Source organism: Hyaloscypha bicolor (genome assembly GCF_002865645.1).
Source record: "Hyaloscypha bicolor E unplaced genomic scaffold K444scaffold_53, whole genome shotgun sequence".
Lineage (NCBI taxonomy): Eukaryota > Fungi > Ascomycota > Leotiomycetes > Helotiales > Hyaloscyphaceae > Hyaloscypha > Hyaloscypha bicolor.
The window spans coordinates 1,862,686-1,918,102 of record NW_020194555.1 but is presented as its reverse complement, the minus strand read 5'-3'; the positions used below and the strand labels follow the sequence as shown (position 1 = coordinate 1,918,102).

The 55,417-nt window shown below is 30.0% G+C and overlaps 6 protein-coding genes across 6 annotated transcripts; 3 read left to right on the top strand and 3 right to left on the bottom strand.

The window, feature by feature from the left end:
- Window positions 1-13,836: 13,836 nt before the first annotated feature.
- K444DRAFT_627476 (uncharacterized protein) lies at window positions 13,837-14,406 on the bottom strand (the record flags this gene model as incomplete). The annotated part of the gene is made up of 3 exons (XM_024882802.1): window positions 13,837-14,023; window positions 14,066-14,251; window positions 14,318-14,406. The coding sequence occupies 3 exons, from the start codon at window positions 14,404-14,406 to the stop codon at window positions 13,837-13,839; spliced, it is 462 nt and encodes a 153-aa protein (XP_024739461.1).
- Window positions 14,407-17,395: 2,989 nt separating this feature from the next.
- K444DRAFT_610603 (uncharacterized protein) lies at window positions 17,396-18,330 on the bottom strand. The gene has a single exon (XM_024879780.1). The coding sequence runs from the start codon at window positions 17,969-17,971 to the stop codon at window positions 17,639-17,641; it is 333 nt and encodes a 110-aa protein (XP_024739460.1). The 5' UTR covers window positions 17,972-18,330; the 3' UTR covers window positions 17,396-17,638.
- An 899-nt stretch (window positions 18,331-19,229) lies between these two features.
- K444DRAFT_717329 (uncharacterized protein) lies at window positions 19,230-19,816 on the top strand (the record flags this gene model as incomplete). The annotated part of the gene is made up of 1 exon (XM_024888402.1): window positions 19,230-19,816. One exon carries the CDS (start codon window positions 19,233-19,235, stop codon window positions 19,596-19,598), a length of 366 nt encoding a protein of 121 aa, XP_024739458.1. The 3' UTR covers window positions 19,599-19,816.
- K444DRAFT_524226 (uncharacterized protein) lies at window positions 19,599-19,790 on the top strand (the record flags this gene model as incomplete). The annotated part of the gene is made up of 1 exon (XM_024874342.1): window positions 19,599-19,790. A coding segment is annotated over one exon (192 nt), but the record flags the coding sequence as incomplete, so codon positions are not given.
- An 8,263-nt stretch (window positions 19,817-28,079) lies between the features above and the next one.
- Window positions 28,080-28,424, bottom strand: K444DRAFT_525224 (uncharacterized protein; the record flags this gene model as incomplete). The annotated part of the gene is made up of 2 exons (XM_024874427.1): window positions 28,080-28,199; window positions 28,245-28,424. Coding segments are annotated over 2 exons (300 nt in total), but the record flags the coding sequence as incomplete, so codon positions are not given.
- Window positions 28,425-29,182: 758 nt separating this feature from the next.
- Window positions 29,183-31,159, top strand: K444DRAFT_661693 (HET-domain-containing protein; the record flags this gene model as incomplete). Its single annotated transcript, XM_024886614.1, has 1 exon — window positions 29,183-31,159. The coding sequence occupies one exon, from the start codon at window positions 29,183-29,185 to the stop codon at window positions 31,157-31,159; it is 1,977 nt and encodes a 658-aa protein (XP_024739456.1).
- Between the last annotated feature and the right edge of the window lie 24,258 nt (window positions 31,160-55,417).

Sequence of the window (55,417 nt, the reverse complement as noted above, 5' to 3'; positions counted from 1 at the left end):
CGAGGTGCGGGGTAGCTTTAACCAGAATCCGTAATTGCCCCCTCTAGCCTTAATACTACTAAATAGCTATAATACGGATCTCCTTACATGTTTGCCTCGTATTAACTAAGTTACGAGCTTAATAGTATCCAGACCCTCTCGTAATCTACTTTGTTATTATACTATTACTGCCTCTTACTATAGTATACTCCAGAGACTAAGACGCTATAGATAAGGCCTGCCCTCGTTATAGTATAATAGCTAGTTATAGAAATGCCTTAAGATAATACGGCCTGTCTTCTGCCTAGCTATACCCCAGGTATTATAGGTAAATAATATATTAGGAGCGTCCTAGTGAGTTTCTCTCTTGCTATAATACATGTTATATTTGTCTTAATTACGTGGCCCTGGGCTAATCCGAGGCGGCAGGATTATACGAGACTTTACTAGGCGCATTCCTTAGAGGATCCGCTATTTGGACTACGCTAGCTATAGGATTAGTAGCTGAGACATCGGATAACGGGAAAGACCTGGAATATACTAGTATACTAGTCTGCCTAAAGCCTTTGGATAGGTAAAGAGGGCAATATCCGAAGTCATATACCCCTTTCTCATATAATAATTATTACTTCTTCTTGCTTAGCTTTTTACGGCCTCGCTAATAATTGAGAGATAATACTAAGATTAGCTAATTAAGATATATAGTAAAGTAGGGATAATAGCTACGGATAGGCATATTCCGGTATAAGAGCACAGGATTAATAGTAATAGGGCCTTATAGTAGGGCGGATCTCTCTATACGAGAGGAATAGTATTAATACCGAGGCTTTTTTTACGGAAATAGTATTAGGAGAGGGAGAGAATAGTATAATACCGGCTATAGAGCATATTCCGGTTATACGAGGATAGTATAAGAAGTCTATATAAATCCTTTAATTTCCTTGTCTTTACTATTATTCTATAGTCTAGTTATATAGCTAGTAGCTAGCCGAGAACTTCTCGAATACTCCTAATTATTTTCACGTGCTTGAGATAGCTACTTTTACTAAATCATATACTTATGTACTAACTCCTCTATATTTTAAGAGTATAGTAACCCGCTATAAACCTGCCCCGAAGCAAGTTAGTATCTTTAATAAGCTCTAGTATATTAAACCGAATAATATAGTACTTAGTATGCCGCGACCGGTAGTAGTAGTAGTAGCTAATAATAATAGAGGTAATAGGCCTGGAATTCGAGATATGCTCTAAGATCGAGATATATTTGTTTTCTAGTAATAGTAACTAACTTATAGAAATCTGAGCAGAAACGGGTATGGTCTATAATAGTAATAGTAATAATAATAATAATAACCTTCCCACTATTAAAGATATCTTGTATATCGTATTATAAAAGGAGGGCTTTATAATAGAGAATCGGTATCCGGATAATATAGCCTTTAGAGTTACTAATATAACTATAGAGAAGAAGGGCAGCTCTCTTGAGAATAACGGGTTAGTACTAGGCAATAATTTAGGCAGGAGTTTAGGTAAGCATACTTACTATACTATTATGGAAATAGATAACTAGTTTTCTAATATAGTATAAAAAATCTAATTATTTTCCTAGGTAATAATAACTTGAGTACTTCTAAAGCCAAAGCTAATAATATTAGTCTTCGTACCAAAAGTATAATAGTACTAGGCACTAGACTTTTTAATAGCCTAGAGATAGCTATTAACTTAATAACTCCGGCCCCTCCTTATAGTTCTAATAAGTAGCACGATATTAATAACTTCCCTAAGCCGGCTCCGTACTTGCGGCTTGCGGAATAAGGAGCTTTAATACCAGACTCTTTGCCTTCTCATACTCTTTCTTCGTGCCTCTCGAGCAAGCTATTATATAATAGTATTAGTATAGGAGGATCGCGCTATACCAGATCCGAGGCTATAATATCCTATTCTGCTCGCCCCTAAAGCCCGCCTTAATACTATTACAGAGCATTACCAGAGAACTAGCTTAGTTAAGAAAGTTGTTTTTATACCGGTTAAGGCATAGTATATAAATATAAGCTAGTTAACTATATATTCGATATTCTCCTCATTAATAAAGTAGTAAGGGAGTAGCAAGATATAGAGCAGGAATAGGACAAAGGCTATAGTAAGAATAAAGACAAGAAACTATAGTAAGAAGTAAATATAGTAGTACTAGCAGAAATAGCTAAAAGAGTTAATAGAAGTCCAAGACTAGCTAATTAAAGGCAATTGCTTCCCAACCTCAAATAATCTTTAGAGCCAAATTATAACGAGGCAGGAAGCCAAAGCAATTATAATAGTAATAACGAGCTTAATAGTACTAACTCAGTCGAGGATAATAAGAAGGAACCACGTCTTACCAAGCGGAAGCAGCCATTCTTATCTTATAGTAGCCTAATATATAAGAAGCGCAGGTACCTTCTTTAGTAAAGCTCTTCCCGCTAGCATAAACCTCTCTCCGAGCCCTATTACTAGTATCCTAAGTCATATTCCCCTTTTAACTAGAGGTTAAGAGTTACTATAAGCTCGAGTACCGAGGGCTAATTGCCTTTACTAGCGCCTTCTATACCCTAAAGTATAAATATAATAATATTACTAGATAACTCTAGCCTTAGCCAATTATCTAGAGCTACCTTACTAATACTAACCGAGATTATATTCTATTCGTACTTTATATACTACTACTTCTTTATAGTAATAATCCGGGATAGTTATAATAGGCAAGAAGTCTCTTTTATCTAGCTAGCTTGACTTATTACGAGTACCGGCCACATAGGGAAGATTAATGACTTTACTATTATACTAATAAAGTAATATTCGTATTTCTTAAATAGCTTTAGCTAGTATATATTATTATTAATTATTACGGAGGCAGGCCATAATAACATTAATGCAACGTATATCTGACCCCAGAATAATAAAGTTATTAATACTAGGGCCTTTATATTACGGAAAAGTAAGCTATTAAGTAGTAATAATAACGAGAGTAAATTAAGTAATAATAATCCAGAACTCGGTAGTAACGGTAACGGATGTTTGAGCGAGGACAAGCTAGGCCATTCGGGTACGAGGATAAATATCCTATAAGATCCTATAGACGAGTAGTACTTACTAGTATATAAGAAAAAGGGCAAGTCGTGGAAGTGGATTTTTTACTAGTTCCTAGGCAGGACTTAAGCTATAGTATATACATGTTTAAATATTATATAGGCCAGAGGCAAGTAGGCTTCTGGAGTCCCTAGTATGCTTTAATTATACCCTTGGGACTAGACTTTTTAAAATTTTTAGGCTAGACTCGGGCTATAATATATATATACTAGAATATGGTCTATCCTAGAGAAATAAGCTTTCCCCTATAGCTAGACGGGGAAGTAGCTCAAGCTCTATATACCTACTTGTCTTTTAGCTTCTACCTATAGGGCTAAAGGATATAAAGCCGAAACGGATGTTTGGTAATAAGGCCCGTAATAGAGAATAGTACCTGGCCTATATTAAAGGAGGTTAGCTAGGGTATAAGCTTTATTAAATAGGTAGTACTAGAGTGCTTTCTAATTAAGTATTTAATTATTTCTTAATTATATAGTTTTGTTTTTTTGTTTTCCGGGAATTATTAAGAGTTTATAAGGCGAGGGCACCTGGAATGAGAGGTTAGGGTAATAATAAATAAATAAAGTTCTAATATAAATAAAGTTATCTAAAAGTAAAATATAATAATTATATATTAATAATTCTTTTTTATATTATTATATTTTTACTTACTTCCCTTAAGCTAAATCTCCGAGATAAGTATGCTTTCTATATCTCTTTCTTTAGATATTCGTATATAATATTTATTCTCTTATAATTTTTACTTACTTTATATTAATTGAATTCTAAGCGAGAAAATAATAATAAAAAACTTATAAAAAGGCTTCGTTTTATTATACTTTTTTTTCCTATTTTAATATATCTAGTATCTTATATATAACTTAATTTGAGTTTTTATTATAAGTATTAGACTTGGGGTAAGTACTAGACTTAGAGCTTACTTATATAATTAACCTCGAGGTTGTTTTATTTTATTAAAGAGCTTGCGTAATTATTAGGATATTAACTTACTAGTATAGTTTTTAAGGTAACCTTTAATAAATTTCGAATTAAAATTCCCCTTAGACTTCCTCTTATAATTATATTTAATATAATAAGAGCAAGTATAGCTAATAGTAATAAATTAGATTTCTATAAAGAAAGGTTATAGTTAGTTCGCGCTATTAAATCTTTTTAAGTTATTGCTTTTTAAATTATAAAAGAATAGTTTATTTCGTGAAAGTTATTTAGTAAGGGCAAAGGTTTATTACTTTAATTTACTATATTAAGTATTTCCTTTATTATATAAGTAATTGAGTTGAATTTTTTTTAAAATATAAGAAATTCTTGGTTTAATAATAATAGAGGTTATAATAAAGTAAGTATTTTATTATAAGACTTAAATCTTATTATAAGGAGATTATATGAGAGTCTTAATTAAGGCAGGGCAGTTATTAAGTAAGAAGAGGTTAACTTCGAGACTAAAGCATATAATTATTTAATCTTATTCTCTTATTACTCGGGATTTAAGGGAAAGTACTAGTTATAAAATTAATTCGAGTATATCTTATATTTACTTTATTTAACTTAAGATACCTTCTTATTTAAATAAAGTTAACTTATAATTAAGTAAGCCTCGGAGTTATTATGAACTTAATTTGCGGCTAGCTTATTCCCGTTATATAAAGTTATATTAGTTCTGGCTAGTAATTAAGCTTCTAGTCTTTCTAGAACCATATATTATAAGGGTTAAGGATCTCTTGAATTTTTCTATATTATTAAAGTAAAGCATTAGTTCTTATTAGGCCAGAAAGAGTTCTTGGGTATAATCGAGTTATTAATATTATTTTCCGAATAAGTAATAAGAGTCTTAGTATTATTAATTATTATTCTTTTTGTCTTATAAGAATTAAGGTCTTATTTGAGTAAAGCTTCTTATTTTAAGTAATTGGGATAGTTACTATTAATAGTATTTTGAGTAATATACTTAATATAATCCTTAATATTCTCGATTTATATTCTCGAATCTCTTTTAATTATTAGAGAGTTTATAAATCTTTTGGTAAGAGTAAAACTAAGAAATAAATTTAATATAAGAGAAGTTATAATAAATAAATTAGCCTATTATGTGTTTTTATTAATATTAAAAGATATTAATAAAGAGCTTTTCGGGTTGAGTAAAGATAAGACTTATAGTTATTAGTACTTAATATTATAATTCGAACTTCTTTAGAAAGTTATTATTAAAAAGGCTACTTAAGAGCGGATTTCTAGATTTAATAATAGTTTATTACCTAGTCTTATAACATATAAATTCCGTTGTATTTCATAAATACCGGAAGTTCTTTTAAGACTTATTAATAAAGGCCATATATAAAGACGAAATACCTAAAGATTTTTATTTAAGTATATATATTTTTAAGTAGCTCTCTTTAAGCCTATTTAAAGATTTATAAGTATAACTAGTAATAATACTCGAAGATTTAATCTTTTATAAGACAAAGGGCCCGGAGCTTACTAATTTATATTTCCTTTTTAAGAGAAAGCAAGATCCCGGAATATTAAGTCTTAATATTACTAATTTTTATTAATTATAGTTTTTATGAGTTTCTAATATATATAACTTATATTAACTCCCGTTATTATTATTTTTAAGTTATAACTATATATTATTTAATTAAGTATAATGTTTTATTTTAATTAATTAGTTCTATAAAAGTATTTTAAAGAAGGAGTATTCTTAATTAAATATAGTATATATTTACTAATAGCTAATACTAGTTATAAATATGGACCTTAAAGTATTTTTTCTCTTAAATAACTTACCTGATCCCTATTTTACTTGCCTTACTTATATTTCCTGCCTTACTATTCCTTATTTTATTACTTCTTACCTAACTATTTCTTGCCTAATTACTTCTTGCCTTACTTTTCCTTGCCTTACTATTCCCTGCCTTATTTCTTGTTTCCTTAGTCCGAGATACTACTAGAATATATATAGTATATAAAATGCTTTCTCTAGGCCTAACTATTATAGCCTAGGGATATCTAAATATAGAAAGCAGGTTTAATTAAGATTTATGTATTCTTAAGTACTAGTAAAGCCGTTCTATAAACTAATAATTATTTAGGTTTAGGATAGTATATTAAGTTAATTACCTAGTTTTATAAGGCCAGATCTTATTACTATTATAAAAGTAATATTCCCTAAGTAAATTAAATCCTATCTCTAATTAGTTAATATAATATATCTTAAGAATATTAATATACTAATATAAGTTCTATTATATAAGGATATAATTATGAATCTGTAATTAAATATACTATAATATTATTAGAGAGCTTTAACTAGTATATAATAATTATTTTAATACTAGAACTATTATAAAGAAGATTTATAGCAAAGTTAATACTATAAAAGAGCTTATATATATTATTTGTAATTTGCTTTACTAAATTCTTTATATTATACTATTTAATACTGTCTTAAAGGGCAAATTAGGCTAAGATTAAGTAGTAATAACTAGTTATAATCGCGTATTAGAAGCATATAGCTAGAATTAAAAACCGTTTAAGTATTTGTATTATATTACGAGATTATTTCGCGACTTATTTAGCTAGATTTATTAAGAAATTAATAGTATTAAGTAGCTTAAATAAGTCGCTAGGGGCCCTATAAGTAAAGATTACCTAGAATAATAAAGGATATTAATATTATAGTTCTTATTATAAGATTAATAACTAACTAGCCTTATACTATTAAGTAAACTTGCCTTTATAAGTAGATTCCATTTTTTTATTTCTTTTCTAAGAATTTCGAGATTTTAAATATATTAAATATAATAAGTATTAAAACTTTCTATTATATTAAGAAAATTCAAAGCCAAATTATCTTTTAAGTTAAATACCTAAGATACCTAGTACTTATATGAAATCTAATAAAGTACTATATAAATATTAAGGTTAAATCTTTTGGTAATTATAATAATATCTATAGAAGACTTTATTAATAAAAAAAGCTAGTTCCTATTCTAAGAAGAACTAGTAGGTAAAAGGTGTCTTTAATAGGCCCTGTCTATAATTTTCGTAGTTGCGTACTTATTAGAATTATAGTATTAAGGCCGGGTTCTACTTCTATAAAGGAAGTTTAATTAAGTATTAAGTATGGGCCTCTATTATTTAGATATTAGCTTAATAATAGTACTATAATTTAAGGGAATAAATCTCAAAATAAGGAGAATTTTATCTTAGCTAGTTAAGGTTTTTAGTAGTTCTACTACTTTTTCTTATAGTAAAGCGATTTTACTTATAATTATAAATAAGTAAGAAGGATATATTGAGAATAACTTAATTAATATCTAATTAATAAAATAATAAGGATTTGAGAAAGCGGCTACTTAAAGTATAGCTATTTAATAATAGCTAAATAATACCTTATATTAGTAAATAGTTATAGGGAACACGCCCTATTAATAAGAAGATTAGTAATTCGCAAATAATTTAAGAGAAGTAAATAAATGAATTATAAGCTATCTTATTTTATAATTACTCTTTATATATATAATTAATATATGCCTTTATTTATTAAATTTCCTGTCTTAATTAAAGAAGTCATAAGGACCTTTAATAATCGGGCTTTAAACTAAGACTAGAAAGGCTATTACTATATTAGTTAAAGTATTTTAAATAGCCAAAATATTAAAAAATGGAACTTATTATTACGGATATTATAATACTTATTTTGAATTTCTGCTTTGAGTTAATTAATGCTATTAACTTGAACTATTTAAGTCTTACTTAAACTATTTAAGTATAATAAAACTATTTAAGTGAGCTAAAACTATTTAGGTATACTAAAATTATTTAAGTATACTAAAACTATTTAAGTAGGCCTGGGATAATTCTTTATATAATGAATTATATCTAATTAATATAAGTATCTTATAATATTAAATTAGAGGAGAGTTAGAATAAAAATTAAGGTATTAAATATTAGGGAAAGGTATTATGGCGGCCCTTAAGAATACATGAAACTATTTATTTAAAAGTAAAGTAATAGGATTTAAAAGAGGGTAATATAAATACTAACTAAGTAAAAAGTAAGAGGAAGTAGCCTTTAAGTTATAAAATATCTTATATAGTATCTATCTTATAATCTATATAATTAAATAGTCTTAGCCTTTTTAAGCCCGGTAATCTTAAGTTAGGGAGCGGTCTTAAAGCTATAAGTTTATAGGCCTGGCCCTTATATACTTTCTTATTTTTTATATATATCCCGTATATTTATATCTCTGTTTTTTTTTAGCCTTCTAATAAATATCTTTCCTTAAAGCTATTTTAGATTAGATATGGCTCAAATCGTACTAATTAAGCTTATTACCTTAGATTTTTTATTAATACGGTAATTGTATTATATAATATTAATACGTGTAAGGCTCTATAGTTCTTTTATATATAAGCTATTAAGAATATGGCTAGTTATTAGGAGCTTTACTTCCTTTACCTTTTTCTTATCTTAATAATTATTCCTAATATAGGGCCAAGATCTTTATAATTAGGCTCGAGCCTATAAGATATAAGTAGGCTACTATTCTTAAGCCAGAATATATTCTCGAGTACCTTGTTTTATTTACGACTTATTAAATTAATTAGAAAAATAAGAGAGTATAATATACTTTATACTTTAGTTAAGTAACCCGGGTCTTATTTACTCTATACCTTAATTAAGTAACTCGGGTCTTAGAAATAGTAAAAGATTCGAGAAGCAAATTAGTATTAATGGCTTCTATTTAAATAAGAACCAAGCTAGTTACTATTAGTTTTAAACTATATATAAATAGGTAACTAGGGCCTTATTATTATTATTTATGCAAATGCTATTATAATCTTTTTAGTTAAGTAAAGCTAGCTTATATTAAGATTACTAGTTGCTTTATTTATTATATATTATTATATTAATTTCTAGAACCCAAAATGGTTTTCTAGCCTTATCTTATTAGTAGAAGGGTTATAGGGCAGTATAGTTATGGAACTATTATCTCAAGGCTAGGGTGGCTTAATAGTAACCTTAAAAAAAGAGGGTTTTTATAGTTTCTATTATAGTTATCTCTTATACCCTCGGTAATCCTAGTTAGCTACTAGTTACCTAATAATAAAGTACTTTAGCCTTATAAAATATTTATATTATTATAATAATATTTCTCTTATATTCTAATTAGGTATTAAAGGGAAAACCTTACTTAATTAAGCTTGTAATACTTACTTATATATAATAGTACCTTATAAATAGTATATAATAGTAATATGTTTTATATGGCTCTACTTATTATTATAAGACTATTATTAAATAAGCGCAAATATCTTTATAGAGTACCTGACTGGGTTTTATACTATAGGGCCAAGTAATTAAATAGTTCATAAAAGTAATAAGGAAAAGCTCGGGGAAAGGCTTAATAAGGTAATAAAGTATAGTAAGAAAAGTTATAATTAGCAGGTTTTATAAGAGGTATATTTCAAGTACCTTATTATTATTACCTTGAATTTTGGGCTAATTTATAGTAGTATGGTTTAGATACTAAAATAATAGGTATAAAGACTAGAATAGAGGATTTATTTATAAGAAAAAAGGATAAGGATTAGACTTGGAAGGAAGTGCCTCAGATCTAAGAAATAGTACTATTACTTATATTTCTATATAGGAAATTATTTATATTTGAGAATAATTTTAAAAGTAAGAATAATCTTAAGGTTTATAATTATTCCCAAGAATATTCGCAAATCTACTTTATAAAGAATTCTAGGGTACTAGTTATATATAAGAATATATAATTAACTATATAAAATTATCTATAAATAAACTCGGATTAGTAACCTAATCCCAAGTTATATCTAGGTCTATATTTATAATACTAAAAATAAGGAATAAGAGATCCTATAAAAATTCTTTCGTGAATTTAATATTTATATTATTATTTATTTAATGTTTTATATAGGCTTGGCCTTCTTTCTTTTACGAATAGTATAATAGCTTAAATAAAACCTTTTTTTTCTTGCTATATTAATAAAGTCGGGGAAGTATTTCTTCCTTAAGTTTATCTAGAAATATTAATTATTAAAAGTTTATTAAGTAAGAAAAAAATACTTTTAGATAACTTATTATAAGTATTTACTTATACTAAAATAAGGTCAGAAGAAATCTTTTCTTTTCTGAACTTCTCTGCAAGATCTTCTTTTAAATTTAATAATAATATATTTATTTTAGTAAAAAGGCTAGTCTAAAACCTAGTACTTAGGTAAAGTATAAGAAGTTTATTAAGACCTTTATATTTATAAAATATGTATTTAATCTTATTGTTTTCGTATAAATAGTTATAATAGGCTTGAATTACTTTTTTAATAAGGCCTTTCAGAGTTTATTTTTTGAAAGTAATTGTTTTTCTATCTTGCTTTAAAGCCTTTTAAAAGAAAATAATAAGTTTATATAATATAATAATATTTTAAAAGTTCTTGAGCTTGGTTTTTAAATATAAATACTATTTTGCTAAAGTATTAAGAAATCCCCGGTAAAGTAAAGTTTTAATTCTAATAAGGCATTTGTCTAAATTATTAAGCTAAGCCTCTAATAATAATAGTAGCTATTTTTCTATTATACCGAGTATTATTACGGGGCTAAGAGCTATAATTGCAATTAAATATAAATAGAATAATTAAAGTATAATTAAATAGTTTTAGTATAGTTAAATAGTTTTAGTATATTTAAATAGTTTTAGTATAGCTAAATAGTTTTAGTATACTTAAATAGTTTAAGTATACTAAAAAAACTCTAAGTATAATAAGATATTTAAGTATAATAATCTGAGGTAAAGAAGTATTTTAATTTATTAAGTAGCCTAAGTATATTAATATTATATGCCTTTATAAATATACTACTATTATATTTAAGTTTAGTTTAATATTAATAGGTTTATTTGACTTCTTTTCTTAATATTTAAAAATGTCTAGTTTAGGAAGGTACTATAAGTATTATTATATATTTTAGTTAACTTATAATTACCTAAACTAGATATGGGTAAATAATATACTATGTATTTATTATCTAGTATATCTTTCTTCCTTTACTTTCCTTTCGTATTACTTACTTTATAGGTAAAAGGTCGGGATAACGAAAGACCTGGGTTATCTATTAGATAATCTATTAGTACTATAAAGCAGGAGTAAATGGCTGCTATATAAAATAATAATAGGTATAAAGTAGATAAAGCAAAGCCTATTAGCAAGGCTGGACTAGAGCTAGTTAAGTAGAATAATGCTATATAGAATAATAGCAGGTATAGAGCAGATGAAGTAAAGCCTATTAGTAAGGCTAAACTAGAGCCAGTTATATAGAAAACTTAGCTATTATTTTTATTCGAGAAAGATACTAATTACTAGAGTTATATAAAGCTAGAGATAAATAATTAACTTAAATATCAAATATATTTCTCTTCTCTAGAATCTTGCTAAAGAACTCCTTTTCTCTTTAGGTACTCCCGATTATATTATAATTTAGAAATAAAGTAGTAAATTAACTATTTTTAATTACTATTTTTTTCCTTAATTTATATATAGAGCTATATAGTGGGCTTTATGCCCGTGATTTGCTTAATAGTTACCGAGCCTAAAGTATTTGGGCTCTAAAGCCTGTAACCCGCCTGGCCTTATCTTAACCTATCTCTAGTAAATAGTTACTTATAAAAAATACTACTACTAATACTATAACTATAATGTCCATTTTCCTGGTCTTTATTACTAAAGGAATTCACTGCTTTTCAGGTATTATACTAGTCGAGGGGTTATATTATATAATACCCGTATATAATAATCTTCTTATATATATACTTGGGTTTAGTATTTGTATTCTTATATATAATGCCATAAATAATATTAAATTCTAGAGCGTTTTTCCTTAGTACCTTAATATTTTAGTGCCTTAATACCTTAGTACCTTAGTACCTTATAAATCCGTTACTATTTATTATACCTTATTATTTAATAATTTACTAAAGCTAATATAATAGATGTTGCCATATTTATAGCTAAGCTAGAGAGCTATAATTATTTATCCCGAGTATAAATCTTTATTTTCTTCTTTTCTAATATTTCTGCTACGAGAAAGTAATATAATAAGCTTACTACCGAGCTACTCGGAGATCTTATTTCCGTAATATTAATCTAAGGCGGGACTAGTTATACTATATAGAGATACCAGGTTTATAAGGTAGTCTAGTTTCGAGCCTTAATACTTAATATAGTATATCTTAGACTTATTAAATAAGTCTATAATAAGTTTATATTATACTATTTATATTATAATCTCTTAAGATCCCTTTATATTTATATTTGGGATTAGATATCCGGGCTAGCTTTCTATCGGGTATAGCAAGAGATATTTACCTTAAACGCGAAATAGTGTCTTAATTAAACCATTTAAGATTTTGCTAGGTTAATTAATATATATTAGATATTTCCTATTATTTTTTTACTATATACCTGCTAGCTTAATTCCTAATAGTATTATAAGGTTCTTTGCTTTAGTATGAATTAATAGACTAATTATAGAGGTATTACCTGGCTTATAAGCCAAATATAAAGCTATTCTTAATATGCTCTTTCTTAAGTTACTAAATAGCCTATACCTAATAATTAATAAAGTCAGGGAAAACCTCTCTCTCCTTTTTCGTCCCGACTTCCTTATAGTACTTTAATATAATAACTTTTTAGAGAATAACTTCCATATTAAAAAAGTAACTAGTTATATTACTAGTATTATAGATTAGGCCAATATTAAAGTCGCTCCTTATAGTATCTCACTTAGTGAATTAAAAATTATTCTAGGTATTTAAATAAATACGGATTAGTATTTTTACTTTTCTTATATTCGTTTATAGTAATAGTTCTGGAATACGTTTTATAGTGAAATTAGGGAAGTTTCTGATTTAGATAAATATTTAATAGAGGTAGCTAGGCTAATAAGCTTACTTCAGACATATAATATTAAGTAAAAGAATACTAAGTTAAGAATATATCTTAAGAGACTTATTTTATTATAGATTACTATTTATATTACTATCTTACTTTGGCCTTTATAACTATAATTAATTATTCTCTATAATAGCCTAACCTTATTAGTTTACTAGAACCCTCTCAATTTTTATATATGTTTTATATTAAAATATCTAAAGGTAAATCAAGCTTCGAAAATAGTAAATATACTAGATAAAATCAGAGCTAATATATTTCTTTAACTAGCTAATAGTTCTCTATTTCTCTCAAATAAAGAGCTATAGAGAGGATATTAATACTACTATCGGAAACCTGGATTTCTAATACCTAAGTAAATAGTAAGAGAAAAAATGAAGACCTTTATATATACTACAAAACACATCCCCATCCGGCATTCTAACCTAATTACTATCCTGAAATGCCTTAATTCCCTATCTATCTTTTATCCGAGTAAAATATACCTATCTTAGCCAGACTCTCTAAGACTCCCTCCTTAGTCTTGGCATTGCCAACGTAGACCTTATAAGTCTTTATACTGTCTGGCTTAGTAGCTTCATTCTAATGCTCACTAGGACCCGGTCTATCGGGATAAGCTGTCGGATTAACAGGGTTAGGCCAGCTGACCGGCACGAGCCTTTTAATCTTCTACATGGATTGTGGAAGCGTGATAGTCCCCAGGCCTCCAACCTCAATCTCGGCGGTAGGAATAGTAGCAAGGTCGTCGCGCACAACGAATTAGAGCGCGAGGACGTCGGCCAAGCCACGCTTAATAATGTAATTGGCTAGCACCATTATATAGTCTAAGACTTTTATGTCGTCTTTAGCGACGGGCGACGGTCCCTTGGCAAATTCGTATGGGATAAGACAGAGAGTTTCATTCTCGCCGCCCTTAAGCTCGATCTTAAAAGCCAGGCCATGGAGGCTAGCGGGGTCGAGCTCAGTAGCGGGGACAGGACGCATTCACTTGCCGGGGGCAGTTTCGAGCTTGTTCTCGAGCTTGACCTCGCCTGGCTTTAGGGGTTCGTGGCTATGGAGCAGATAGATAGCCAGCTTGCCGACCATATTGTGGTCGACGATCATGCGAACTAGGGCCTTGCGGTCCTCATCGGGCACCTTTAGGTCAGCATCAATGCGAGGGAGGCTCGTGGCACTAGTCCCAAGATTTTAGCACAGGCATCTGAGCTAGAGTTATACTCGGCGGAGGGCAGAGACTTACGTGGTGAAAGACAGGTATATATCCACCTGGTTTAGCGGGCAATGGACACTAGGCACGATATCCATGGTCATAACGCTTAAAGTGGCCATTGTATCGAGTGGTTAGGACGTTAATAATACAGGTTACAGTGCGATCAGGAGAGGTTCAAAACCATTGGGGTTGACCCCACCATATTTATAAAAGCCTTCGCTCTTTCATGAGGCTATAGGGTTAAGCCATCCCTTAATTAGTTTTCTGGGGCTTCCTTTTCTTATCAACGCAACTCGCTTTACAGCGTTCTTCAACGAATCGCGGCCCGAGCCGGTTCACTAGCTCGCCCCATGGGATAATCAGTTTCGCCATGATAATAGCGGGGTTAATGCCCCGCTCGAGGTGGTGGTGGGTGGGTGCTTGCACGCGCAGACCCCCCTAAAAAAGACGTGATCCGTGCACTGGCATCGAAAATAATAGCTTGCCTAGGGAACGGCGGTTGATCAACGCCCTTTTCTGCAGATTTTGACGAATCGCAGCATACTGAGCTCTCAGGCGTTAGAGATTCGGTAGGGACCAACTACAAAATCATCGTGATTTGCGTTATTTATAGGATGAACCATGAACCGTGAACCATCAACTGCAATCACATGACCCATTCTGTGCAGAATCTGCCGGCTATTGCCGAGACAAACCATGCCTCTCAGTCGGAGAAAAGGGTGACTTTTGGTGTTCTCGCGTGCTAATTTCGGCCGCCCTTTTCTCCTACTGAGAGCATGCCCTCTCAGTCTAGCTATCAGAATTCAGAAGCAGAGTCATCGAGCCGGCCCGCGGTTCAGAGGACATAATTTTACGAATAACCAGGATCAGAACTCTCCAGGGCTCACACCGAACGTCAAACCAGGATCCGTTTTGGCTCCCATCCAGCCTATTAGAAGCAAACTTTATTTGGGCTTGGGTGGCTAAAATTAGCTGCTCACCATAACTTCATGACTTTACTCATCCGACAGAAGGGGCCCAAATAGGCTCCATATGCTAAATATAGCTCTATCGTCGTCACCATCGCCCTGGCTAAATCTCTTGTCACAGGATCGACTCCTCCACTGAAGTTATTCTAATAGATATTGATTCGAAGAACAGTGAAGTCCTGTAGATTTTGCGATGCGGAATAAAGAAAAAATATTATAATCTCAGCCTTACGCCACAAACGTTGCGAGCCACCTGCTCGGGATGCGGATATGCAACAATTGATTAGATTTCTCACGTGACAATTAATCCATGAAGCGGATTGAAATTTGTAGGAAATAGATACAATATCTTGAGAATATATGCTCTACCTAATGCTACCGGACGACCTCACTCGACGTTAGCCTGCATTCGCGAGTCATGTTCAGACAACAGGAGAGACAGAGGCCTCTAGCTCTCCATTGATGTCCAGTCAACTCCGTTGCCATTCAACTGGCTGGCTGACCTCGAGAACCTTCGAGAGTCGCAAGAGTCTCGGCGTTCAAAGACAATTGGAACCACAGTCAACCAGACCACCATACGGCGTCGGTGTTATGCGGGCCGGACAGGAGCCAGTCTTGGAAGTTCATCAAATGAAGTCTTCTTTTTCACTTTTTCAAGAATACAGACAAAGCGATAATAGACATCATTTCAAAATTGCATTCTTATCTATTACTGTAATTAACTGTCTAAATAATATTTGCGTCGAAGCAGTAATTTCAAAAAGATGTACGAGCTTGATGTCGCCAGGTACGGAAAGTGGCCCAGCTCCAATTTTGGCTGCCTATCAAAAATGGCTTATTAAGGGTCAGAAATAGGCCGGACAAGTTCTTTAAAAGGCCAGATCTCTTTAGTAGCCACGACCTCAATCCGCTAATTCATACCGTGCTAGTCGTTATACCTTTTCCATGTTAAGGCGACGTTGGCCTCGGTTCCTACCGCGGCCGTCCTCATATAGCTAAGCTTACTAGTAATCTCCGAGAAGTCAAGCCATAGCTTAGAATCAGGTCCTTGGATGGCTCTATTAGAGCGGCCGACTTCTGGGGTATACCGCAATTGCCCCGATATGACCCTAAGAAAGTCCCCTGGCTATATGGGGATGACTAGGTACGGGCCCATGACTATCTTTGAGGCAGGAGTCCTATTAAGCTTTCGCTTTCTATTTAGTGAACCTTTGTAAGGTACGAGGCAGATATAAATAGTATTATTGCGCTTGGATAGACCATTAATGCCGTCTCGAAATACGTCTGCAGTATTTTGTAATGACTGCTTTTCCGGCCGTAATATGTTATCGAAGCTCGCTAGGTATGACTGCTCTTCCTCGTTATTTAGTGCTTGCGTTCCATTTATCTAGTTAACCGAGAAACCTTTTAATGCCTTCTTAATAATCTTCTGGTGTAAATTAGTATTACCGGACAAGTCGTTAGCCCGCTTAGCGAGTACTCTCATTTATACTTCCTTTATATAGGGGTAGTATACTTGATTCCATTTCCTGACTATTTGGAGCGAGTCCTTGGTTTTGTTAAAGAAACGTCTATTAAAGCCTCCTGTCCGGAAGAAGAGGATATATACTAAACTATTTCTTAGCATGCGAGCTTTGGCGTCTTCTATCTTAGTACTACCGCCTTCTACCCGTATGTTATGAAGGAACTTCCAAAAACGATGGTATTTCCGGTAATTCTCCGGGCTTCTTCCTTTCGAGATAATATTAATAAGCTCCTTAATAGCCTCGGCCTCTGCCTGACTAGCGTTAGCGGGTGACCCAGGATTATCTCTAGATTACGCTCGAGTATTGGCCTCTGCTAACTTTATAACGTAGTTATATTAAAAAGTCTCCTTCTATAGGTTAACTGCCTGGAGACTTTCGAGACCTGCTTGTTCCTTCTTTAATTCCCGTTTGATCCTGTCCCGCCTAATAGTATTAAAATAGGTTATTACGTCTATAGGAGACTTCATAATTATGCCCATACCCTTGAGTATTTTTGTGACTAAATAATCTCTATTCTGGAAGTCGGCCGTCTTCTCATGATACTTTACGTATGTCTACAGAATACCTGACATGATTAGTATAGTATCCCCTTCTAGGTATAGCTCTTTTACCTCTTTAGAAACCGTTATATGGTTCGTTTGCGAGGATGCGAAGGGTAATCTTATTATAGAATCATGCGAAGAATGGTAATGACCTAAGGTTGCCAGTACTAGCTAATCTGGTATACTAAGTGAATTCTGCTGAGACTCATGGGTATGCCCACTAGCCTTTGGGCTAAACGTGCTATCGGTAGGGTCGGCTGTACTCACTGGGTGTGTGCAGGCGGCAGGGAGGCAGGCTTGATCGAAGCCTTCACGCTATGTATTTGCCTCGGGCAATGAACCTACGATGAAGAAGCTTGATGGTCCTGTTACAGGTTCTGATGGAGCGGCAAGCTCATTAGCAGAGACAGCAGGACAAGCTCTTTCATAAGTTGGGGAGGTCTCCGGAGCTGGTGACGCATGCTGTGGGTTCTCCTCCATCGTACAGACTGGGCTCCTAGCTGGCAGATGGCTGTCAATAATAGCCATGCTATTATTCAGCTGTGGGGCATGCTCTTCGGGTATAGCAGACTCGGGGGTTGAGGGAACTCCTTCTGAGGCCTGCACCGTCGGTTTCTCGATCAGGAACCCCCTTGCCGGTGACAGCATGCAGCGCTCATTGCATCAAACGCCCTCGGATTTGACAATGGACCATGGCTGATGCGTGCGGGCAGCGACTGACAGCATCTAGGAAGAAGTGGCGTAATCCTCAAACTTGGACGAAAGCCCGTTTCCCTGCAGCGCACCCATTAAAGCTCACGTATCGTCGTTCTGCGATCACCAAGTCTTGCGAGCTTTTGAATCTTGTTTCGATTCCATGAGGAAGTGGATGTTGTCGAATAGGTCCACAGGCTTCCTTCTTGACCAGACTTCCTAGCTTCCCATTCCATCTGTACGGAGGTATCACTTATGGATGATGAAGTGGGCTGTATCGTCGTTAATATATTATATATGGTGCGTAATCTGCCTTGAGTTGAGCCCAAGTCCTTGGAAGACGGCCAGGGCACCTTGTGATAGCGGAGTCGAACCCTCGACCGAGGCTTTGGCGTCCTTCCAGTGTAGATTGCACGAAAAGGCACGCCGCTAGGGCATAGTACGTGTGAGCGTATGCTGTCGCAGTATGTATTCTGGAAGGATTCAAGTCGCTTAGCGAGAGCTGACGACGGTTTTAGTTGATAAGATATTGCTTGAACTAGACTCTTAATTTTTCGCCCTGCTTTGGAATCGTGATTAGTAAGATAAATATAACCACCTAAACGTGCTATAAGCTCATATGATTTCTCATCCCTTGCTTATATCTTCGCAAATCCTCAAGCTGGCGCTTCTTCCTATTCCATATCATCTTATCCTAACTTTATAATATTTTAAACTTCATTTGCGAGACGGCCAACTCGTAGAGGATAGTAGGACCTTATAATTAGTGGATGATGAGATGCTCGATTAACAGAGATGCGAAGCTGATATGGCAAGTACTAGTATAGATGAAGTAATATGTGGTAGAGAGTCAATAATAAAGAGCATGGAAAACCTAAGTTGGCAATATTAGAGGAGAGAAGCATGTTTGGTGGGCAGCGTCTCACCTTAGCGCCGGAGCGAGGTGCCGTTGTCACGTGTAGCAATTTTTGATCAGAATCGGACCGACGAGTTTGGCTCTGCTATCCCCCCCCCCATAAATACTTACCCACCGTACTGTAATGCATCACGTGGCTATATAAGTAGGGCAAATCAGGAACGGTGGAAGGCGCCAGCCTTATAACTAACCGCGCAGAATATCAGGCTACTTCGACAAAAAAGCAGGACCTTTTTGGGGAGGACTGTCGCGTATTGTCCACCAAGGCTACTTCTCGAGTCTTTCTCTGTTCCAAAAATCATGACTAGCACTGCCAGTGGTTCGGGCAAGATCAATATCGATATCAGCTTATCATTTACTTATGAGAATAAGCCTCTTCAAGCAAATCAATACCGACTTCTCAAACTTCTTGAAACCAGCACCGAGGACGAAATATATGTTTCACTTTCAATCTGCTCTTTGGATTTTGAGCAACGAGACTCTTCTTACTATGCTCTTTCCTATACCTGGGGGCATCCTTATAACGAAAAGGAGGACCAATCCAAATCAACATCTAACGGAAACCCACCAACTATTATTTATGGCGAAACGCGAGTAGAGATTAGGAGGAACTTATTTAAAGCCTTATTACAACTCACAGCAAAACGATATTTTATATATCTCTAGATCAATGCAATTTATATCGATCAGACAGATAAAGTTAAAAGGACCCAACAAATTAGATTAATGGCTGAGATCTACTCGAAGGCTAAGGAGGTTTTCATCTGGCTAGGTCAAGGAGATGACGAATCTGAACTGGCAATCGCTCTACTCAATAAGTATGGGGTACTCCGCTTGTATTCTCTTGGGCAGGACTAACACATACCCTTCAATGACCGAAAGTTCTTGGCGAGCCACAACTTAGACCCCCTGACTGAAAGCCAATAGAGGTCTATTCTTATATTCTACTGCCGGAGATAGTTCCGGAGAGTATGGACGTTGCAAGAAGCGTCGTTAGCATATAATAAGCGAATATTCTGTGGGTCCGAGGAGTTCGATCTTGATCTAGCAATGCTCTTTGCCGCATTTATCATGAGTATCGGATGGGTGTAAGACCTATATATCCTTGGGCAAGATCTGCCATATAGAAGAGATAATGGGTTTGCGGAAGCAGCTTCACTCTTGGAATAGATAGGAAGCAACTGGCAGGGGAAAGAACTCGGTTTGCTCCTATCAGATTCGATCTCGTCAAGACAATATCGCGAACCAACTCCAGAAGATATATGGCTCGCGACAGTCAATCGCCTCATACGTTATACACGCATGCGAGGAGCTGCGAAGCCAGAAGATAAGATTCTGGCCCCTCTTACACTCGCATCGAAGTTCATGTGGGATGTCATGCCCACCATGAAGGTGGAGCTAACGAGGCTGATAGAGTGCCAGTTGAACTCGCAGTAGTTATATACTAAATTCACCACCTTCATAATTAACTCATCATTTAATTTGGCTATATTATCACAGGCGAATAGAGATCTTCTGAATACTAAGCTTCCTTCTTGGGTTCCCGATTATAACACTAAAGACAAGGGAAGCTTGCTTAACCATAGAAGTTTCAATGCAACCAGGTTCCTTTGCAAGGAGGGTGCACCGTATAATCGAGGTAAGATAACAGCTCCTATATCCTACTCCGAGGTGGAGCTGAAGTGACCCTGTAGCACAAGTTTTCGTTGCCTCGGGATTACTCCGCGTCAAAGGAATCATATTTTGTCAAATTAATAAAATTGCAATTAATTAGACAGAGTTTTGCGTGATCAATTCTTGGTATCGGATTGTTCAAAAGCTACCATGGCCTTATCCAAGCCGTCAAACAGAAGTTCTCTGGCGAGCACTCATCGCAGATTACTACAACCTCCGCGATCCTGCCACTTATGAAGCCCAGGACTCCTTTCGCCAATTCATCGCATACTCTATGGCCATGAAGTTTATTTATGGCGAAAGGAAACTAAACATGGGCTACAATAAAGTGTGGCAATGTCATACGTGGTACGATAAGCTTTTTAAGAATAAGGGTATCCTGCCAGCTCAAAATGCGATAGATACTACAAAGCAGAGAATTGACAAATTATTACAAATTAGCCCAGAATCTGTAGCAGTTCTGAGTGGAGCTCGACCTGCCTTACCTACGCAAATAATAACCGAGAATACAGATATACTTCGATACAATTATCACACTCAGTTCAACCGAGTAGCAAATCATCTCTTTATCTCTAGTAGCGGTTATATTGGGCTGGTACCAGACCAGGCAAAGCCATCTAATTCCATCTGCTTTATCCAAGGCGCAAGGGCGCCATTTGTCGTGCGGCAAGGGTTAAGGTATCGGTACTAGTTAATCGGCGAGTGTTACTTGCATGGGTTGATGAAAGGCGAACTTTCTGAGTTCGGGCTATATCCAGAGGATATCCTCCTAGAGTAACGCAAATCAAATATATTATATGTTAATGGAGGAACCCTATCTCGGTCACCTTTTCCGGAGCACTATATAGAGAGCATGCAATTACAAATTAAAATATAGCCCCAATTAGTCTTAATATCAACTTTCCAAATTTGCTACGGGGGAAGTTATTACACCTTACATTTCCTGAAATGAATTCTGACCTCCTTGAGCCCCTAAATAAGCTATTTCCGGTTTATATCCTCTCTGCTCTGTCTTACCGTTAGTAAGGTTAGTAGTAATTAGCGAGCTTGAAGGAATATGTTAAAAATTGATACAAATAGGGCAAGTGAATAAAATTTGTATTATCTCGGATATAATACTAAGCTGTGCTAGTTATGCGATCAGAGAGGCTTTTCCAAGAAGCCCCTCCTCGCATAGTCAATTAATTAGTAAAGTGCAAACTATTTCTCTAAAGGAGCCGCACGAATAAGCGGCTTAAAAGGCATAATTTTCCGAATAACCAAGACTAGAACCCTCTAGGATTTATAGGAACTAGCCTCTATATTTTTATTAATACCTTCCCATTTTAAGCACACATTTGCCATACCGCCGGAGTAAATAACCTGTATCTGGTTTAGGATTCCCGTGACTTATAAATAGTCTAACCAAAGATTTAGTATAGGTCCCTTAAAGGCTTGCGCAATATTATAGTACTCCGAGAATCAAATCTTACCAGAGAAAATACCTAATAAGTTACCTGGGAATACGGGAATAATAAGAAAGACATTAACCAGCTTATTAGCGCCAGGTTAAAGTAATATAAAGAATAATTTATTTGTTCCCGATTCTATATAAGCATCTTCTATAAGCCGTTTCGGATTACTCTCGGTTAAGGTAGCTATATAACTACTTATAAGCTTATATAATACTTCTTCTTTATTAGAGTATTACGTATTAGATCTATTATCCCAAGCTAATTCTAGTATACTTAATATCTTAGTAATAGATATAATATAATAGGTCTAGCCTACCTAAGAAGTTACCTTTAGCCTACTCGAGCGCTCGGAGTTTAATTTATCTAATATAGCCAGAATATACTTTTTTCCAGGACATAATAATATTTATTAGTTCTCTTAGAAAGTACTTCCTTCTAGGGAAAAACTTATAATACTTATTAAATTTAGTATTTTAATAAAATAGGATAGTTACTATATTAGTATTCTTTATATTATATAAATCCTTTTACTATAGTTAGTATCTTTACTAGTTTTTATTACAAGTTCTAATACTAACTAGAGTAATAAATTCAGCTACTATAGCCTTCTCCTATAATATATATTCGCTAGTAGGTTCTTTACTAGCTATAAGTAATAATAAGTTAATAGTCTTAGTATATCTCTTAATAATATCCTAATAAAAGGCTTCCTCCCACGCTTTTTAAAGGCTAATATCTATATAACCTGCTCTTGACTTTATAATTTTTTTAATTATAATTTTAAAAGATTTTATTATAAGGTTTTATTTCATATATCTTTGGATTTTGGCCATATTTATTATAGTTTCTATATTTATATTTTAGAGGCCAAACCTACTAACCTAAATATATATCTTTATTACCTTTAGTAATATAAATATTATAATATCTACTATATTTTTAGATTATAATATTTCTAATATACTTCCTTCTAAAAAGTAAGTTATTTGAGAAATTAAACCTGGAATATTTAAGGCATTCATAATATTAAGTATTAATATAATAGGACTCTTGTCTTCTAGTACTACGCGGCCCTCTATAGCCATATCTAGTAATTATAAGAGAGATCTTTATACTAAAATTTCGACTAGTTATTAAGACTTGTCTATAAAAATAACCAAGCCTAAGCCCTTAATTAAGAAAATAATTAATAGCGACTTATATCTCGAGTTCTCTAACTATACTTTAAATAATCTTTATTTATGCTTCCGTTTATTTAGTCTATCTATTCCGGCATAACTTATAATATTATTAGATTTATTAGGATTTATTTACTATAATGAAATTCGAAACCATATTAAAAAAGGAAAAGGAAATAAAAACAAAAAAGTTAGTAGAGAGATTAAAGTAAAGAAAAAAGAAAATAATAACAAATAATAAGATATTAGAGGTAATAATACGAGAGATTATAATAATAAAGAAATAATAGATTTCATAATAGTATTATTAATATCTTTACTACTATTATTATTATTATTAATACTTAGTAGGTAATTAGTAAAGTTACTAGGGCAGCCTAGTTTAATTTAATATAAATAGGCTAGATATAGTTAATTCGAACCTAATTACCCATAAATACTACTTACTAAGTTTAAAAAACATAACTATTTCCTGCTATAATATAGTATTATTAGTATTAGTAATACTATTCTCTATAAGTATAGCGCGAAACATGCTTTACGTCTACTTCATAAATCGCGCGGCCTATAAAGCCGCATTATCTATTATAGAGGCCATATTATAAGAGATAGGAAGAAAAGTAATAGTAATATTAAGAGAAGTAATAATAATAGTAATAGAATTAAAAGGCAACATATTACTTATAAAGATCTTCTAGAACCTTCTATATACTTTAGTAGGAATACGAATAGTAAGTAATTAAAACTCTATAACAAGTTTAGAGTTTTTTACTAAGAGAAGAACTTCATTTCATAAAAGCCTTAATTATTTTATAGAAATAGATTATATAGTACTTAGTTATTTCTTAAATATCTAAAGTTCCCTATATCTATTCTAATACTACCTATTCCTAACTGCCCTATTTCATATTTCCGTATAAACGGAATAAGGTAAGATAATACACAAGAGAATTAAATTAATACTTATGTGTACTAATTACCTTTAGTAAAGATAATATTCTAAAGTACTCAAGATATAGCTATAATATTAAATAAATTAAACCGGATAAAAGAGATAGGAATTAAGGTAGCTTGGTTTATAAAGAGGCATTAGGCTATATAAAGAGAGGCTTTATATAAAGGACCTTAGTAATAAAGTTAACTTATAGAAAATATAAGAGTAGCTAAGGTTAATAGCTAGCTATTCTTTCTTTACTAAGGGCTAATAAAGATATATAATAGATTAGTTTAGTAATCGTACTAACTAATATATATAGTGAATCCGTTTTAGTAGTCCTAGTAATACTAATAATAATATATATGGATCTATTTAGTAATTACGCTAATAGGGTAATTCCCGTCTTTATTCTATTCTTCCGTGAAACGTTTTCCTGCAAATCTTTAAACCTTTATAAAAGTAATGTTATAAAGTACTCGGGAAAAGAAGTTATTACTAGAGTTACTAATATATAATCTTTATTAGATTAAAGAAATAGATCCCGCTAGTAAAGTAAATTTTTTATTCTAGTTAGTACATTTTCAGGGTTTTTATAACCGCTCACCTGTAAGAAAGTCTTATTTTCTCTTGTCTTTTACTCTCTGAATTTGAATATTATTAGGGAATTCCCAAAGAATTCTAAATATAGAATCGCGAGATAGTTTAATCTCTCCTTACTAAAAAAGGCTTCATAATTCTATTACAAGAATTAAGAAATGCCTCCAAGAATAAAGGCAATATTAATTAGAAGAGCTATAACCTAGTAATATTTATAAGCCTTTTCTAATTAGTTTAAACGGGAAAAGCATATCTTAAAGCCAAATTTCGTCTATCTATAAGGTTTATAAGAAGATCCGCTAGAAGAATTTTCTCCGAAATATTATAATATATAATAAAAATCAGAAATTAAAAACATTTCCATATAAAATTCTATAGATATTACGTTTAGTATCTGGGTTCCGGACTCTCTTTCTAATTATTTATACACGGAATTCTTTATTTAACTACTAGGTATAGAATATTATTATATATTATATTTTCAGATCAGATAATTAATTAGGTGAGATTATATAATAAAGGCTATTTTTTATTATATGTTATAGAAAAAAAAAACGGCAATACTATTAGACTACCTCGTCTAGGGTAATTAAGCCACCCCTATTCCTCCTATATAAATAATGCCCTGCTTTATATAGGGATTAGGATTAAGATCCGTGATTCTTTAGGTATTAATAATTCTATCTAATAGGTTATACCTCTTTATGCGCCCGCCGTTTTCTATAACATGTAATAAATATTACCTTTATTCTCCCTAATATTACTAATAATCCAAAGTCTTTTAGTTAGTTATTATTTATTATGCTATGTACTAGTACTAGTTATAAGTGAAATATAGCTTATAAATACAAGTTAAACTACCCTTAATTATAGCGCCTGTATATTAATAAGTATATTATTAATAGCTATAGAACTCTTGCCTTATAATAGCAAAAATAATATAAATTAAGTAATATAATAATAGAGCCCGCGAACTTATACCTTTAAATATTTATTATTAGTATCTATAAAGTTAAGCTCAAAATACTAATTTTCTGCCTTATAGCTATTATCTAATTAGTTTATAAAAGTAATCTAAAAGCAAAATAGGGGATTCTAATTTTAAATCGTACTAAATATATTATTTATTATTAGCATGCCTGCCTTACCTTATGCCTTATATAATCTACTTTATTAAAATAAAGAATTATATTAATATTAAAAGCCATACTTATAGAGAAATATTATAAAGTATCTTAGGCATTTAGTATAATATTTCCTTTATACTATAGAACTATTAATTAAGAACCAAGTACTATATAACTCATAATTTTTATATCTAGATTAGGAAATCTTTATCTTTTACTAAGTCCTATTATTAATAGCTCCAAATATAGCCTGGCTAGCTAGGTATACTATGTGGCAGACTATTAGATCCGCGGGAAGTACTTGCAGGAGCTAGAGACCCTCTATAGCGGGAATATCTAGTAAAATAAAGCCCAAATAAAAGATATATTTTAATATCTCTTATTTTCGTTTCAAATTTTACTAATACTTAGAAAAAATTAGTTATATACTCGAGATAGCCTTCCTAACTATTAATAATCCCTTAACTCCTTAACTTATTATTATATTAACTATAGAATTCAAAATAGTATAATAAACTCGCCGGAACTTCTTCCTAGCCTCTAGAAACTAGAGCTCAAACTTACTTCTAATAATATTAAGTTAGGAGTTCAAGATAGGAGTCCTTAAGATCTTTTACTAGTAGAGGAAGTAATCTTCTACTCGTAATTATTAAAAATATAAAAAGAATTAATAATTATTTAAATAACTATAGATTAGGAAAATAAAATTCTAAGCATGCCCTTAGGCATATGGCTTTTCCTTATTACAGAACATATTCTAATAAATATTAAATTAATACTTATATTACTATAGCCCCTAACTCTTACTTAACTAAGCTCGCTAGTATAATTAGATATAACGGATAGTAGGGTATTTGCATGGCACTTTAAACCAAATAGGAAGCAGGTCTTTATATAGATAACTAGCTACTTATATATCAGGTCTACTTATAGGTATTATTATGGTTTGAGCGGAAGGAGACGCCGTTTGCTATTACTATCGCTTGGGCGGCGAGAGAAGGCACTAATATCTAAAATCAAATGCCTTAATTTGAGTCTAGATAGAGAATTCATTACGTTATTTATAGTACTATTCAAGAATGGCTCTTTTAATAATATTGAGAATATTAAAGCTCTAGTAATATTAGCGAGGATAGTTTTAATAATATAGCTTAGGGCTATTAATAAAAGATAAAAGCCAGTTATTAAGGATCTAGTCCCTTATAAACTAGAGCATATTAAATATCTCGGACTCGCAGGAGATAATTCCCTGGCTATAAACTTCAAAGGGCAAAGATAGAATAAAGAAGAGAGAAACCACGAGGATATAGAATAGGCAGAGGAAACTTCTATTTCGGGAGAAGGTTTTTCTTTAGTTCTCTGTACAGGTTTCATTTAATCCAGAGCTAGGCTCGGAAATTCTACTCATATATGGCCATAATACATGTAATTAATAATAACCTGATGTGAGAGACATATTTTATTGCATGTCGCAATGCTGCCCGAATGCTTGGGCTAGTATGACCTCGAGTGAGCGCCTTGCGGTATATGATATAGAAGAATATTATTAGGCAGAGCCAAGTTTTTGTTATATATCGCAAAGGGCAAAAAGGGGCGTGCAGCCGTTTTACGCCTTAGTAAGGCGAAAAGTGGAGCCCAGAAGGCACAGACTACTAAAGTAGAGCAAAATCAAATCAAATAAGAAGCCCAAAAAAAGCTCGAACCAGGGTATCAGAATTAGAGCAGTTCCAATACTGGAGGTAGCTGAAAGTAGGAGATTATCACGTGAGAGCTTCGGAACGATTTCGGCCGCAAGCCTCTTTTGCCTTTTGCGATATATAGCAAAACAAGTCCCTTATTAAACCTTCCCGGGTTCGCTAAAACCGTTCTCATGGTTGAGTTATTACTGTACCAAGAAATAAGCACCGTACGGTTAAATCTACCATACGATACAGATTAATTGCGGGGTGTAGATATTTCCCAGGATATACTAATATGTGGCTCTCGGTAGTAACAAGTATACGTCTTCTGCCAAGTTATACTTAAGGCAGATAATATCTGTATTTAAAGTAATATACAAGTTACTAGTTATTATTAGTGACCTATTACTCATTATTAATTCTAATTAACTTTCCATTACCCCCGTATTCATAGCACTTAACCCCACTAATCTATCCCCTAGCACCCGTTATGTCTCTAGTCTAAAGGTTCTCAATTCTCGCCATGGGATTATCTCGTCCCTTCCGGCCTTTATAGAGCAGAGATTTGGTGCCTCGTTTTAAGAAGCTAGCCGGTATATATCTCTCTGCCCTAAGATAACTCTAATCCTACAAATTTTTAGATTATAGCCCTTAAATTAAAAGAACGCCACTTATGACTTCTATTAAGCTAAGCGGCCAGGAAGGTCTATCTCTAGATCTATCTCTAGATATATAATTAAAGAGTTTTCCGTTCCTCCGTCCCAAAACATAAATGTCATAGCCAAACTCGCTCCTTAACTCGTCTGCCTTTTCCATAAAGGTGATTTTCCTTCTCCGAAAATTGTCTATTACGCCTTTTGTCGAGCGCCGTTAAGATCGCGGCTTCTCTATGCTTTAAAGAGACTTAGAATATTCCTCCCGGAGTATTATGGGCTATTTGATGCAATGGTTCTCGAGCTCCCTTCGTGGCGTCCTCCGATTAGCTAATAAAGAATATTTCCACAACTCGCGTATATTTTACCTTTTCTCGATATATTATATTAAAGCCGTAGTGTTTTGCCTTTGAGTTCATCTTCTCAATTTCGGTTAGCATTTAATTATAGGAAATAAGAACGATGTCTCACTAGATAATACGATATCACAGCTAATATCTATAGTTATAGACTAAAGATGACTAAATCTTGCCATTTTTTAGAGCAGAGCTAATTGCGAAAGGACAATTCCGATTCTGCGGACGAAATCAAAAGCTAACAGAGATCCGCAGATAGTTGGAAGCTTGTACATTCGAAGGGAGGTGGATCTTTAATGGATATAGTAGAAGGCGAATTGGGTGTCGCTAATCTTTTTTTAAGCGGGCTCCACTTCCTGACTCTTGTGGCTGTGCGCCCTTGCCTGGTTGTACCCAAGGTACCAGAAAGTTGCATCGGACCTAGCCTGATTATATAATACTTAGGCATGTGACCTATTCTAATAATACCTATAACTTGCGGTTAAACTTCGGCCTGTTGCCTAGCTAAATCTTGCCTCGAATAATTTACATCCCATTGCTTTTTGTTAACAATATAGTTTTATTTTATTCTATAGTATTTAGCAATTTTATTATAATGGGTCAATCAGAGTCCAGCCTATCAGAGTCTAGCCTCTATACACCTCTTAACAAAAGTCGCCAAGAGATAAGGCTACTTATGATCCTTCCTTCTGGAGATACAGTGGCTTGCCTTATGAAAACTGTATCCCTTTACGATGCTCCCTCTTTTGTAGCGCTCTCTTACCTGTGGGGGGATCCTTCGAACAGAAAGGAGATTGAGGTTAATGGCCAGACCATCTCAGTTACAACCAACCTAGTTGCAGCATTAGAACACGTCGGCGCTGTTTTGGGGATTTCTCCGGCCCAACATAACAGTCCTGCCGAACTCTGGGTTGACGCCATTTGCATTAATCAATCTGACGTGGATGAGCGGAACTACCAGGTGGCACTTATGCGGTCTATATTCTCTTCTGCGGCGTGCGTGTTTGGTTGGCTTGGCTCCGGCGATGATGAAATGACCCTTGCTATCGAAAGTTTGAATCTTATCGGAGAAGCATTGTATAATCTGGGTCCTGCAGCCGAGGAAAGCGCCCGGCTTGAGTGGATAAAGAACTTCCCAGAGCTCTGTGCAAACGATCTTGGGAAAGAGAACGATAATTATGTCACCGGGAACAGGAGATGGTCTGCAATCGCCAAACTTCTTATTTCGTCTTACTGGGAGCGTGTATGGATCCTTCAAGAGTGCGTCATGGCCAAGCGATTTCTCCTCATGTACTCCTTCCGGGTAATTACTATTCAAGCGCTCATTGATATTTCGACCTGGATTCTCTCTTTGGAGACTGATGGAAGAAAATTGATCTATTCATATGGGCAGCATCTCGGTTTAGCAGCATTCAGCTTCCTTCAGGCAGGAACGCAGCGTTTTGGCCCAATACTGAGAATTTATCGGATCCAAAATGCGATCAACGACGACCAAAATGCGAATAATACTTTATGGGATTTGACAGTTTATACTCACGAGCTCGTCGCAACTAGGCCAGAGGATTATATTTATGGATTACTGGGAATGATGAGAATCCAAATCATTCCAGATTACACAAAGCCACTTCCAGATATATACAGCGAGTTCGTGGCAGAATGGCTGAAATATTGCCAAAGCCCCGCACAGGCCGGCCAGTATAATGAACTTCGTTTTATGAGATTTGCGGGCGTGGGACTATATAGTGGCTGTCTCGGGCTGCCGTCCTGGGCACCAAACTACCCTGAAGTACCAGCGAAAGGATCTCTGCCTCGATTGTCTGTCGGTCCGGATAAATGGGAGCCCTACGCTGACTATAACGTATTCACGGAATCTATCGGAACGAGTTCGGTGTCGGGGCAGACTCTGTATGCCTGGGGTCTGAGGGCTCAGGAAGTAGTCAAAACTTTTCAACTTCCCACTGGTGAAGATATGGAACGGTTCCATTCCTTTCTCGCCGATTACTGTCAGCGCCACCCTTGCTACATCACCGGTCTATCCCCATTGAGGGCGGTTATTCAAGTTCTATGTTGTGAAAGAAGTTCCAAGCATGAAATCCTGTCTATGCTCCGAATTATTGATATGCTGCTTTTTTTTTTTTTCACTGGCGAAAAATTCTCTCCATTGCTTTTTCAACTCGCTGGGCTAGGCAAAATGCCCGAGATACATACACGAGATATTATCCAGAAATTATATCCTGAGTGCGACGAAGATGTAATACAAGAAGCGCTTTTATTACAACAAAGAGGTCCGCATCCGGATTTAATGAATTATGTTCGGCATTCTACTTATATTGTAGAAAACTGGGCAATTGTTGAGACCTCTTGTGGATATTTGGGCATGGCGCCAAAAGGTACCCTTAAAGGCGACTTTGTCTGTATTCTTAAAGGCAGTAATTATCCTATGATATTAAGGAAAAGTGGAGGCTTTTATATCCATGTCGGGACCAGCTATATCGAAGGATTTATGGAAGGTGAAGCAATAGACTTGGTAAAGTCAAATAAATCCCAGGTTGAATTATTTAAAATTAAATAAAAAATAAAAATAAACTTTTTTGTTGCACATTGGTATTGCAGAGGTTACTATGCACCGGAAGTAGCAGAGTGTAAAGACAGGTCGTCCTTACTCTTGATTTCGATCACGTGACTTATTTGCCAACACCTCTGCTCAGACTAGACTTAAGGAGAGAGAGAAGGGGAGGGGGGGTCAACGTGGTTTGTTCTTGGGGGAGGTCACCGCCAAATTCTGCCTTTTTAAGGTACCTCCCTGTACAAGTCACACAAGCCATAGAATTACCCCGCAGTCCCTTAAAAAAGTTATGTATAAAAAGTAGCGACACTCAATTCGCCCTTTACTGTACTAGGGCCGTGGTACATGGAAAACAGCGGGTATCAATGAAAATCTGAGTAGAATGCCCTGAAACGAAGTGAAAGGGTTTACATTTCGCCCCGGCAGGAGGTTCGCTGACGGCCTTTGGTGGCCAATTGCCGCGACCACTGCAAGGGCGTTGCCAAGCCTCGTAGGAAAAGTCTCCTGCGACCCAACGTGGAAAGCCGACTCCTCGGATGCCTTGGTGCCGGTGGTGAGGTCACCAAGCCCGAAAGAGAAACGATTCCCCTAGCCGGGATCCCTTTTCGGCCTCTATACCGGGATTCTGTGCTGGCTCCCATCCAGCCTATTGGAAGCCAGCACCAGAGGAGGCGATGGTGATGACGATAGTGCTATATTTAGTAGATGGTGCCCATTTGAGCCCTCGCTGAGTTCCTTGTCACAGCATCGACTCCTCCACTAAAGTTATTCCAACACCAAGTCATCTTACTTCTACTTTTCTTCTCGCAAGGCAGTCGCTATTGGCTGGAAGAGTTTGTGTTGCATATCGCTAAAGTGATTAATCATATCAGGACCCAAAGCGTGCTGTATTACAAGCAAGTTAACTACTACACTGGCGCGGCCCACACGCGCAGCGCTTTCCATCCGCAAAACTTGCAATGTATTATAGTAAATAAAAGATATTAATTAGAAGAGTAAAGTATTAGTGAGTCCATATAGATTTTATAATATGCTATAAAAAATTGAAAGTCGTAATCTCAGCCTTATAGTATATCGAAGCCACGTCCAAGCCACACCAGTTTCATACCACCGGGGATCTAACGTTTCTATAATATATAATAAAATTTATCTTTATTTTCTCACGTGATAATGCATTGAGTAATGCTTCAAATTTGTTACCGACGGACCCCAATAACGGCCTTATACGCTTTGGCGTAATCTTCAAGAACTCCCAAAATAGAACAGCCAACTCTATTGCCATTTAATTGGCTGACCTCGAGAACCTTCTCGATCACAAGAGTCTCGGCATTCAAAGACAATCTAATTAGAACTACCAGTCAATAATAACCGAATAACTAAGCTGAAACTCGTCATTTCCAGACTCTCAAGCCCAGTTATCGGGAATAGGCATTTAACTCAAAAGCTTGCAATACATCTATCAGGTAACTTCGCAGCCTCTTCCGAGCCTTAATATTATCTTTACTATAGTTTACTGAGATTCGAGCAGTACCTAGCACGCCTTTATTATATATTACCCGCCTATAGCTCCATCCCCCTCTCCTTAATAACGCTTTGCGACTACCTCGACCCTCCTCATACCTCTCTCCAACTGCCTTGCCTTTTACAACCGCCCGCATCATACCTACTATAACCTGACCATGTCCTAGCGTGGTAACGAGCCAGGTCACTAAGAAGAGAGGATCATGGAAGCAGCAATGTGGGAAGATGCGATTACCCGCCTGTAATTATAATAAATAATTAGCCATCTCCAGAAGCTAGATAAGCTGCCAGAGATACCACGCGAGAATCTTGCCGTTCCTAAGGGAGACCAAACGCGCCGCCTGAGCATCTCGCGAGAGAAAGAGATTACGAGTAACCTTATATTTCTATTAGCCACAACGGATAAAAGCCTGAAAATCATGGCTATCTATATTAAAGAATACTATAATAGAGAAGAAATCACGATTCGGATAGTATTAAATAACGGGAACCTCTTGGCGGTTATATAAGAGTTCATAATCCTTGCGAAAATCTTGGAGCAAGCTATGCGGCGAGGTTAATCTCCTAACCAAGTTCCGAAATATAACTAACTAATTTACCTTTTAGAGAATTCGAAAGCCAAGGATATTAAGACTCTTTTTTAATAGGTCATTATCCTAGACTTATACTAGATCCTATTATAACTATAATTACGGTATAGAAAAACCTGGAAGACTACTAGAAAACTAGCCCTTATTACTTAACTATATAAGGTAATTAATAATAAGTTTATTAAGGCTAGGTTAGGGTTAATAAAGAGTAATTTAAAGGCTAGTAGAAATAAAGCACGAGCTCTATATGCCTTTTTTACTAAGCTAGAAAGCATATCGGACCTTTACGTAAAAATAGATAAAGCACACGAGGTAATTAGAGAAATTATTAAATAGGCCCACGAATTCCCCCTAATTACTCTTAGTATAGCTCTTTAGAGCTTAATACTAGAACTAATCTTAAAGTAATACCTACTAGAAGTAATTAGTAAGCTAGCCCGCTATTACTTTACTACCTTTAAGCTTATTTATACTATAAAAAACAAGACATACCACGTGTTTTAAAATATTTAGGTAAAGCCCTTTTAGATTTAGATACTTGCCTCTTTCCAGAAATTACCCTAGAAAGTTTACGCTAAGATATAGCTTCTTTTCTTTTATAAGCTTTATTTATATTATTAGTGGCCGAGATTTATTTACTCTAGTAAGAGTACTTATTACTTATATAATCTTTTCTTCTTTCTCTATAGTAGCTTTTATGTCCCTTAAATATATAGCAGGCTCTATAATAAATAAACTTTTCTAAACTAGTTAGATATTCTAGTAAAGTATTATAAAGAGCTAAGTTATATTATAACTTAGTTAAAAGCAATCCTAGATATTAAGGTCTAAAGGGCTTTAAAATTAAAGAAAAAATAATATTACTTTCTAAATAAGAGTATTATACTATTACTTATATACTAGTCTTTATTATCCTATTTATTAATCCCGGCTTTAATATTTATAGTTTGGCTATAAGCTTCTCTTATTTAAGAAAGAGATCCGAGTATTTTATTATATACTAAGATATCTTTAACTTTACCAAGAATATTCCCAGAGCTACCTTATGCTAGTAATAGTAATATAGAGGCAAGAGTAGCTCTAGATAAGGCCGCGCTTACTAAAAATACTATAGGTTATATATTAACTTTAAATAATATATCTCTAATTATAATTAGATATAAGTAGCTTCCCTATAACTAATTAATTATACTAATAATACTATTACTATATTTATAGCTTAATAAGCTATTTCTAATCTTAGATTTTCTTCGGGTATATTTAGGTTATCTATTAATTACTTTAGTAAAAAACGCAATTATATTATATAAGAGATATTATATTATTAATATTAAAGATATTCCTATAATTACTAAACTTTAATTAAGTTATTTATAGAACTTAAATAAGCTTATATTTTAGTTATAAACTACTTAAAAGGAAATTATTTATATCTTATTTATATGAGACGAAGTTTAAATAATAAGAAATTTAAGAAATCCCTTATAACTAAAGAAGTTTATATTAGGGCTTAATAATAAAATTATAATTCTTAGCCTTATTTCTAATAAGTACTACTATTTCTAAGTTAATACTACTTTATTCCTATTACTTACTAAATAGTTAAGTTAGTAATATTTTTTAAATATATAAAGAACTAATAGTATAATATAAATAATATAATTATGACTTTATATTCTAGTTAGCGCGAAGTTATAATTTGGCACGAATTTATATTCTATTATAAGTAAGAAAATAGTAGATATCTAACTATACTATTCTTATCTATTTTATATTTCTCTATAAATAGTTAGGGTAATAATAAGAAATGAGATTATAAGGCTTATTATTAATTAATAAAAGCAGATATCTAGATAATAGGCCTACTATACTTATAAATAACTAAAGCCACGTTAATACTATTGAATTTCCCTTAATAATTGGCTTTCTTAACTAAGGTATTCTTTTTTTTATTTTATTTTCTTATTCTTTTATTTCTTTCTTATTTTATTATTATTTCCTTTAGTTTTTTAGCCTCTATTTATATAGAACTTTCTTTAAAAGTCGTGAAGGTTTTCTTTAGGCTATTACTTAATATACTTTAAGCCTTAGGCCTAATATATTTAAGAGTTATCTTATTATTTAGGGCCGTATTTTATAAAGAACTTTCTATTATTAATAGTTGTCTTAATAACTCTCTTATATCTCTAGTTCGTCTAAGAGATCTACTTTTTCTTTTAAAATTAAGTAAAGAAGCTATATTAGATAGCTATAATTAATATTAATCTCTCAAATAAATAGTTTAAGAGATTACTATATAAAGATAAAGCGTGCTATATACTAGGAAGGCGGCGCTAGAGAAACCAGGTATAGGGGCCAAATTTAAATCTCTAATTCGTAAAATCTTAGCTAAAGGATTTAATAGTATAATAAATGACCTGAATTAGTTCCCCTTTAAATAGTATAAGAGCCAAACTTAATTCCGCGGCTCTCTAGATCTTAGCTAAAGGAATTTAATTATATAATAAGAGCCTAAACTAGTTCTCTTAAATATATATAATAGGTAGCCAGATTTAAACCCATAATTCTAAGAATAGGCTTAGTGTGATTTAGCTCTTTATAGTATTACTTTACTTAGCTTTTTTTTTTATAATATACTATAGGGTTCCTTATTTCTAGAAATAATAAATAATAATATAGACCTTAAATAATATAAGTAACTAGATAATAAGATAATATGAGATAAATAATATAGTATAAATCTAATTATAACCTTACTTATTTCCGTTTACTTTATTTACGTATTTCTAACTTTTTTCAAAGTATAATAAACTTATTCTATTCTATTTATATCTATAGCATAAATCCAATTACTATAAAGACTAAAGTTTGAGACTATAAAGGCTTTAAGATAATTTTTTAGGGGCTATAAAGTAGTATAGTAATTTAGGAGCTATTTTATAGGAGCTCTAAACTTGCAGAAGTATTTTTCTGGGAGCCCTATCCTCCGAGAAGTTTACTCCTAGCTACTATAATAATCTAGGAGCCCTGATTTTCTAGAAGTATTCTCCTTACTATTATATTAATATGAGAGCTTTTTACTAGGAGTTTTCTTAAGAAAGTATTCTCCTAGAATTACTTTCCTAGAAGCTTTTTCTTTATAATTATATCTTGGGAGTATTTTCTTAGGATTCCTACTTTCCTATATTAATAATCTAACTAAAAAGATTAAAATATTATTAGCTCTATTTTATTAAAGATATTTTTAGTATTAATAACCTAATTAAAAAGGTCAAAATATTATTAGCTCTATTTTATTAAAAATATTTTTAGTATTAATAATCTAACTAAAATAGGTCAGAATATTAGTATCTAAGAGATACTAGAGCTAGAAGCGGCTTAGTGCCAAGATAGTCTTATTAGGGTAATAACGTAATACTAGGCTAGTTACTTATACTAGATAAGTAATAACTTGTCTTATTATATAATAACTTATTATATAATTACTTATTATATAATTACTTATTATATAATTACTTATTATATAATTACTTATTATATAATTACTTATTATATAATTACTTGTTATATACTAACCTATTATATAATTACTTGTTATATAATAACTTATTATATACTAATCCGCTATATAACTACTTATTATATAATAACTTATTATATAACCCGATTAGTTAGGACAAAATATCTGGGGTATTCTAGAGTTCTGGGATTTCCAGAGTTACTAGAATACTATCTTACCGGGAGTAGCTAGACAAAAGTTATAGCTAGATGAAATATGTAACTAGATAATAGAAATAGCTAGATAACGTGAATAGCTAGATAACGTAAATAACTAGATAATAGATTAGTAATAAATAAAATGAAACTAGTATAAAATTAGATTCTCGACTTTAATTTCTAAAACGCTAATAGATAATAACCTTATAATATAATATAATTATATCTCATATACTTATTATTTTAGTCTTTAGATAAATAAATCTATTTCTTGAGGGTTTATACTTCTAGAGCTTTCTATATAGAAAGTAAAGTAAAAGCAGATTACTATTAGGCTAAAGCCCTTAGTTAGTCTATATTCTAGAACCCTTAAGAAGTGGATTTATTTACCTAAAGACTAGAGTAGTTCTATAGAGTTAATAATATTCTAATAGTATCTGGAATTTCAGGTATTAGTATAATAAATATACTAGTATTAAGGAGCTAAATTTTGCTATCCTTAACCGCTATTATAATAGATATACTAGTATTAGGAAGCCTAATTTTGCTCTATTCTTAATACTAGTATTTATTAAGTACTATTAAAATAGATATACCGGTATAAGGGAACAAAAACTGGCTCCGTTATACTAGTACTTCTATTATAATAGCGCTTAATAGCCGCTAGTATTAAGAAAGAAGCAAAAACTGGCTCTATTACACTAGTGCTTCTATTATAATAATACTTAATAGCCGCTAGTATTAAGAAAAGAGCAAAAACTAGCTCTGTTATACTAGTACTTCTATTATAATAGCGTATTACAGGCACTAGTATTAGAAGGAAGCTATTTAGCCGCCGCTTATTCTATGCTATTACTAGTGCCCTGCCCCGCCCCGCCCTGCCTAGGTTATTTACTAAGCACTTACCTAACAGGCGAAAATATGATATTAATAACTATAATTACTTAAAAACCACGAGTAATATTAAAGGCCAGAGGCATAAAGGTTAGGAATATAATTAAAGATAGTAATTATTATAGGCTCGAGTATTCTACTAATTAGCTTTATAATTAAATGTTCTCACGCATGACTTTATAGTAATAGCGCGAGTTATTTCTAATAGACTTAATTCAGGTTCTAGAATAGTATTTAATAAGTAAGATATAATATTCTTTAGGGTTTATATAGTAATACTAACCGCATTTTAGCTTATTTAATAATAGTAAATATTCCGATATAACTATATATCTCGGAAAGTCGAAGATTTCTTTTATAATATACCGAGTAGTTTTAGGAACCCGTTATTTATATTTTAATAATATATTCCAAAGCGGATTTAAGAAAGGCATAATAAATAAGATTAGTTTTAAGAAAAATAGCTCATATACTTTTTAGTAAATACTTTATTATATCTATATAGGGAATTATTCTAATAAACCCTCTAAAACTTTATATTCTAAAAGTTTATTATTCTTTTACTAAAGAGCTAAGATTAATATATTATAGGTAATAATCTTAAGTTATTTAAGTACCTATAAGTATTTACTCTAGTAAATATGTTTTAAATAGAGGACTTAAAGATAATTATATATAAGAAGTTCAAATAGTAACTATAATAGTATTAGATTAGTAATATGTTTCCTAATTCTATTCGCGAAATATACTTAATATTAAATAATACTAACTCAGATAATATAAGAAATATTATAATAGGTATAATAGCCTTATATAAATAGGATTTTCTTTAAAAGAGGCCGTTTTAAGAACTTATTTAAGAGATAGGAAACTTTATAATAAATCTTATACTAAAGATAATAAAGGATTATAACTAGGATAAACCTATAGTTAGTAAGGGAGTTTCTGTTTTCCCCCGGAGGTTTTAGGAATTTAATAATTATAGTCTTATTTCTATTTTATAAAACTACTAGCTATTTATCTATTTATAAATAGTTTACCTATAGTTTATTTTTTTACCTCTTTTATTTTTCTAAATTAATTTTCTTTTAGTATATTTAGAGACATATTTTTTAATATTTTCTAATAATATATTTTTCGGAAAAAAATAAGTAATTTACTAGATTAATATTAGTACTAGTTATATATATTAAGTAAGAAATTACTTTACTTATAATCTTTTCTATAGAAAGAGGCCATAATACGTAATTCCTGGATTTATATATAGTATATTAATTATACTTATAAATAATTAAAGTAATATTAATATTATTAAATTCCCCTAATTTATAGGCTTTCTTAATTAAGGTATTCTTTCTCTTATTTAATTTCTTATTTTTTCTCTTTCTTTTTTTCCCTTTATTATTTCGTTTAATATTTATAGTATCTATTAATACTAAAAGGTAATTTATCTAGGTTAGTTTTAATATATTTTAAGTATTAAGCCTAAGGTATTTAAAAGTAATTTATTATTTTAGGCCATGTTTTACTAAAGACTTTCTATTTAAATAGTTATTTTTAAGAACTTTTATATACTAGCTAATAGAAATATAGGAACCGTTTTTGAGCCCATAGTTATATAGTAAGGGGCTTAAATTAATTTTCTCTAAACTAAAGTAATAAGAAGCCATATTTAAATCCTTAATTCTCTAAAATCTTAACTAAAGAAAGGGCTTAATTAGGTAGTAAAGAGCCTAAATTAGCCCCCTTTAGGGAGCCGAATTTTGCCTATTTATAATACTAGTATTTTGGGACCTAATTTGGCCTTTCTAGAATAAGTAATCCCGGAAATCACACAAAAAATATATAATATAATAAATTACTTTACCCTGAAACTATTTTTAGATTTAAAGTACTATAATTATAACTATATTAGTTTGAAATAATATACTTTAAAATAGTTATATCTAAAATAAGATACCTTAATATATTATAAAATTACGTATATATCTTATTTATACTTTAAGCTAAAGTAATCCGAATTATAATAGTATAATTCGAATTACTTCAGCTTAAAGTATATAAATTTAGCCTAGTAGAACTTTAAGTAAGCTAAAAATTTATACTAAAACCCAAACTACTTTAGCTAGTAATATAAAAATCTAGAGTATTCCTATAGTCTATATAATACCGAGTATTTATCCCTAATAATTCTTTCTATTTCTATTTCTTTACTTATACTAAAATCTATAAGATATTATAGTATTATTACTTTATATATAATTAAGACAAATACTAACTTTCTTTTTTATAGTTTCTAGTTTTCTAGTAAGTATTTTATTATAGGTTAGTACTTTATAATAATAGCCACGAATATCTAAATAATATATTTATACTATGTCTTTATATAAAACCGCTTTTATACTTTTAATAATTTCTAATATAGTAACCTCAAGTATCCTTAATAGCTCGTAATTAGATTAAAGTATTTTATATTTATTACTATGGTTTTTACCCTAGCTATAGTTAGAATAGCTACTAATAAAGTTAATTCTATTTTTTAATAATTAATATAGTTCTACTTATATTCGGTTTCTTTATTCTTCTAATAAATCTAGAAAAATTAATTACTAGTCTAATATCCGAGATATTAGGATTATTATATATAAAACGTTTTCTAAGAAATAATTTAACTAGTAATCTCATTATTTAAGAATTTCAAGTAAGACCCCGTATAATAAAGAATTAGTACCAGGATATATATTATAAATATATTTATATTACTAAATAAGAAAGCTATAGCTAGAAGATATCTCATATTTTCTTTTTCCGGCTTTTCTCTAGGCTTTAATTACTATACCCTAGTATATTTTAGGGTAATATTAAGATTATATTTATTAGCCTTAATAGTAATTTAAAGAACTTCTCTTAATATTAGGAACTATAATATATTATTATTATAATAATAAATAATATAATAGATTATTTATAATATATTAGTATTATTTTTTACTAGTTAAACTTCTTATAGGGATTCTTTAGAAAGTCCTTAATCTTTATTTTAAGTAAGCCCAAATATAATACTAAAGACTTTTAAGACATACTAGAAATATTAGGATTAAATTCTTAATTATATATTCCGAGGTTTAACTATTAGTATAATATTACTATCTAGAGAAATATCTGAGACTAGATCTAATTTATAGTTACTTTTTACTATATTTATGTTTTAATTATTATAATATACTAAGCTAGTATAAAAGTAATATTAGAAGTTAAAGGCATATATAAAGAGTCTATATTAGTAGTATATTTTGCTATATTACGTAAAAATAATAAAGTAATTGAGATAGTACTAGGAAATAACCTTATAATATAGCTCACGTATATCTTATATCCCGCTAATAATATAATATTATATTAGGCTTGCTTAAGCCTTAGCCTATTTAGAGGAACTAACTTACTAATCTGAGGCAAAATATTTAATATATATATATTACTTGGTTTTTATATATTACTTAGTTTCTATATATTACTTGATTTCTATATATTACCTAGTACTTATATATTAAACGGTTTTTATATATTACTTAGTACTTATATATTACTTAGTATTTATATATTACTTGATTTCTATATACTACTTAGTTTCTATATATTATTTAGTATTTATATACTTCTTAGTATTTATATACTACTTGGTTTCTATATATTTCTTAGTATTTATATATTACTTAGTAATAAGTATTACTAATATAGTAAAATATCTTAAATATTAAAGTAAGATATACTAATTATTATAAAACATATAGTATTTTTCTTTCTTATTTCAAATACTTATTCTTATACTAAAGCTATATAAATATTATACTTATAATTATTATAAAAAAAAGAGTAATTAATTAAATACTATATCCTATAAGTATTTAACTAGAAAGACTTCTTTATATAAGATTTACTTATATAAATAAGTAAAGAAATAAAGTCTTACGAAATAGGATTAAATCTTATAATATAATAAAAATATATATAAATTAAATTTTAATATATGTTTTCTATATTTATTTTACTTCATATTATTATAATATTTCTATAAGATAATTAATACTAAACCTTTTATCCCAAGTACCTCTAATAAATCTATTTCTTAAGATAATATAATAATAACCTTTTTGGAACTAGATATATAAATTCCTAGATATAATTTATTAGTTATAGATTTAATTTATATAAGTTATATATACTATTTTTACTATTACTAGTTACTAAGACTTATAGTCTCTTAACTAATATATAGTAATTTTATCTCACTAGTAAATAAATAAAGCTATCTTAAACCCAGAATACTTCCCTAATTAATAGGCTTTCCTAATTAATATTTTTTTTCTCCTTATCTTTTTATTACTTAGTATAATATTTATAGAAACTATTATAGAAATAAATAGTTATTATTTTATATATAAAATAAAAACCTTACTATATAGTCTAGTATATATAATTAAATAGGATTATTCTCTTAAAAATTAATAGTATTATTAATATTATTCGGGTAATTATAATTATGAATTATTTATTTTTAAATAATACTATTTAAATATTAATTCCTAGCCTACTACCTATAATTATTATAATTAGAAGTATTATTTTAATAATAATAATTACCTAATATTATTAAATAAGGCTTATAAAGTTACGGGACTAGATTAAGATTACATAAATATATTAAACTCTTATATTAGGAAATAATTAGTATAAAAGTTAGGTTAGTACTAAAAGATTATTAGTACTAAAATATAGTTAGTACTATAACCTAATTAATACTAAGAAACTAATAATATTATTAAACTACTAGTATAAACTACTTACTAGTATTATAGAAATATTTATATTATAAAATAATTAGTATAAATATATAATTAGTACTAAGAAGCTAATAATACTATTAAATTACTAGTATAAACTACTTACTAATATTATAGAACTATTTATACTAGGGAATAATTAGTATAAATATATAACTAATATAAAGAAATAATTAGTATTAAGAGACTATTAGTACTATAAAATTACGAGTATAAATAAGATATTAGTATTATAGAACTAATATTATAAAGAAGTAATTAGTATAAATAAATAGTTAGTATAAAGGAACTATAGCGAGAATTTGCTTATATAATAATATAGCTTAAATAAATTTACTATATAAACTCAAAGCATAATTAAGCCTTAGCTATATATATAATACTTACTAGCTTCTAGGACTAGTAAGAGTCTCGGAATTATAGTATATTCTAGAACTACTATTTCTAGGACCTCTTATAATTCTAGAAATAAGTTTCCTGAAACTTTTATAGGCCCTAGAAACTTATAAGTTCCTAGAAATAAGCTAAGAAAAGGTTAAAATTATAGTAAATTCTAAATATAAAACTAGTATAAGAAATAATAACTATATTATCTCATTTTAATTAATTTCTCTTATTATAATATGTCTTACTTATGGCAATTTTACTAGTTCAGGATATAGTAATTATTAAGCCAAATTAAGAGCATATAATAATAATATTAAAGCCTAGTAAATACTAGTATATAATATTTTTTATAGTCTTAAATTAATCTTAATAGGCCTTAAGCTTACTATAAGTAAAAGAAAGTCTATAAGGCTATATTAGTAACCTATAAACTAGCTCTTCCTTAAAAATAGTCTTCTATTCTCACGTAATTACTAGGGCCTTACCTAATTTAGTCTCGCTCTAAAAAAAGTTACTCGGAATAAGTAAGTAATCCCGTAAATATATAAATAGCTATGAGTTTACTTAGAAAGCACGCTATAAAAATAGCATATAACTAGGAAAAAGTAGAGAAAGAAATATAAGATAAGGCAAATATAAGCTCTATAATCATGCGCCCTTAGTATATTATTAAAGTACTAGGAAATAGTTCCATAAATAGTCTCTATATAATTCTAGAGATATTACTTATACTATAGCCCTATTTAATAGACCTTATACCGGAGCTAATCTCCTTCTTTAATATAGGCCAGATGCTTTTACTTAAAGTACTTTATTAAGTCTCCCGAACTAGTAAACTTATAGGTGTGCTTTTTAAATAGCAAGCTCTGCTTCCCTAAATAAAGGAAGCAGGTAGTAATCCTCTTCTTAGTAAATACTAATAATATAGCATTACTTAATACTTACTTCTCGGCCTCGGCGGCTACTAGCTACGGGTTAGTCTCCTTTAATAGTATTAAACTCGCCCGTTACGTTAATAACCTCTTGCGTAATTAGGTAGTGGCTCTCCCCTCCTAGAAATAGTAATAAGCAATAACTATATTAATAGCCATATTATAGCGGCAGAACTCTTCTTTAATAATTATTCCCGAGAGCATTATTACTATCTTGGCTAAGTACTTCTAGAGCGGGGGCATCTTATTATTCTAGTCCAAGGTAATCTTCACGTCTTAGCTAAGCTTGAGCCCGGAGAGCTACCGCTTAATCTTATTAACTAGGTACTCTAGATCCCAGCGCTCTTAAACATGCTTAAGAAGCATAGCTCTCAGCCGCTACCTGGTATTAAAGATCGCGCGGCCAATAATCCGGTACCCGGGCTACTATATCGCCGTGCCCTAGAAGCGGTGCTTCCACTTCTCCCGCTCCGTAATAAGGCGGCGGACAACGGGATCCTTATTAATAAATAGGGATTTCTCGGGCATAAGTTCTTATGGCTAGTCAGGATTAATCCAGTGAGTTATCTAATAGGCCACCCGTATTAGGTCACGCTAAGATTCATAGCCAGAGATAATAGCTCGCGTATTAGTAATAACCATTCGCCAGAGATAGTACTTAATAAAGGTATTAATCTTGGCATATTATATTATTATATTCTAAAGCATATTACTTACGTTACCTATTAGTTTATAGTTAGCATATTATACTATGAGTAAGGGTAGGCTTGCGAGAAGGGGGCCACATAATATATACTACTCTAATTAAAGGTATTACCGGCACTATACCAGAGGGAGTATAAATGCATAATCTGCGGGAACCTAGTAAGCACGCCGAGCCGCTTTATCTACTTTAAGAGAGTTATGTATAGTAGTAGCTAGTCGGGCGAGATCTCCTAGCCATATGGCATCCTAATAAACTTGCGGAAGACAGGGATATTAGCTATCTCCGGCTTTAGATATAAGAGTAGCTACTTATAGCCAGGCTTAATATCTAGCTCGCTAATTCTCGCGGCTAATATAAGGCTCGGGGCCAAGAATGCATTATTAGTAAAGATAAGGCCCAGGAAAGCAATGTGCGAACTAAGAATTAGAAACAGATTAAAGATAATCTCGGGAAGTATAAACATATTCCTAGCTTTTATATAAGTCGTATATCTCGGCTAGAATAAAAAAGAATAGGGGATATTAGGTAAGGATAATAAGGGACAAGAAAAGGCCCAAGATTAAACTTATATATCTTTTATACCAAGATATTTCTTTATAAACTCGTACGTGAACTCAATTAGGATCTAATAGGGCCCGCTACTAGGGTCTCGGAGCAGGTTTACCGCAATATTACTATAGCAGAGCTTTAGGAGCACTAAAGGTCGGTTTGCAAAGAAAATAGCTAGCTAGTAAAAGAGGCTAAGTTAGATCCGCTACTAGCCATATATATACCTCTGCTTTATTATAATTAAGTTAGTCTATAAGATGCCTGCGAGATCCTTAATATATATTATGATATTATTACGCTTCTTTATTAATAGGTAATACTTCTTCGCCAGCTTCCTAAGAACCTGTAATAAATACTTTATTAGCTCTCATTAATAATAATTCGGACTAGATTAAGCAGGCAAATAGGAAACGCTACTTACCTAATATATGTAATGGTTTATTTTCTCCTTAATCTTCTCTCTAGTTACTCATTCGTACACAAGCCGGAAGACCTTCTAGTATGTCCCGAGCATACTAGCTAACTAGATACCAGTAAGCCTTCTCCCACCCTTCCCCTAATATTAATTCAATATCTATTCAAAGAAGGCCTTAAGAATACGGCAAGAAACAGCCTATATTACCCGGGCAGGATTCTTTTATATATACTTGTAATACCTATAAAGAAAGTCAGATTAGCGGATTTAATAGCAAAAAACGGCAGGTAAGAAGAGAATAGGGTACTTACTAATGGAAATTTCCCTTAATTATATCTAGGAGAAAGAGACTACTATTACTATAGTCCTTATCTTTATTCTCGGATTCGTTAGAGTTATTCTCTTAGTCAAGGTAATACTCTAGTAAATAGGCATTCTCCTCTCTAGTAAGCTACTCTAGATCTGGCAGATCTGCCTCGTTATCTCCGTTAATATTAGTATTAACGTCTATTAGTATAGTGTGAGCATTATCCGCTATAGCAAGCCACTCCAGATCTAGCAGGTCTGCCTCATTATCTCCATTAATATTAGTATTAACGTTCATTGGCTCGGTCTCAATATTAGTCTCCTCTTACTCATCCCTTATATTAAAGCAGCTCTCAATATCTAATCTATTACTATTAGAGAAAGAAGAGCTTGGTATTAGCTATTAGTAATAATATATATTGACTGGATTAACTAAAGGAAATAACGGCGGTAATAATTAAAAGTAAAGAAGTAAGGCCAAAGATATAAAGGAGAAGACTACTACCCAAGCAATAGCAGTAAGCGGAGGGAAAGGAGGGAGGAGAGAGGTAAAGCGAGGGATAGTAATAGTTGAGTATGAGAGGTTTGAAAGAGAGAAGATAGAGAAGGGAAGGAGGATAAATAAAGATATAAGATAACCGCCATCCTGAGCCACGAGGGAATAGTAATAAAGAGGAGCCGTTTTCTGCTCCCCTCTATCCCAAAGCATTAAATAAGAATAAGAGAGAAGCGGTTCTCTAAATAATAATGACTTGACCCACTCGCTTATTTTTGGTGTTCCTATAGCGGGTTAGCCAGGGCAGGGTCTATATGGTTGCGCCGCCTTAGCAGCCAGTTACGCGAGTAGTAGAGCGGTGCGAGATTTTAGTAAATCGGCTACAGAAAGCAGTAACTAAACCGGCCGAAAACAGTAGCCAATTTGCCGTCTAGTTATTAAAAGAAGTAAATATTAAATTCAGATCCTATTTAGATAATATATTTCTTATTACTATTTCTAAAAGTCTAAAGAAAAATATTAAAATTCTAGAAAAAGAAATAAAAGATATAGTTAATTTAGGAAAAAAGAATACTATTAGCTTTAATATAAATAAAATAGAGCTTATTTATTTTAATAATTCCAAAAATAAGTCTAGTCTAAAACTACCTAATAAGGAACTAGTTTCCCCTAGTAAAGTAGTTAAATAGCTAGGGATCTATTTTAATAAAAATCTCAGATTTAAGAAATATATAGCCTATAGGATATTTAAAATAAAACAAGCCTTTTATAAAATATAAAAACTTATAAATATATTATATAATTTATTTTCTTTTATAATTAGATAGCTATATTTAGTCTATATTACTAATATAATAAATTATAGTTCTATACTATAATAAAAAACTAAAAGTAAAGCTCAAATTTGGCTATTATAAGTAATTTAAAACCTAGTTCTAAAGAAAACCCTAGAAGTATTTAAAACTACTTCTATTATTCCTATAAAGGTCGAATTAGCTTTAGTTTCACCTATTATAAAGCTAAACTATAATTAATATTAATATGCCTTTTATATCCTTAAACTAAGTCTAAAATACTTTATTAAATTAGAGTTTAAAAAGTTCTTTTAAAGATCCTATAATTTAGAACTAATAGAATCTAATATAGACTTTATTTATAGTCTAAATACTAATCTAAAGCGAGATTACTTAGCTAAAAAGTTTTAAATAGAAACTATAATAGACTTTATTAGTAATTTAATAAATCTCAAACTAAAAAAGAAATTAGAATAGGCCTAGGGCTTATAGTTTATAGTTATGAAATTCCTTATATTCCGGTTATAGCTAAATATAAAAAAAGCCAGAATATAGGAACTAGTATTATAATCTATAATAGAGAACTAGAAGATATTACTAGGGCTATTAAATATACTAGTAATAAAATAAAGAAAGAAAGCTTTTTAATATTTTTATAAATAATTAAACTAATTTATTAAGATTAAAAACTTCTTTTAATAAATTAGAATAAAGTTAATAAATTAGAATTATATTAGTTACTAAGGCCCTTAAATCTAAAGGAATTAATATAGAACTAATCTGGATTCTAGGGTATATAAATATAATAGAAAATAAAAAAGTAAATAAACTAGCTAAACTAGATATTACTTCTTTTATATTAGAACCTGAATTAGTAAAAACCTCTTTTATTTTTCTAGAAATTAAAATTAATAAAGTTAAGAAACTAAAATATAAATTACTTTTAGAATCTTATACTAAACTAAAAACCTAATTAGAATTATATAGTAATATATATCTATAAAAAGTATCTAGAAAAATAAATCTATTTTTTGAAATATTTAGATTCCTAACTAGTATTTTCTTTTAGCTAAAGCTAGATTATAGATATTTAAAGTCCTATTTATATAAGCTAAATATAATATCTAATAATAAATATAAATATAGAAAAACTAAGAATATAAAATACTTTCTTTTATATTATATATTATATAGGAAGAAATAACTTAGATTATTTAGTCTATTTAAAAGAAGTTTGGAAGCTAGTACTTTTAATTTATAATTACTATTATATACGGAAATTAGGATATTAAATATACTAGTATATATATAAGAAAATAGTATATTAAATAAAGTATAGAAATAGAAGAAATAGAAGAAATAGAAATAAGAAAAGAAATAGAAAAGGAAATAGGAGAAGAAATAGAAGAGGAAATAGGAGAAGAAATAGGAAAGGAAATAGAAGAAAAGAAAAAGAAAAAAAAAAGAAAAAAGAAATAGGAAATAAGAAAGAAATTATAATTTATATATATTTTTTTTTATTTCTTTAAGTTTTTATTTTAGGAATATATCCCTAATTATTTACTATTTATATTAGAATTTGGGCTTATATATAAGCTACTAAAACTTATATTAGCTTAGCTAGCTATATTATATAATTCTAAACTAATAAAGTATTATATTAAAAGGAAATTTTTATTTATTTATTTATATATAGTTTATAGCTTTTATCTTTCTTTCTTATAAATAAGAGAAATACTATTATTAGTAATTTAGATCTTTAAATTATTTCTAATCTTAGTATTTTCTCTAGATATTTCTTTAGGATCTCTAGTTTCTTTTCTAATAGGTTATAGATTAGTTCTTATAATAGCTTAAAGCCTAATTTAAAAAGTATTTTATAGTTAAGTTCTAATTAGTAAAATAGAAGCTTTTTTACTTTGGTTTTATTAAAAATATATTTATATTTCTTCTATTTTATAAATAATTTTATTTCTATTTAATATTTCTCCCGGAACTTTCCGGGAATATTCTTAATTAGATTTAGGATTTCAAAATATATCTTATTTATAGTTCTTTATTTACTAATAGTTTATTCTTAATTCTAATCTTATTATTTTCTTCTAATAAATAAAGTATATTTAGGACTATTACTATTTAAATTAATATTTCCGAATTATATTTATTATTACTTTTTACTAGTTTTCTAGTATACTAATTAATCTTTAGGTTATATTTCTTTAGCTATAGTAACCTGAGTATAATATTTACTATTTTTAATTCTATTTCCCTAAATCTTATTAATATTAATATATATATTTAGCTATAATTAATATTAATTTTATAAGCTATAATTAAAAAAGCTAGAGCTAAGATTCTATCTTTTATATCCTTTATTACTAGATAGTATTAGCTTAAATTATTATATTAGAGGGTTTCTTAGAATTTGCTATTAATAAAATTTACTATAATAGCTAAATTAATAATTACTTTTACTTATATCTTTTTATTACTTTATCTTTTTACTTTTAGTTATATTATATAGAAGTCGAGATATATTTCTATAAGATAAAATTAAATAAGTTATTTTCCTATAAAATATCTTTTTATAATATAAATACTTTAATATTTAGTAATTATATATTTCTAGATAATTTCAGGTTTATAAATCCCTAGCTATTTAATTTATTTATTTATTTTTTCCTAGATTATTATAAGTATACTATTATTATTCTTTATTCTATTATAATTATTTCTAATAATAATATAGTATTATTAATAGAGAATATTACTATAGGAAATATATAGTAAAAGTTAGAGTTATTAATAAAATTTTCTTTTTTTTTTCTTTTAATATACTTTATTAGTTTAGAACTATATAATATGGCTAGCTAGCTAGCGTGTGTTTTAGTAGCTAATATATAGGCCCAAAATCCAATATAAGTATAATAAATAATTAGGAACATATTTTTAGAATAAAAACTTAAGGAAATAAAGAAAATAAGTATAAATTATAAATTCTTTCTTATTTCTTATTTCCTTTTTATTTTTTTTTATTTTTCTTATTTCCTTTCCTATTTCCTTTCCTATTTCCTTTCCTATTTCCTTTCCTATTTCCTTTCCTATTTCTATTTCCTCTACTTTTATACTTTGCTTAATATACTATTTTCTTATATATATACTAGTTTTTTTTAAGAATACTAGTATATTTAATATCCTAATTTCCATATATAATAGTAATTATAGGTTAAAAGTACTAGCTTCTAGGCTTCCTTTAAATAGACTAAATAGTCTAAAATATTCTTTTTTATATAGTATATAATATAGAAAGAGATGCTTTATATTCTTAGTTTTATTATATTTATATTTATTATTAAATACTATTTTTAGCCTATATAAATAAGACTTTAAATATCCGTGGCCTAGCTTTAGCTAGAAGAATATACTAGCTATAGGCCTAAGTATTCCTATAAGTAAGTTTATTTTTCTAGATACTTTTTATAAATATATATTATTATATAATTCTAGCTAGGTTTTTGGTTTAGTATAAGATTCTAAAAATAATTTATATTTTAGTTTTTTAATTTTATTAATTTTAATTTTTAGGAAAATAAAGAAAGTTTTTACTAATTTAGATTCTAATATAAGAGAAGTAGTACCTAGCTTAGCTAGTATATTTATTTCTTTATTTCCTATTATATTTATATGCCCTAAAACCTAGATTAGTTTTATATTAGCTTCTTTAGCTTTAAGGGCCTTAGTAACTAATATAGCTCTAATTTATTAACTTTAACCGGGCTTATTAGAAGAAGTTTTTAGTCTTAGTAAACTAGCTTAGTTATTTATATAAATATTAAAAAGCTTTCCTTTCTTTATTTTATTACTAGTATATTTAATAGCCCTAGTAATATCTTCTAGTTCTCTATTATAAACTATAGTACTAGCTCCTATATTCTGGCTTTTTTTATATTTAGTTATAACCGGAATATAAGAAGTTTTATAATTATAAATTACGAGCCCTAGGCCTACTTTAATTTCTTTTTTAGTTTGAGATTTATTTATATATATAAATAGTATAAAGCTACTATTATATAAAGTCTTTAGATAAAAATTATATAATATAATAGTTTCTTTCTTTAGCTTTTTTAATATAGTAATTTTATAAGATATTTCTCTATTTTAGGAAGCAAAATAGAAGTATCTTATAGTTTCTAGATTTCTAGGATTTACTAGATTATTAATAGAATTTACTAGATTACTAATAAAATTTACTAGATTACTAATAGAATCTACTATAATTTTTATTTGAGACTTTTTAGCTAAGTAATCTCGCTTTAGATTAATATTTAGACTATAAATAAAGTCTATATTAGATTCTATTATTTCTAAATCTCTAGATTTTTAGAAGAATTTCTCGAACTCTAGTCTAATAGGATATTTTAGACTTAGTTTAAGAATACGAAAGGCATATTAATATTAATTATAGTTTAGCCTTATAATAAGTAAAACTAAAGCTAATTTAACTTTTATAGGAATAATAGAAGTAGTTTTAAATACTTCTAGGGTTTTCTTTAGGGCTAGGTTTTAAATTACTTATAAAGGCTAAATTTGAGCTTTATTTTTAGTTTTCTACTATAGTATAAAACTATAGTTTATTATACTAGTAATATAGGCTAAATATAGCTATCTAATTATAAAAGAAAATAAGCTATATAATATATTTATAAGTTTTTATATTTTATAAAAGGCTTATTTTACTTTAGAAGCCTTATAGGCTATATATTTCTTAAATCTGAGATTTTTATTAAAATAGATCCCTAGCTATTTAATTACTTTACTAGGGGAAACTAGTTTCTTATTAGATAGTTTTAGACTAGGCTTATTTTTGGAATTATTAAAATAAATAAGCTTTATTTTATTTATATTAAAGCTAATAGTATTCTTTTTTCCTAAATTAACTATATCTTTTATTTCTTATTCTAGGATTTTTATATTTTTTTTAAGACTTTTAGAAATAGTAATAAGAAATATATTATTTAAATAAGATCTGAATTAGATATTTACTAACTTAAATAAGTCTCGGATATAAATAAGAAATAATATAAGAGATATAGGGCTATCTTATAAAATACTAGTAAGTATAAATCTAAATACTTTAATATTATTATTAAAAGCTAATTATAATACTTGGTTATCTAGGAATAATAATACCTAGAGAATAAGGCTAGTAAGTAATAGTAAACTAATTATAATCTATAATAGCCTATTCTTAAATATATAATTAAAGGCATCTTTAATATCTAGAAAGAAAATACTAGTTTTTAGCTTATAGGACTTATTTAATTTTATTTTATTTTATAATAGTAAAATAATATTAATAACTAACTTATAAAGTTTATTTTCTATTTAGGAATAATATAATAGGTTACTAGTCTTAGCTAAATAACTAAGTTACCTAGCTAGTATTCTCTTAGAAACCTTTCCTAAATAATTAAGTAAAGAAATAACTTAATATATTTTAGATAAGAAATAGTTTAATTTTCCTAATTTCTTTAGAATAAAGCTAGTAGCTTATTTCTAGACTTTAGAATAGTATTTCTTATTAATAAATAAGAAGTATAGCCTATAAGAGATATCTAAAGAAGCTTTATAAGTATAAACTATAATTTCTTAAATAACTAAGTCTAGTTTAGGGGTTTTCTTTTTTATCTTAAAAATATAGGCTTATTCTAGCTTTATTTTAGATAAAATAGGCTAGTTTTACTTTAAGTTAGGCCTATAGTCTATTAAACTAATAAGTATTATAATAAGAAGAAATAGGAAAAGTATAATTCTAAAGATATTATATTTCTTTTAAAAAGTTAATTTTAGCTTATTTAAACAATTATCTAAGATACTAGAAATAAATTAATATATAGTATTTTTAGTATATTTTATAGCTTTAAAAATTAACTAGAAGTTTTTATTTTCTAAGAACTTATTCTAGTATACTAGCTTAGTACTTTTAATAGTATTAAAATAAGTATTTTTTATATTTTGGAGTTCTTATTTATAGAAAGTATATTCTAAAGCTTTAGACTTATAGCTATAATATAATATTAATTTATATAAGGTCTTTAAGTTCTTATTTTATTAGGATTTAAAATATAGACTAGTAATAGATTTTGAAATACTATTACTAGCTATTTCTATTATTTTATTAGTAAAGTTTTTTACTAATAAGTCTAGTTTATAATTTCCAGATATACTAGTAAATAAAAAAGATATATTCTTAAGATTATTAATAAAATAGCTTATAAATTTAGCCTAATTTACTTTCTTAGTATTAAATTTAACTAGATTAGAACTAGAGCTATAAGTCGACTTATTAATAGTAAATAGAACCCTAAAGTAATTAGAACCTAAGTCTAGTAGTACTTATTAGTTTTTAATCTTAGTTATTATTTTACTAGTAATAAAACTTAAGTTTAATACGGAAGAAATAAATATATTAGGTTTATAGAAAGTATTTTTCCCTAGTTTATTTAATAGCTTTAGAGAATAGTTCTTTATATAGCTAATTAAATAAATTATATAATTATTTTAAGATTTAAGGAAATCCTACTAAGGATAATATATATTAAAATCACCTAATAATAAAGAGCTATTATAGAGAATAATAAGTAAAATACTTTCTCTTAATATAGTTAATATATTATTAGGGTTTTCTAAGTAAATTATATTATAAAAATTAATTAGCTATATTTTTAGTATATCTAGACTTAAGTCTATAATTAAGTAATTAGGATTACTTAGTGAGTTTAAGGCTAGACTAGCTTATAGTTCGCGAGTTATATAAAATAAGGTTCTAGATCTCAGGATATTATAATTCGGGAGTATTTAGAAATAGCTAAAATATATAATAAAATAATATTTCTAATTATTATTATTTTTTATTATTACCTATAGTTCCTGAATTACTAGGACTTTAATATCTAGTTTTATAGCTATTTATAAAACGTTTTTAGTAATAGAGCTATTATAATTTATATTAACTTATAGTACTTTAATATAGCTACTTATTAATAGTAATAATAGGAATTATAATAGTAATAGCTTTTTTAATTACTAAATAAATCTTATATAGCTTAGAACTAGCTAAATAAGTAGTATTTAAGTAATTAGAGTATTTAGTAATTATATAAAAGTATTTTTTACTTTTTTTCTTATAAATAAAGTAAAAATAATTCTTAGTTATATAATTCTTATTATATAATAAGTACTTAGGTTTTTTTTTATAAATAGAATCTAAGTACCCGTATTCTATATACCTAATATATTATATAGTACTAGAAATAATATAGTATTTTACTATTTTAATAAAGATCCCGGCTATAAAAAATCTATTTTTAATAGTTTTATTAGCTTAAATCTCGGTAGGAAATACTACTATTACTAAATCGGCTTACTAGAAGCCTAAGTTTCTTTTCTTCTTAGAAGTAGCCTAATAAGGCTAGCTAATAGGCTCTAGTCTCTTATTAAAGGTCTTAATTTCTTCTAGAACTAAGTTTATTTCTTTAGGTATATTAAACTCATAAATAAGTAAACTATAAATAATAACTTTATACTAAGGTTTTTTTTTTTATATACTTATAACTAAGAGAAGTACTTTTTTTATAATAGCTTAATTTTAAACTAGAAAATTAAAGTTAAATTCGGGAGTAGTATTAACTATAATATTACTTTTTAAGAAAAGAGAAACTATAAAGATTACTAGTTCCTTAATTCCCTTAGAGCAAAAAGTAGTATTAAGCAAATTACGAGTAGAAATAGTAGAGAACGAGCTAGCCTGCTTTATATAAGCTAGTAGGAAGATGCTTTTCCTAGAAAGAGCTATAGATTTCGAGCTAGTATTATAAGTACTAGAACTACTAGTATTATAGGTACTAAGTAATTTATTAGTATTATAAGTATTACTATTACTAGTAAGTATACTAGGGCCTTTTTTTCCCTAATTTTTGAACTTAGTATATAATACTATAATCTAGTTCTTTTCCGAATAAGATTATGGTTCTTAAATAGTAATTTTAGCCTAAGTAAGCTTTTTAGAAATAGTTTTAGCTTAAGTAGCTAGTTTAACTTAAGTTCTTAACTAAAT

Coding starts and splice junctions, on each gene's coding strand:
- K444DRAFT_610603 (XM_024879780.1), bottom strand. CDS start 17,971: ATGCTGTCACCGGCAAGGGGGTTCCTGATCGAGAAACCGACGGTGCAG.